We start from the raw sequence: 72089 nt of genomic DNA, 5'->3' as shown, positions 1-72089 counted from the left end.
TCCCTATCTTCACAGAAATTATTTAGGACTTACTTTATCACATAAGTTTAAATTCTATTTTAAAATCTGTGTATGAAGAGTAAACGTGTCATTATATGGTACAAATAGTTTTATCCGTTACAAAAGAAATATTATCAATAATTTCTTTAGTCTATAATCTTAAATTATCAATTCAGTTTGCCCCTAAACTTTTCTTCTTAACTTCTAGTGGTAAAAATTTCATAATACACTCATTTAGTATTATAGCTATTATTTGCAAAGATATAACCTTCAATAAAGTATACTGTTATGTTTAATTCTAAAGCTCTTATTTAATCTCAGTGTTAGTTGTCACTGAGAAGCCTCCAAGGCTATAATTTCATAGTTTATGATCCCAGGAAAACTTTCTTTATTAAATTACCAACAAGAGACAATGCTTTAGTTTCTGTTATTAAAATTGAAATTCCCTAAATCTCATTATATGTTCTTACATCTGCATTTTTATGATGCTTATCTAAAAAATCTTCTGAAAAATCTCAGTGCTGATATAAATTCCTCAAATTTTACTACCTGGTTTTTGTGGCTTTCAAAAACAAAGTCTTTGTTTTAATTTAAAGGAATGGCAAATTAATTGTGTTGGCCAATATTGATGGCATATTATGTAGCCCAGAATGAACCTTCCTATAATGAATACAAATATATGATATAAACCATGGTAGGCAGATTTGGGAGAATTTGACTTTAAAGAAATATTTAAATCAATACTCATCCATTCTCACCCTTAACAGATCATCATATCTCTGTATCAGGAGATTGTGTGGTCATTCCAAAAGTGTGAAGACCCACTGAGCATTTCTCATTTAATCAATTGCCCAATCCCTCTTATTCTTACTCTAAGAGTGCTCTCTTATTCTACTTCAGTGTTTGTAGGGACTATCTAGTTAAGGTTAGCTGTATGAGTGGTGACTTTAACTCCTCCTCTAAGTATATCAAACCCCAAATGACCCCAAATAAACCTAAATTCTAATTTAAAACACCGCGCTATGGAAATGTAGCTTCAAATAAAGTTCTCCAGTCTCTCATTACAACTAAATGACTGATTCAAAAGCTCGCTTACATTAAAAATCTAAATGCCCCCATTGCCCTCGCAGATTGTATTATATTTTCTTTAAGAAACAAATAATATAATCAACTTCTACTTTCCCCTAGGAATGCTTTTGCCCATCTTATTGTATATATTTAAATATCTGGCTAAAATTATGAATGAAAGCTTGTCAAATTGTAATGCTCCTGCAATGCCTACCTTGTCTATGGAGACCTAAGTCATGAACTAATAACCTAATCTGACCAACATTTACTCCTGCCTGATGCAAAAGGTAAGGCAACATCTTTGCTTAGGAGTCATGAAACCCACCTCAGCAGATATTTCCAACATCTGTATGAGCTCATATTTGAGTTTGGAGGGATCCCTACATGATCACATTCTTTCTCTAATGCATTACAACAGATGTGCATCAGTTAGCAATTGCTATAATAATGTGAAATAAACCACCACCAAGCCCAATCATATTAAAAAGGGTGTAGATATAAGGAAAGATAGAAAATTGAAGCCATTTCTGCAATCAGTATGCCACAAGGTATCCAGTAATAATGACCATAAAATTATCTCCTTTGTGAATCAAATCAGACCTTACTTTTACTTTTATTATAAACTCTAAAATTAAAACACACATGCATGCACACACAAACTTTCTGGGTGCCCCCCCAACACTCATGAGCTCAGTCATGTTAATCCCTATCTCTACAGTTGCTACTTACAGCAAAAGGTTATTCAAGATTTAGACTCACTTTTCATGTAAGGGCTTACAAATGTTTTCATGTAATTGACATGACACATAAAAAAAGAACATATACATACAGCATACTGAAGTAAACTAGTGGAGTTTTGAGGGCATCTATATCAGGCTAGTAGAAAGTTGTATTAACTTCTTCATATTGCATAGTTCAGAAAAGAAGAATAACAGATAAAGCATTAAGAAAGATATTAAGTTTTAATTTGTATAAAACTTCCAAATAAAATCTTTTTATTTTTATTGGCTGAGGAATTTGAACTTGATTCCATGAACATAACATGTTTTTCTATTAAGTTTTATGCTTGACATGGCTATAAGTAATCCCTGATAATGACTTTTTAATGAAGAAGTCTCTGAAAATTCAATAGCTGCTTTTGTAGGAAACAAATAGGTTGTAACACTGACAGAAGAAAATGTATTACTTTTCCACTAACCACAGCAACTCACTTCTCAGCATTAGACAGAATTGGGGTAGTAAAATTTCATTAAGTGGTATTTTGAGGATCCAACCATTCTTTAAATCTAGCTGAGATGGAGTCAGAGAGATCTGATTCACCTTTCTGGCTTAAACAAATAAAAAACTGGACAAAATATATGAAACAATAACTCTTAAGACACTGTACATTAGGCAACAAAAGGCAGTGATCTCTGAGTAATGGGAAATGAAAAGCAAGCCCTATGATTATCCCAGCTTAATGTCTAGAGAAAGTTCTTACAATGTAGTACAAGGAAAAGAATTCAGGCAGAGACCCATGGTCTCTCTGTGTTGAGGAGAGACATTTGGGAGTCCAAGGAAGCCATGGTTCCACAGAGCAGCAAGATCACAGATAGAGAACTTAAAAGGTCTGAAGAGTGTTCCCCTTAGTATTCAGCTAAGTATTGATCAGCACAAACATGTAAGGAAACTACCTGAGACTGAGAACCCCCTGAAAGGATCAGAGGGAATGGTCTCTGAGGCACACATAGGGACAGACATAGTTCCTGTTCCCAAAATTAGGATAGAAAAATCATAATTCATGAGATAAGGTTATAATACTAACAATGAGGTTCTTGCTTTGCAAGTAGGAGAAATTAACTCTAGAAAAATCCCTGCTCTATTCCCACCTTAGAAAGTTTGAGAGCAGGACCCAAAGGGAGCAAACTATTTCTAAGGAGCTTAGCCATGTCCCAGAACAATTCTCAAGGACATTTTTAGAAAATAGCAATATCCAGCACACAAGATGGTAAAATTCATGATGTTAAAGTCAAATAAATATTATCAGGAATACCAATAAGCAGGAAAATATGAACCATAATAAGGAGAAAAATCAATCAACTGAAAGAGAACCAGATCTAACATGAGTGATAAACTTAGACAAGGAAATTTAAGCAGTTATTATACTTATATTCCATATGTTCAAGAAGCTAAAGGAAAGATTAAAGATGTTAAGTAGAAACATGGACAATATAAAAAAAAAAAAACAACAACAACTCAAACCAATTGTTTAGGGATGAAAACTACAATGTCCAAAATGGAAAATACCCTGTATTTTGTTAGGTGACAATACATGTCTTAACAGATTTAAGAAGGTTGAAAACATATCAAGTATCTTTTCTAACCATAATGGATTAGAACTAGAAATAATAACAGAAGGAACATACACAAATATGTGGGCATTAAGCAACACCCTCCTGAATAACAAAGAGGTCACAGAAGAAATAGAAAGAGAAATCAGAAAATACCTTGAGACAAATGAAAATGAAAACAACATACCAACCTAAATGGGATGCAACAAAAACAGTTCTAAGAAGGAAGTTTATAGCCATGAATGCCTACATTAGAAAAGAAGAAAGGTCTCAAATAAACAACCTAACTTTACACCTCAAAGAACTAGAAAAAGAAGAATAAATCAAGCATAAAGTTAGCAGATGGAAGGAAATAATAAAGATTAGAGAAGAAATAATCAAAACAGACAATAGCAAAATAGAGGGTGAAAATTGTGATCATCTCAATAGATACAGGAAAAAGCATTTGACAAAATGCTACACCCTTTCATAATAAAAACTCTCAACAAACTAGGTATAGAAAGAATTTACCTGGGGACACCTGGGTGGTTCAGTCGTTGGGCATCTGCCTTCAGCTCAGGTCGTGATCCCGGGATCCTGGGATCGAGCCCAGCATCGGGCTCCCTGCTCAGCGGGAAGCCTGCTTCTCCCTCTCCCACTCCCCTTGCTTGTGTTCCCTCTCTCGCTGTGTCTCTCTGTCAAATAAAGAAATAAAATCTTAAAAAAAAAAAGAAAGAATTTACCTGAACATAATAAAGGCCATATATGATAAGCCCAAAGCTAACATCATAATCAATGGTGAAAACTGAAAGGTTTTTTTCTAAGATCAGAAACAAGACAAAGATGCCTACTCTCACCACTTCTAAACCAATACTGGAAGTCCTAGCAAAAGCAATTAGGCAAGAAAAAGAAATAAAAGGCATTCAAATTTTAAAGTAAAAAGGAAATTATCTGTTTGCAGATGGCCGCATTTTATATGCAGAAAACCCTAAAGACTCCACAAACTATTAGAACTAATAAATGAATTCAGTAAAGTTGCAGGATATAATATTAAAATATAAAAATTAGTTGCATTTCTTTACATTAACAAAGAACTATCCAAAAAGGGAAATTAAGAAAACAATCCCATTCACAATATTATAAAAAAGAATAAAATACTTAAAATAAACTTAACCAAGCATGTAAAAGACATACATTTTAAACTATAAAACACTGATGAAAGAAATTAAAGAAAACAAAAATAAATGGGAAGCCATCTCATGTTAATGGATTGGAAGACTTAATATTGTTAAAATGTCCACACAACCCAAAGCAATCTACAGATTCAATGCTATCCCCATCAAAATCACAGGGCATTTTTTACAGAAATAGAAAAAAACAATTCTGAAATTCATATTAAACTACAAAGATTCCAAATAGCCAGAGCAATCAGAGAAAGAACAAACCTGGAGGCATCACACCTCCCAATTTCAAAATATAATACAAAACTATGGTAATTAAAACAGTATAGAACTGGCATAAAGACAGATATGTAGACAAAGAGAACAGAATAAAGAGCCTAAAAAAAAAAAAAAAAAAAACAAAACCCATGCATACATCACACAGCCAACTGATCTTTGACAAGGGAACCAAGAATACACAATGGGGAAAGGATAGTCTCTTCAATAAATGATGCCGGAAAAGCTGGATATCCATATGCAAAGCAATGAAATTGGACACAAAACTCAACTCCAAAGAGATTAAAGACATAAATGTGAAACTGGCAATTGTAAAACTCCTAGAAGAAAACATGGGAAAAGTTTCTTGACATTGGTTTGGTGATGATTTCTTGGAGCACATGCAGCAACACAAAATAAACAAGCAGGACTACATCAAACCCAAAACTTTTACATAGCAAATGAAATAAATCAACAGAATGAAAAGGCAACCTACAGAACGGGGGAAAATATTTGCAAACCATATGGCTGGTAAGAGGCTAATACCCAAACTATATCAAGAATGCCTACAACTCAATAATAAAATAACAACTCAATTAAATAATGGGCAATGGATTTGAATAGACATTTCTCTAAAGAAGACAGAGAAATGGCCAACATGGAAGTATGCTCAATATCACTAATCATGAGGAAAATACATATCAAAACCACAATGAGACATCATGTTATACCAGTTAGGATGGCTATTATCCACAAACAAACATAACAAATGTTAGTGAGAATGTGAAGAAATTGGAACTTTTGGACACAGTTGGCGTGAATATAAAAAAATGCAGCCACTATGGAAAACAGTATGGCAATTCTTCAAAAAATTAAAATATAAAACTACCATATCATCCAGCAATGTCACTTCTGGATATATACCCAAAAGAATGTAAATCAAAATCTCAAAGAGATATCTGGAGTCCCATGTTCATTGCAGCACCATTTATAATACTCCAAAATATGGAAACAACTTAAATATCCATCAACAGTTGAATGGATTAAAAATGTGATATATACATATGATTGAATAGCATTGAGCCTTCTGCCTATGCAATGACATGGACGAACCTGGGGCACATGATGCTAAAAAAGATAAGCCAGTCATAAAAGGCAAATATTGCATGATTCTACTTTATATGGGTTATCTAAAAATAGCCAAACTAAGAGCAGCAGACAATACTTTGTTGCATGCCAAAGGCTGGGGATAGGAGAAGATGGCAATTTGTTGTTTAATGTATATAAGGTTTCAGTAATGCAACATAAATAGGTTCTAGAGATTTACTGGATAACATACAGTCTATTATGTTAACAAACTGTACTATACACTTAAAAAATTTGTTAAGAGGGTAGATCTCATGTTAACTGTTCTAACCACACAAAAAAGTAGGGGACAGGGAAGAAACTTTGGAGGTGATGGTAATGTTTATTTCCTTGATTGTGATGATGGTTTCATGGGTGTATGCATAGGCCCAAACTTAATCAAACTGTATACATTAAATATGTGCGGTTTTTCTATATCAGTCATACCTCAATCTTTTTTTTTTTTAAAGATTTTATTTATTTATTTGTCAGAGAGAGACATAACGAGAGAGGGAACACAAGCAGGGGGAGTGGGAAAGGGAGAAGCAGGCTTTCCGCCGAGCAGGGAGCCCGATGCGGGGCTTGATCCCAGGACCCTGAGATCATGACCTGAGCCGAAGGCAGACACTTAACGACTGAGCCACCCAGGTGCCCCAATCTGTTTTTTTTTAAAGAAATAAACTTAAAACAAAGACTTGGATAGGTTAAAAGTAAAAAGTAGAAAATACATACCATTTGACCACTAATCAAAAGAAAGTTAGAATGGTGATAATAATATCAAAGCGATATCAGAACAAAGAATATTACCATGGATAAAGAAGATCTTTTCATAATGATAAAGTGGTCAACTCACACATTCTAGGTAGTTTTGCTTGTAAGCATTTTCACCACATAACTAATTGGCCACAAGGCAATTTTGCTATAAAAGATAAAATAATCAAAAATAAAAAGGCATTCACTAAAAAAGACATAATGAAACACAAAAAAGGAATAACAAAATTAAGAAGACTCTTGTGAAATATGAACTATTTGAATATACTTAAAATGTGTGTGGATTCATGTCAATGCTGTGCAAATAACCGATTTTTTTTTTTTTGTGGATTGTAACTAAGCACTTGTCTTCAAAGTCTTTCATTCATAGTATTATACATTTTTTTTGCTTGCTTATTTATCTCATTCAGCATCACACTTTTTTTTGCTCAAATTTCTTCCTTCTTTAAGAGAGGTATCAGTTTCCAAATGCTAAGTTACAAATATGGAACTGAATTTTGTATTGCACTGTGAAAGCCTTCAATGCCATTGTTTGGTTTTGGCATATTGTCACATGTCCATTGATGAATGTTCCAAAGGTCTATGGAAAATGTGAGTTCAACACTTTTTGCCACTATACAAACCATTATGAGGGCTAAGATTTCTGTAATATAAAAATGGGAGTACTGTGCTAATAGAGAAATGAAACCCAACTTCAACCAGTTTTTGTTGTTGTTGTTGTCGTTATTTTTTATGGAAAAATTGCCTTATGGCCAATTAAATATTCAGTGGAAATGCTTGTGGCAGCTCTGTGGAAAAGATGCTTACCATGAAAATACTGGACATGCCTTGAAAGAAGCCACCAAAAGACTTGTCTTTTATTTTATCAAACTCAGAACTTTCATCTAATGCTACAGCCAGTCCCGGGGGAAAGAGCATTTGTCAAATACTCCACAGTCAAGTGTTCAGGTGCTTCTGGTTGAAAGACCATCACCAAGAAAAACTGTGCCCAAGTCAGGTTTGTCTCAGCAATGCAAGGTATATTTAACATTCAAAAATCAATCACTGTGATTCGCCAACAGACTAAAATGGAAAACCATACTATAAAAGATGCAGGGAGTATCTGATAAAACCTAATGTCCATTCTTTATTAAAAAAATAATAAAAACTATCAGCCATTAATGAAATGTCTGATACTAGGGCTGGGGCAGGGGAAAAAAAAAATGAGCCTAGAGTCTTTCTGCATCTGGATCTTTGCTTCTATAATACAATCCTCACCCATTCTACCTCCTTCCTAAAACACAATCTGCTAGTCTCTTACCACATTCATGAAGTTTAAGGGGCTCCCCATTGCTTACAATAAAAGTTTAAATTCAATGCATAGTCTACAAGGTACTTCATTTCACCTCTCTCTCTTTCCAGATTCAATTTCTGCTAGTTTTTTGAAACATATTCTACTCTTAGCTACATGGGAGTCGTTCAGAATTCCATATGTATGTTTTTTCCTTTCCTGGCTGCATATTTTGTGCAAGCTATTTCCTGGGCTTAGAGGGTCCTTCTCTGTATTCTTTCTGAAAAAAATCCAGCTTACGCTGATCTACTCCTGACCCAACTTCAATCTGTTCTTTCTTTTTTTCCCTTACATACCAATTGGATCATGGTTTACCCTACTAAAATATTTTGGAGCATACAGAAATCTCATAGGCCATACATTCCAATATGCTATTCTTACTTTTCTTTAATAGCTCTATATAATCTACATCTTTAATATAGCTTTTACTTAAATCTTTCCCTCAAGCCCCCTTCTCATGGGAGTAGGAAACCTAAGTCAATTATTTTCAGGTTCATCAAATCGTTTCAGTGTTTTCTTAGTCGTCTCAAATATAAATTCTGTCCTGGGCAGCTGGGTGGTTCCGTCAGTTAAGCTTCTGCCTTAGGCTCAGGCCATGATCCTGGGGTCCTGGGATGGAGTCTGGCAACAGGCTCCCTGCTCAGCAGGGAGTGCTTCTCCCTCTCCCTCTGCCCCTACCCCCTGCTCACGCTCGCTCGCTCTCTCTCTCAAATAAATAAGTAAAATCTTTAAAAAACATGTGTGTGTGTGTATATATATATAAATTCTGTCCTTTCTGAGTATCCCCCCTTCCCTATCTTTGACTTGGAATGGAATCTAAGGTAGAAAGACTACTGTTATTTACATCAGTGGAGGCATTTACTGGTGTCATTCTCTCTTCTCTGCCATCCACTAAAATGATAGTTATCTCTTCCTGTGTATTTTTAGTCTTTGGCATATATCCCCGTTGGTATCTGCTGAAACATTTTTTGCCTGTTGGCCTCCATTTGCATGATCCATGTTGACTAAAACACTACTTCATGCTCTCTGTCAGCCAAATTCAGCTGTATGTCAGCTACTCAGGATTACAGGGTATGACTGTTGTCTGATGCTTCTCTCGGTGCCCTGTAGTAGACCAGGTCTGTCATCAGCCATATTTTCCTGTCACCTATGTAGCCACCTCTACTATAGTGCGCCTATGGCACTGTAAATCTGTCATCTTCTTTGGGTGACAGCCTTTTAAAACTTTTCTTCCAAACTCTCCATCCAAAGCCTTGGTTCAGGGGACCTTTCTGTTAATCCTGCCATTCCTTGGGGCTTCATTTGGAGAACAAGACACAGGTCCTTTCTTGCTCAAGCCATCTCCAAATATAAAGGACAACCTTAATTAGAGTCTCATGACTGAGAATACTTGGCCTTTTTAGGATTTGCTGGGTGATTTCTATATCCCCACAAGACTTACTTTATTGGGAGCAAGGACTGTGTATCTGTTTTACTCCTGTCTGGCACATAATATGATCTTGGCAAGTATTTTTTGAATGGACAAATGAATAACTCAAATGTCCCTGCCTTTGTCAAAAACAATTTTCCTGATTAGTATTGGGTATTTTTATATTTTTAAAGATTTTATTTATTTGAGAGAGAGAGAGAGCACAAGCAGGAGGAGAGGGAGAGGGAGAAGCAGACTCCCCGCTGACCAGGGAGCCCGATTCCGGGCTCGATCCCAGGACTCTGGATCATGACCTGAGCCGAAGGCAGACGCTTAGCCAACTAAGCCACCCAGGCACCCCAGGTATTTTTCTTTAATGGCAGTAACCCCTTACTTTAATCTTGGTACAGAGAATGGCATATGGGTTGCAAGAGGTGAGAAACATCAACTTGAGAGAAAAGGAAGACAGGATATGATATAGGGCAATCAAGGCAGATTAATCATAGTAAGTACCTACAGTAGGGGCAGAACTTATATTTCTAGTGTCAGAAACACATAAAAAAGTAAAAACATTGGGAAAGAATACATTACACAAATATCCTTCTATGCTCCAATAATATTCCCTGCAAAGCTCTTTTTTTTATTAGTTGCAGGTCTTTTTGACCACAGCAGATGTATAATAGATTTTTGTTAGATGATAAGTTATACTGGGAAGGTGTTAAAAATTGCTTTTGTAAAATGAACTCAAGCCTATAGTTCTAAGAAATCTTGTCCTCTAATCAGTTCAGGAGAAACTTTGAAGTCTTATCATTGAAAATGGAACATCCCACTCTTGCCTGAAGAATTTCAGAATTTGACTCTGAGAAAGGATTTACAACCCCTGTGCAGAACTTCAGATAAAGAGTTTAAGGACATAGCATTTTTCATTTATCTTAACCTTGTCATGTTCAATGAAACAGTTCCTTTGAGTCCGCTTGTCACCTCATGCTGGTAGTCAGATAGTATTGTTTCTGATAGAACCCTAAACAGTGTTTCTAATGGGAACATTAGTGAGACCCCACAACCCTTCTTTTGAGTGACTGCTGTTTTAACAATAACTTCCCTATCCCTTTTCCTTCCTTCCCCATCCTGAACAAAGAACTGTGATACAGTTCATAGCTAATTCTGCTTCCTCTACCTCTTCTTAGAATCGTTCAGCACAAGTCCATATCCTATTAAATCCTGAGCCCAGGACAAGCTGCCCCAAAATGTATCATAATGGCATATTAATTATTTTGAATTGAATCTAATTGAGGAAAAACCTGTGCAAGGATACTGAGACCCTCCTGTCACCCCAAAAGCAGGAAACCAACCTCCATGAAAAATACCCTCCCTGCACTAAGAAAAGACACTCCAGGGGTGCTCGGGTGGCTCAGTGGGTTAAGCCTCCTACTCTTAATCTCCATCCAGGTCATGATCTCCAGGTCCTGAGATGGAGTCCTGCCAAGGGCTCTGAGCTCAGCACCAATCAGCTTGGGATTCTCTCCCTCTCCCTCTGCCCCTCCCTCCCCCTCTTGCTGGTAATCAAGCTCTCTTTCAAGAAAAAAAAAAAAAGAAAGAAAGAAAAAAAGACACTCTTATCACCAGAAATAGAGACTTTAAAGTTGAGAAAGCTGTAGAAATAAAACTTGTTACATTTTTACTAATCTACAACCTCAGCCTAAATTCCCCTTGGTAAGCTCCCAAATGCCTGTTTTCCTTACAGTTAAATTCCTCACAAATTTATTGTGTTTGTCTAAAATGTATAAAAGCTGCCTGACTTGGGTCATTTCTTTGTGTCTCAATATATTATTGGTCCTCTATGCATGGATAATAAAACTTTGTGTCTTTTCCTCCTGTTAATCTAGGTCATGAAAATTGAATTCTTAGGCCAGCTGGAAGACGGTGAAGGGTAGAGGAAGAATTCTGCTCTACAGTGTCCTTCTAGGTTTATTCCTAGTGAGCCACTCCAAGGCTTCCCAGGGTATACACTTTGCTTTTCTGCAGCATGTAACAAACTTAACTTTGATGAGCTTATTGATAAAAGGCACTTAGTAAACATTCAAAAGCTTAGAGATAAAGATGAATTCATATTGCTATTATAAGCAACAATTTAAGTAATGCTTATGCATGAGCGCACAGCAGTCCTACATACTAAATTTCATAAACCCAAAGAATCTACCTCAATTCAACCTCTGAGAGTTGATAAAAAGACTGGCGGGAAGGTGATGGCCCAGGAACTGGAAACTCCCGTGTAGGAAAGGGTTCCTGCCTCTCGGAATTCTTAAGAACCTCCGCACAGCTCATCCCTAGCGAGCTAGAGGTATGCGCATGCGCAGTACCCGCGGGCTGCGCCGCGGTCCCTTCTGCGCCTTGGGTTTACATCCGGGTCTTTGGGCTTCGCGTTCCACACGCCGGCTCCGGGTGGCTGGGTGCTGGTTGTTTCCGCTGTTCCAACATCGGAAGTGCGGGTGGGTCGGCAGGTGAGTCCGGGCTGGGGACCAAGAAGGGGAGTCAGGCGGGGAACGGGTTGGTCATTGCCCCCTGGGGTGGGCTTTGTGCCGAAACGGGGACGTGCGGCCAGGACAGATTGGGGTCCCAGGAGCTTCGAGGCGGGGCTAAGGATGACGCGTGGCTGCTGGTGCCCTTCGAAACTGGGCCTCCGGGAGCAGGTTCCTATCCCTTCCTCTCTTTTGGCGGCTTTCTCCTGACACTTGTTAAAAATCAGTATCAGTCACCCTCATTTGTATTCGTTATAGTTTGCGGAGTGATTGTGCTCAGCAGCCACGCAGCTAAGGTGGGTTTGCAGCCCTGGCGTTTGCCTTCTAGGTAGGGACCACAGCCTTCTCTGCTGCTTCTCGCCCCACATAGGGATGGGGCTCCCCTGCCCTGCACTTCAGAGACATTTTCAGGTCAGGTGTAGAAAAAAAGCTCAGAGCAGGAATTCTGAAGTTCAGATGCTAGTGTAGCTCCTAGACTAACTGTGCAACCTAAGTCTTGTGCAAGTTCTCATCCTGCTCCAAAGTCCTGAGATTTGTATTCAGCAGCCCATTCTCCAAGTTAATGCACATTCAGAATGAATCAGCACCAGAGGAAGGTGAGGGAATGGGGGGCGGGGGGGTGCTGTGTCATTTTTTGAGTGCTATATGGTTGTGATGCCAGAGAATTGCCCAGAGCCACACCAGTTTGGATCTATGAGGATTGGCAAAAACTGGCAAAAACACATTTTTTAATCTGAATAAATGTGACCAAAACATTTTGCTTTCCTCTGCGTGGAATGATTCATTTGAGACTTGTGTAATGAAGTCTGAGTACTCTGAATTTAAAACAAACAAAACTTGCCTGTACCTGATCTGAGAGACTTAACTTGAACTTCTTTGCAATGAAGTCTCTTCCTGTGGTGTTCTTTTCAAAATTTAACCTGATTGTAATAATCATCTATGATATTTCTAAAAGTGCAGATTCCATGGATCCCATTTCACATCTGTTGAAACACTTATGTCCGGTGAGAGGGGCCTGGGAATCCATATTTTTAGCAGGCATCCTAAGTGCTTCTTTTAAGGCACATCTGGAGCATGGGTCTTTCAGTCAGATAGACCCGCTACCATTAATAGCTTTATAACCTTAGCAATAAATTTCTGAGTTACAGTTTTCTATATCTGAAAAATGAGGATGATAATTTTTACCCCAGAGACTATTCAGCGATTCTAAGACCTTAATAGTAGGGCCCCTATCTTAATCACTTTTGTGATTACACAACTTAGTACTTGCATTTAATAGGCCCTCATAAGTGTGTTGAATTGAGAAAAAGAGATAGCGCGCCCAGAACACAGAAGATACTTGGAAATTCTAATGCTCTTCCTCCTTACCTTACAATTCTTTTTTCTTTTTATCAATAATCAGTTTGCTGAATATGCTTGTTAGAAGTAAGTATATCTCTTGATGGCCATACTTATTCGAAGTTAAGTATATCTCTTTGTGGCCAGGAAGTGTTTCTGATTCTTGGTGTAACTTTGAAATTGTTTCTGGCATTAGATCATTAATGAATTTAAATAGAGGCCAAGTCCATTTGTGTTGGAGTGAATTTATGACTTCTATGTAGATTATTGTCTGTAAAGGCTATTTGTCTCTCGTTACTGTGCCAGAATTTTAAATCACGGTGATCATAATTTCTTGTTGTGCCAGAATTCTAAATCTTTATGTTTTTAAGGATATCATTTAGGTTTCATATATTCATTGTAATAAGACCTACTATTCCCATTAATTTCAAGAATTTGACTTATTTTTGTATGTAAAGTGTATAGAAACTCAGGACTGCTGAAGCCGTTTGTAAAAGGATTGGTGTGGGTGACAGATCCATTTAAATATGGAACTAAGAATTAAAATCTGGGAATTATGGTTATAGGATACAGTGTAAATGTTACAAATCTTGTCAATATAAAAATAATACATTTTACAGAAATCAGGGGTTGTGAGTCATGGTAGTAGGTCAATCCACATTGTCTAAAATGGAATCATAGTTTTTAAATGACTCTGATCTCAATATTTTGTCTTAACCTTAGATTACTCTTTTAGGAACTAAAATTGCTTTTTATGAAGAATTTTTTTTTTTTCAGAGATCAGCAGTTTTAGTTCACTTTTTCTTTTGTTAAATTCAGGAAGAATTAAATATTATGCTTTTTATTAAAAACAGCATGTCTAGTATGATCTCATTGTTGAAAATTATTTCTATACATTCTATTTATATGTGTGCGCGTTAGACATCTGGAATGTTGTATGCCTAATAATAGTTTTTATTTATGAGTGTAGGATTTGAGTTGATTTTTTTTTTCCTCTTACACCTTTCTATATTGAAAAATTTTTAAGTGCAGGTATCATTTTTACAAAAACATTTAACAAAAGGGAGGTTTGGTTATTACAGTATTTATAGGGAGAGTTCTGGATTTTAGTAAGTAACCCAGAGGTTGCTAAGTATCATTACTCCCTTTAACTTGCATTCAAGAAATGAGTACTGCTTTGTTTGCCTTTAGGTTTGTTTTATGTTGCTTTATATAACATCCCTGTCAAGACAGTGTAGTGTCGTGGCTTATAAAAACTTTAAGTTTGCCTTGATATGAATTCTGGCTTTGTCATTTAGTAACTGTGTGACCTCAGTCAAATTATGTGACTTCTTCTCCTCATCTAAAAGTGGGTGTTATATTTAATTCAGAAGATTGTGTATGTACTTAAATTACGTAGGCCACTGCTCAGAACCCAAGGTCTGTTCAAAAGAGAAAGGCTATTACTATTTTAAAAGTACAGGTTGTATTTGTATATAAGTATGTCTTTTTTAAGTGATGTCCTTTTTAAAGTCATCAGTTTTAATACACTTATGTTTGAGTGTCTGTAAATTACTTAAAATGCTCTACAATGGAATTTTCTCAGGTTTGAACTTCTTGTCGTGGAAGCTGTGCATCACCATAATGAGGCTTGTAATTCTTGATAACTATGACTTGGCTAGTGAGTGGGCAGCCAAATACATCTGTAATCGCATCATTCAGTTCAAACCTGGACAGGACAGATACTTTACATTGGGTTTACCAACAGGTAATACACCTTTTTTTTTTTCCCCCATTTTAGGTACATAAAATCATGGGATGGAAGGGTTTCTTTTAGTAAAATATGTTTCCCCTTTATTTCTTGCCATATCACTGATTGAACATATTAGTATATAGAGCCAGAAATGTGTATATAACTATCTGGTATCTGTGTTCCATTACTGTTTTCTTGTATTAAAATTATGTATCACTTACCACTCCAAAATGCAAAAGGAAATTTCTTGTATTAAAATTATACATCACTTTCCACTCCAAAATGCAAAAGGAAATATCCTAACTTAAGTGATGGTCATAATATTTTTGTACCTTTATCTAGTCATCTTTTGTTTGTTTTTAAGGATGTTACTTTCACTATTCATGTACTTAATTAGTAGATTAGCCTTTCTAATGATTGTTAAGAGGTATCTGAACTATGTACTCTTGTCTCTTCATTTTACTCCCCCCGCCTCATATACTTTTATTATCTTATTAGCCTTTTATAATTTGTGTTTATTTTCTTTTTATTATAGAAGTATTATGACTGAAAAATTGAAGACTGGTATGTCTTCATGACAGAGTAAACCTAAGTATGAATTGCACGTTTTGTTGTATTTAGTTCCCTGTTAAGGTTTTTCTTAAAAATTAACCAAGTAGTGTCATTGATCTCATGGCACTTAATTTTTTTTTTTTTCATGGCACTTAATTTGATATTGTTGACTTCCACAGGAAAGAGTATTGCACCTGGAATCAGAGCTACTACTTACTTTCTTGGTGACTGCAAGGCATTTATTCTACCTCCCTAATCTTTGGTTTCCTTTCCTTTAAGAAAGATAAGGATAATAATAGCCAGTAATGCTGTTTGAGGCTCAAATAAGGCAGTGTTTGTGCCACTCCCTTGTGTACTGTAAATACTGTATAAATTTAAGGTTCCCATAAGTGTGTCTTATTTAAACAGTATTTTTTTCCTTCTGCTCCTCCCCCCATATGTGCTAACTACATAAAAGCTACAATTATACTTTTTTCCACTTGTGTAATTTCCATGAAAGGTATTGTTTAGCTCATGAAGTTGTTTGTTTGTTATCTTGCTATTTGTCTTTTGGTCCAGGGCAGTAGATCTTGATGAGAATGGTAAAGAGGGACTTTTAAAAACTGTACACACCAGACTGGCACCCTCAACACCCACATTTTTTATACATGAGCCCCAATGGTTGGGCCTCTGTATCAGTTTGCATACTGTAAACCCAGGCTGCAACCAGGCTAGCTGCTTTGATCACTCTGTCTTAATTATGATGTAGAAATAAACAGTAATTTTAGCTTGGGGGCAGAAAGTCTTCAAAGTGATGAATGCAAGCAGTCTTAAACGTACTTTTGTGTGTTTAGATCTACAAGTTTTGCTTATTTTAGGATAGTTTAACTGCTAATAATGCACCTGCCAATGACGTATCTTGGAAAACCTTTGTTGACATTTTCCACTTTCCTCCTTCATTGACCATTGACAGTGTTAATCACGCTCTCTCCTCCTTGCTTTTGAAGTTTGAGCATATGTTTATGTAATTGTATGTAGCATGCTGTATTGTAATTATCCCTCCACCAAGCACAGTTTCTGGAGAATATCTTTTCAGTGCTTATTGATGTGATCTTAACAAGCTTCACATGTAAGGGCCTGCATGCTTCCTGCCTCCCAAACTTATTCCCTGATTCTCTTACTCTGAATCATGATAGGAAAATTAGACTACTTGTAGTTCAAAGAATAGACCTGACCTTGCCGGCTTTACTTTCATCATGTTGCTAGTATGTTACATAATGAAAACTATATGAGCCATGGAACCAGACAGAATCTCTTGAATCTCTGGCTTCATTACCATATGATATTTGGCAAATTCCTTAATCTTTTTGACCCAGTTTTTCCATTCTCAAAATGGGAAAGATAATGCCAATTTCCCAAGGTTTACATGAGCTGATGTATAAAAATACCAGTATATAGCATCTAGCACATGGTAAACATACAAATGTCATTTCTCGGCCTCCTCCCCCATCTTTTTTTGTTCTCAACTACAACCTAACCCTAATTTTAACTATTGGAATTCTACCCCTTCTTCAAGACTTAGTTGAAATGTCATCTTCTTGGATATCCTTCCTTCAACAAACAAGACTATAATCTTTTCTTCTTTGATTTACAACAGTTCTCCAGACTTCTTATAGGTTATTTATAATATTTTTGTTATGATTATTTGCCTATTCCTATCTTGTGAGGTTTTTTAGGATAGAAACAGTTTTAATTTTTCTTTCATCTGAATCATAGTAAGCACTTGGTAGTAGTTATGTTAGTAAATAAGTTTTGCAAAGCAAATATTAAAATGAAGTTTCTTTAACCAGTGTACCATGTACCGTATCTTTCATTATTTTTTTTTCTTCAGCCACTTGGATTAAAAAGTAGGAAATGAATGTGGTTTTTTTTGTCTTCACCATTGTGACTCCTCACCTTTTTTATTCATATATTCTTAAATCGAGGGAGTCCTATAATTAAACTCTTAATATTGAAACAAACACAGATTTGTTTATGCTTCTCAAAAGAAAGAAGGAAAAGCACACTTATCCATCTTTAAGATAGGTCTTATGTTAGTGGGTTATAGTTCTTTGAGATGGAATTGTAAAATTTATAAATTATTAATTATAATTTAAAACAGTATGTTTGCTTTAGCTTTAAAAAAATCTTTAGTCTTCTGTTCCCTGAACCTATATTTATTATTTATAGCCACTTGTATTATTCTTTTATCGCAAATGAAAGGCAATCTTTTTACTACTATAGAATTTCCTTTTTTGTTTGTTTTTTCTTTCGCCAAAGACTGTTTAGTTCTGTCATACTTCTGTCTGCCACTTGAGTAGAAATTTTGTGTGCAGATGTTTTGTTTTGTGATGGTGGATATATTAGGAATTAATCAATACTCCAGCCAGGATAGGGAGGGCCAGATCACTTGTTAAGAATGCATTCAATTGGGATGCCTGGGTGGCTCAGTCGTTAAGCGTCTGCCTTTGGCTCAGGTCATGATCCCAGGGTCCTGGGATCGAGCCCCACATCGGGCTCCCTGCTCAGCGGGAAGCCTGCTTCTCCCTCTCCCTCTGCCCCTGCTTGTGTTCCCTCTCTCGCTGTGTCTCTCTCTGTCAAATAAATAAATAAAATCTTAAAAAAAAAAAAAATGCAGTCAATCTCTAACCTTCCAGTTTGTAGTTAAAATGAAAAAATACAGCAAATTTAAAAATGGAGGCCATCTTCAAGTGGCTAAATTTATTTTTCTTAATTGTGCCATGTCAAGAAGCACTATCAAACTGATTTTAGTTTTATAAAACATGTAAAAGAATCACATTTATAAAACAATAAAATCAGATAAAATATCCAAAGCCAAGATCCCATTTCCCAGAGGTCATTTTACTTTATACATTTTAGCTGATATATGCTGAAAATAACACAAAATAAGAAACAGAATCTCCAGTTAAAATCATAAAGGCTAATGTTCCTCAAACAGTCCTTGCCAATTTCTGAGTCTATTTTGAAAGTAGAGGCAGTATTTAAATTTAGCTCTGGTTTCCCTTTTGATTTCATTAAATGGTCAACTTGACCTTTTTATATTTCATTTATATGATATAAATCCTTCTCTATAAAAGCTTTTACTCAAAAGGTGAGGTGTTTATTTTTCTTTTAATTCAAATGTGCTTTCTAGAAGTTTCTAATCTTGTAATATACAACATTAATTCCAAATACTGAACAACTCTAGAATAATTTTCCAAACTATAATTTCTATTGACAGATTTCTAGTTTTAGTCAGCAAATTCTAATTTACTAAGATTTCAAGGTACCTTGCAAATGTATGTGTAATTCAAAATACATTTAATTGAATATGTATTTAAATTAATCATTGTTTCCCTAGCAAATTAGAAGTAGAGAATATCATTAAGAGAATAAAGTAAATATAAACTTTCTAAAAAAAATAGGTTTTTCATGTTATGTTAGAAAATGGACTCTCTGTCTGTTTTAGGAAGTACACCTTTAGGATGTTATAAAAAACTAATAGAATATCATAAGAATGGAGACCTTTCTTTTAAATATGTGAAGACCTTTAACATGGATGAATATGTAGGTAAGTATATCATTTGAATATATTATTTGGATATGTTATATTTTAAATAAAATGAATATATTTTAAGAATTAATACGTTATTTGAATTTATGTTTTGAATGTAATATAATTAGAAGATAATGTACTGCCTTGTGGTGAGGTTGGGAGTTTATATTTAAAAAATCTATATTTTTGTGATGCCAGCACGATATCGTGGAGGAATATGGGACTAGAAATCAGAAGATCTGTATTCATTCTTGGGCTCTGCCACTTACCAGTCATGCAACTTTGAGCCAGTACGTCACACATTTTGGTTTTTTTTTTGTCCCCTTAAGGCAAAGTTAAAACCAGTGTTGTTGTGGGGATAGAGCACCACGTATGTAAAAGTAATTAGTAAAATAAAGATTTTTCAAAGATAAGTATATTTATATTTGTGGCTATGAAGCTTTTATGCCATATTGATTGTTAACTTGCTTAATAGGAAAGATCTGTGATGTGAATAAACTCTTGTTTTAAACTTTGAACATAGGAATACATTTTTAGTGTTAGCCTAAGTGATAGCCAAAGAATTGTTGTGATTCAGCATACTTTGCATGCATATAGGAAAAATAGATGAGAAACATGGACCAACATTTCAGATGTATGGCTAATTATTGTTGAAATTAATACGTAAATCAGTTCCATTGGTAGAAGTTTTGTGCCTGAGAAGTGGAGTACAGTGATTAAATGCATGTGAACTAGATTTCTGTGTTTGAATTCCAGTCTTTCTATGAGCTGTGTGACTTTGGGAAAGTTACTTAATATTTCTGTACTTTTGTTGTTTATCTATAAGAATGATAAAAGTAATTCCATAGATGTTATATAAATTATTTGAATTAATACATACATGTAAGGTGATTAACGCCTGGCATATAATGACCATGTATTCCACATAAAAATGCCTTTAAATTGGATTTAATTTGGATATCCATTGGATATGGAATAGAAAGGTTATATATTTTAAATAGCATTTATGGCTTAATCAGAAAAGTAAACTTTGGATTTATTCCTGGAAATACTTACATTTTTATTTATTAACTTTTTATTTAGGACTTCCCAGAAATCATCCTGAAAGCTACCATTCTTATATGTGGAATAACTTTTTTAAGCATATTGATATAGATCCTAAGAATGCTCATATCCTCGATGGGAATGCTGCAGATTTACAAGCAGAATGTGATGCTTTTGAAAAGAAAATAAAAGAAGCTGGAGGAATTGACCTTTTTGTTGGAGGTACGTAAAACATTTTCTCATTAATCTTACCTTTGTGTAATGTAGGGAACATCTGTAATTGTAATACCCATTTATTCAGCTACTGATTTTTATTTTACCTTATTTTCATCAAAAAATATTAAGGTCGCAAGTTAGAATTGCTTAAATTATGTCTTGAGAAATAAGTTCCAATACCTGCTAAACTCTTTTGTATTATCTCTTTAGAATTAACAGTTTACCACATCTTTCAAAATGAGTGATGTTTCTTTTCCTGAATGATAATTATTATCTTTTATGATTTCTTTAAAATCCCAACCCAGCTTTCTTACCAAATTACAGGGTTAAATCCCTAAAAGTTTGCATGTGGAACAGTGGATTTTCGCATTTCTGTACTGATCACTTAAATTACTTCATCTCATTAAAAAAATCAGTTAAGACTGATGTGAGACTTTATCATCACCCTTCAATGTGAACTAAGCTGTATAACTGTCTTTATAAACTCCACATGAATAAATGTTTAATTGGCTAAATTCCACTTGAAATTTATATATATCTACATGCATGTGTTTGTTTGTAATGTACCACTGAAAATAGGAAATTTCTTTGTCATGACAATATGGTTTTCTGTCGTCATTATGAAGCCTGAGACAGCTGATTAATTACCATAAGAATAGTATAACAGCAATGAAACTGAAACCAAAATGCTTTTTGCCAGAGTTTTTAGTATTCAACTAAATGTACTAAAGCTCTAAATTAAGTTCTCCAGATATATCTTATATTTATTAAAAGACTGTTTAAAAGTACATGAATTAGATCTTCAGTAGACCTGTATTGAGGCTGACTGATGGTTGAGGTGGCCACATATAGTTGTGGTGGTTGGTTGCCCTTGGGGAAAATTGGGTATTACAGTCAGACATGAATTCGCATTCTGTTTGGGTCACTTACTATCTGTATGACCTTGGGAAGTTTATTGAAGTTCAGTATAATTAAGTTATTTGTAAAACAGGAATTAATATTAACCATTCCAAAACTTGTGAGAATTCACCATGTTATAACGTGTAAAATGCTTGCATAGTGGTTGGTGTGTAATTGGTACTCCATTAAGTGTTATTCAGTCTTCTCTTTCTGAACTGTAGATGATGAAATAATTGTTCCTTAGTTCATTGAATTTCCTGCTTTTTTACTGAATTACTTCTAAGGGTATCCAGTGAGATTGAGATTTTCTCTTTGAGGAAATTTTTTTCTGTACCTAACAGAGCCAATATCATTTACTTTATTTTGTAAATGGGATGGTTTTATCTGAGCAAGAATCTAAGCTAGACTGTTTCACTTTTCAAAATAGAAAGTTATCTATGTTTTAAATAAAATTCCAGTATTCCTGGAAAATATATGTATTCCAGTTTTGTCCATATGGTTCAATTCTGAAATAATTACTATTTGTACTTGCCAATATCAAGGGTAATTTGGGAACGTTTAAGGAATGCACTACCCATGCATTCTTTAGGTTTTCTAAACTCCATACAAAAATCAATTAGAATTACTATAATGTATACCTAATTACTGTAATGTAATTATACCTAATGTATCTGTATTTTAGTTATATCAAGAAATATTTCACTCATTTACCATTATACAAAAAGGCATGGTAGTTAATAGAGGTTCATTATTAAAAATGGCTTAATGAAAAATATCTTTTACTTTATTTAAATATCTTTTTTTTCCTTTTAATTTATTTGCCTTACCTAAGGATCCATGTGACAAATCCCTTGGGGATTCTGTGCCGGAAAATAGAATTTACTTGGGTGGGGGGGCCTAAGAACTCTTAAACTCCATTTTCTCCCTTTGTCTGCTTTCCAGAAGTATTTACAGCTTAATGTAGTGTTTAAGCCTGAATATCCCTTATCAAAGATTTCTCCTAGAACTTTCTTCTTTTCCTATAGCTTTAAGTCACTTCTCATTTCTTTTTGGCTTAGGTTTTTTGGTGTATTTCCTCACTATAGGTCACCTTAGTTTTCCCTTTGAAACAGGATGGATTGTAAATTATAATTATGTGTGTGTATCACTGACTCTTATACTAGAAAGCACTTTACTTTGTTTTCTAACCAATTTTTGTCTTAAGCTTCCTGTAGACATTTTCTCCTGACCAGTCAATCAATCAGTCAATCAATAAATAAGATTTCCTTGCCTCTTCCATTAACATCTTCACTGTAGTCATGTCATGATCAGGGTCTGCCATTTTATATTTACCATCCAAAAGACATAATTACTCTGTGTATAGGGGAAGAAGGGTTAGCTTATTGCATTTTCTTTGAACTTTTTACTATTTGGGGTACCCTATTATTGGATGTATACTCATGCAAGAATCTCATTTGATTCTTTGCCTTTGTTGATCTAGATTTGTTATTGGATTTTCAAGATGAGGCTTGGTATTTGGGTCTTACCACATACCCTTCTTTTGTTCCAGGGTTTGTTGGTTAATAAAAACACTAAGAACTGAGCCAAATGGGATCAAAATATCAGCCTTATTAAAGGTAAATTTGGATTAGAGATTTCAGGTTGGGCTTGAGGCCAAAATGGGGTTTCCTATTCTTCCCCTCTAAACTGGAAATAGTAGAATGAGAAGAGCTCAAGACTGTGGATCCATCGTGTCTTACTCCTGGGAAATAGAACAGGAATTCCCTTTCCTCAGTAGGAAAGAAAAAGGAAATATATACTGCCAGAAGTTCTCATTCTCCCTGTGATGACAGAATTGCTAAAAGAAAGAGTAGAGTGCAATCTACTTGCAATTTTCATTTTACAAAAAGATTGCAATCATGCAATCCCTGACCCACCCCCAGCAATAAAATACACAAATATGAAATTTTATAGATAAACTTTAAGGATATTATTAACTTTAAAATTATCTTAAGATACTGTTTTTTAAAAAAATAAAAATAAGACTGTGGGGAAAACATTAACCCTCTCCTTTGGGTACATGATTAGAATCTTTGGTTTGCAAGTAACTGTAATCTACTTTGGGACCAAAAGTGAATTAACTAGAATGATTCTGGGCTAACGCACAGAATTGTTAGAAGAGTTGAAACAGCCAAGTCTGTGGAAGAACAAGAACCAAGGAGCCTCAAATCTCCAAAGCAGGAACTTATGGATACTCTCCTGCAGTGCTATCATCAGATACCTCAGCTGTAGATGCCTTCCTTCTTTTCTCCACCCCACACAGGTTTCAGAATTTCCTGAAATTCTGACTGTTTCAGCTTGGGACAAGTGTTTATCACTAGACCACAATCATCCGGACTCAGAGAGATACAGAGTAGATAAAGGTCCCCTCCATTGTGAGGGGAGCAGAGCAAGGTAGAAGGAGAAGAGAAAAACTATACTGAGCATACCAAAGAATAGCAACCATCTTTTCATTTATTCAGCCATTATTTATTGAGGGCCTCCTATGTGTCATGTATTATTCTAAGGGGTAAGGGTATAGTAATTAAGAGAAAGTCCTTACTCCAATGAAATTTACATTCTACCCCACAGAACTGTAGGACCACCGGGAAGGCCTGTAATCCAGACTCTGATGTTTTAGAGATGTTTCCTAAAGGTGTAAATATATTTTGCTTCTTAAAGCAAAGACTTAAGACTGAATGAGAGTGTGCCAGACATATTTATATCAGGAAGCTCAATTTCTAATAGTTACTTCTGGTCAGTAAGGGAATATATTGACCCTTCTCTGTCTTGAACCACTGCTGATAATTTCAGCCTTACTCTACACTTTTGTATGACCCACAATACCAGTTAGAACACTAATGTTGATCCTTGAGGACTTCCCTGTTTTTTCTGGAACTTTTATTTTCCTGGTCCCAGCCTTTCTTCTCTATACATACATAGAGAAATATAAATATTTGCACAGATACATATTTAAGAGGAGAAACAGTAGTTTTACAAATCTGGAAAGAAATGCATATTTATAATTTAAAACTTATATTTATAGGCAGATACATATACACCAATGGAAAAATCCATACATAATAACCACATGTAGGTCAGGCTTTGTCACCACATTAAAAATTCCTAGAATGTGGTGCTTTGGTGGCTTATATTTGCTCCCTAAGATTTTCATTTCTTCTTTGTTCCATCAAAACCAGGTTATTCTTTGTCATATTTTACTTTGTTGTAATCTGGGAGAAATTGGTTTGAATTATAGGCTGAGTCAGTAAAATACACATATGTGTCATTAAAGTAAAATGCAGAGTATAAATATAACAGGTATTTTGACTCAGAATTTGTGGGTTTATTTTTTCATTGAGGTTGTCAGAACTCTGACTAGCTAGTAGGGTACACATATGTAAAACTTGATTTATTCATGCCATAGAAGGATTCTTCATTTTACAAAAAGATTTACTTCCAGTTTCGTTCAGATAAGGAATGTCGTATTTTTATCTATACTTTAGAGGCAGTCCTAGAATACTGGAGCTGGCAGTGGGTCTCTTTAAAGCAGTGTTTTCGGGTTGTGGTTGTCACCCATTATTAGGTCATGAAATCAGTATAGTCATTCACATTCTGCATTTTCCTTTTGTATGTTTTGCTAATGAAATAGAATGACTCCTAGCAGGGGTAAGTATTGTTTCATGCAGTTCTTGTTTTTAATTATATTTGTACGTGTGTATATGTGTGCTAGATTGCAGTGTCAGTTACATTCATGCTAGCTCAGTGCTAAGCATATGGAATACACTGAAATACTTGTTGAATCAAATACAGGAACAGGTATTTAATGCAGCATTAGAATATGGCTATTTGCTCTTAAAAACAAGCTGAACTTTGAGAAATCTTATTTATTTTATGCGTCTATGTGTGTGTATACTTCTTTTAAAAGGAATTGGTCCAGATGGTCATATCGCTTTCAATGAGCCAGGATCCAGTTTAGTATCAAGGACAAGATTAAAGACTCTAGCAATGGACACCATTTTGGCAAATGCTAAATATTTTGATGGAGATTTATCGAAGGTGCCAACTATGGCTCTAACAGTTGGTGTGGGGACAGTGATGGATGCAAGAGAAGTAAGAATTCAATATTCTTTGCTATCTGTAGATTTTGGAGGAATTATGGCACCAAATAATTTTTGTTACATCCTATTCACTAGGTAAACTGTTATCGAGCTCTCAATGACTTCTGTCTCATTGCCACGTTTAGAGTCTAACTAAGTCTTTTGGAGCTAAGAATTAGGCACCACCCCTTCTGGAATACTGCTACATAGGCCTGTTCTGCTTCTGTTTGAGTTCCTAAAATCATACTGATCAAATGGTCTGTTTTTAAGTGAAATGGTGTGGTGAAAGGTCTTTTGTAACAAAAATGCAATGCTGGTTAAACTGTTTTTGGAGGCTCAGGATAATTTAGTGTAAAGTACTTCTGGACTGTGGGAGGATAGCCAGTTAGTTTCCAGCATAAAAAGAACCCATTTAAGGCTGAATCTGTTCTAAATTTGGTATACTTAAGAAGGCAAGTACTCTGAGCAATATATCCTAATTTTTAAATTTTTAATTGGGCTTTCATTTCCTTCCTTGAGAATAACAGAACAAATTACAGTCAGCTCAGGATTCTAAGTGGTTCAATTATATGGAAACTCCATTCCTTCCTGATAACAAGATGGGACAGGTTCAGAGGAAAGCATACAGACAAGTTATGATGAATAAGTAATGTATCTTAATGTAAATATGTCTAGACTTGAACATACAAATAGAACTGTCATTCAAAATGAAGTTTTTCATCTAAAAGTCATCAGTATGTGAAGAAAGACCTTCACGAATTGAAATTCCATAGTAATTAAGTTGAAAAAGATTTTAGAGCAATTGTATTTCTAAAATATGAAACTGAAAGTTATGCAAATAGATTTCTTACATTTAACTAGATTTATTTGCTAATTTGTAATGTAACAAGCTAATTCTTAGAATGAACAGAGAGTTATTAAGATACTGATTTTTTTTCTTATGGTCAGTTTTTCAGGAAAATTTTATGATGTCACTCACCTCACAGTACTCACTCTCAGCATGATTACAAAGAAAATTATTATGGCAAAACTATTCTAGGACTTCATTATTTTCCCAGGGGCCCTAGTGCTTTGATTTTTCTATCATTCTTTTGAAACAAGTATCACATCATCATACTTAATGATTTTCTTATCTTTAATTGTAAGGAGCTTAATGTGTACAGATTTTCATTTGCCAGTGATTTTAACTGTAATGTGAGCTGTTCTTCAATTTTAGTTTCATTAAGAACAGATACACTTAATAAAATTTTGAATCAATGTGTGGGGAAGATGCTATTATTAGATGGAAAGTACATATGAATGGTAAACTAAATTTCTAAGTGGTTAGTGTATCAGGAAGCAGCTTCACAGTTTGGCAGCTCTGCTAACAAGGACCTTCTGTACATACCTTGGAAGTGACACCCTGGAAGTTATTATAGGTTTCCTTAAAATTTGGGAATTGTCAACTAGATAAGGAACCACTCCAGTCACTACTTTATCACTCTTCTTGGCTTGAGGCCTTCACACTGATTACCACTGTGAAATGCTCTACTTTTCCAGACCTTGCTTAGCTAAAATGGCACCTTTCAGTTTTCAACTTTCAGAATTACCTTTCTTGACCATAATCCTCACAGTCAAAGTTACTTTCTTCTATTTTCTCTTAGACCACTCTGTTTTTTTCCTTTGTAGCACTTCTCACAATTTCTGATTGTTCTTGTATGTTTACTGGTTTAATATCTTTTTTCTCACTAATTTACAATCTCTCTGAGTTTGTAGGTTGTGTATATCTAGCACCTTACACTGCCTGTCACATAATAGGTATTTAATAACTGTTGGGAATAGTGTGAATGAATTATGTTCATAATTCATGTTGGACAAAGTTCTATCCACAGCTGTCACTTACTTGAACCACCAAATCTGATTTTTGTTGACTTTAGGCTCTTTGCCGAAATCTAAATTTACCTTCAAAGGATTGAAATTTGTTTTTACTGAGGTATATTTAAAGATAATGTCATATATTTTAAAGATAATTTCAAAAGAGAAATTATTTTCCACTATTGCAACATCTTTATAATTGTTATATATAATAATAATATTTTGGATATTTATTCTTAAGGTGACATAGGAAAAACTAATTTAAAAATCTGCTTTTGATTTTGCTACCTTGCTGAAAGTCACCAAAGTCAGTAATGACTTCTTCATTGCTAACAACCGGCATCTTTTCTGCAGGTCTTATCCTGTTGGGTTTCTTTTCATCATCTACTACTGTTGACCATCCCTCCCATCATAAAACTCTGCCATTACTCTTCTTACTTTCTGAGCATTCCTTCTCAGTCTGCTTCCCAAGCTTTTCTTCTTCATCTGCCTTTTGAATATTGTTGTTCCCTAGGGTTTCATTCTGGAACTGCATATTCACTCTGTATGCTTTGGGCATGATCTTTTTTCTTTTTTTTTTTTAATACGTCAATAGCAGTCACTCTTTGAAACGTTCTTTCAGTAGTTTTATCACTATTCCAAAAAGATAAAGTACTCTCAGTACAGTGATAATATGTATCTTTATCTTGTACTCCTGAAGCTGCACGTTTTGTATTTCCAACTTCCAGCTGACATCTCCATATTTAGACTCCCTATACTTAATCTGTCCAAAATTTAAATTTATCTTTCCACCAAATTTGCCTTTCTTTTGAATATTCCCTCCTTTGGTGAGTAGCAACACTCACCATGAAAATTAGCTTGATGGGGTGCCTGGGTGGCTCAGTTGTTAAACATCTGCCTTAGGCTCAGGTCATAATCCCAGGGTCCTGGGATCAAGCCCCGCATCGGGCTCCCTGCTCAGCAGGAAGCCTGCTTCTCCCTCTCCCATTCCCCCTGTTTGTGTTCCCCCTCTCACTCTCTGTCAAATAAATAAAATCTTAAAAAAAAATTATATGAGCTTGAAACATGTGTCATTGTTTCTTCTCTACATCTAATCAGTCACCAAATCCCAACCATTTAACAAATAACTTAGAGGTAAATAAGGACTATTAAGCCTATATATCAGTTTTTTCAAGGATTATTGCAAACCCCTTCTCACTCATAAAAATGGTAAAGATTCATTCTGACACATACACACTCACATTTGCACATGTTCTTTGAATTACAGGCTTTTAGGAATTTGGGACCAACAGCTTGGGTTTTCTGTAATTCATAAGGGTATTCTTAGTCTTGTGTGCTTAAAGGACAGTTCTTACATTTAAGTAGATCCCTAATCCTTCTTTAAATCTAGTTTTAGACAACTTTGATAAAATCTGTTCAGTGAAATAGTCTTTAGGCTTCTTTCTCTTTCAAAGTAATATCTACTGTATTGATTGGGTTAGAGCAATTTGGTATATCATTCCTAGTTATGTAAATTCTTTGTTGACCTGCAGTTCTGCTTTTGCAAAACAGCCCTTTTCTTTCTTTTTTCTTCATTTTCCCAGGTCACTTACGCACATCAGTATCTAATGTATTAAGTACCTGCATTATGGTATATTCAATAATACTTCGTAAGAAGATACTATTTTACTTTCTTAAACCAGAAGTTACACTTTATGCTTGCCTTTTACCTTGAAGAACAAAAATAAATACCTTGAACTGTGAAGAAATATGTCGCTATTTTATTTTACCTTCAGAAGAGTATTGGTGCTAACATCTTTCTTTAAAAAAAAAAGAGCTTTTTAGTCATTTGAAACATGTTTTAAGAATTAATTAACATGTAATGGTCATGACTTTTCAGGTAATGATCCTCATAACAGGTGCACACAAGGCATTTGCTCTCTACAAAGCAATAGAAGAAGGAGTAAATCACATGTGGACTGTTTCTGCTTTCCAGCAGCATCCCCGAACTATTTTTGTGTGTGATGAAGATGCTACTTTAGAATTAAGAGTTAAAACTGTGAAATACTTTAAAGGTGAGCATTGAAATTTCAGAAGCAGACAGTGAGAATGTCCCATTGTAGATGACAATTAAAACTTAATAGACTGTGGAGTCACATCCTGCACTGTGCCTATTGAAACCAGCATTTTGCCAACACAGTAGCCAGTTCTTTTTAAGGAATAGAAAAATCTCACCTCAAATAATAGCTTTCAAAATAGTTTCCTATTTTTTTCTTGAAATCCAAAATTTAATAAAAAATATCTTACTTTCATATTGTATATATGAGTAAGTAACCCAAAAGGAAATATATATATATATATATATACACATATGTATATATATATACTTTGATTTTCTTTTCATTGTTTCCCTGCCCCACCTTCCTCACCAAGGTATGGTTTAGAATCTAAGCAGCAGGTAAGTTGGGTCACCCACTATCTCATTTAATCTTCACAATTTCAAATTATTCCCATATATCAGTTATAATGGTTCAGTGTCAGAGCAGTATGGAATAAACTCTGCAAGTAAGTAGGGGTTTGACTGCCCAGACTTCTGCATGTAGCTTGTCCTTTTGACTCTTCCCTGCAGTCTAGTTCAGTAATTCTTAAACCTTCCCGTACCGGGTTGTATATATGAAACTACATGTGCTTGATGTAATGGGTGATTTAAGAGATTTTCAAGGAAAATTTGACTATACTGTTTAGAAACCATTCCCTGCTTAAGAGTGAATTCCACATATACACACACATAATAAACAAGCTGTATAAATAGGTGCTCTTTATATTTATATAGCTGATATGAAAATATATAACTGGTCATCTATATATATATACACACATACAGAGTATGTAGTATGTGTACTATTGATATTAGGTGGATATGTATTTTTAATCTTTGTACTCTAGTTACTAGGTGCTTATTTAACATGTGTTAGAAAAAATACACTAAACCGATCAAACTTGTATTCCATAAATATCATTGTTTTGACAGTTAAAGAAGTTACCATATTTTATTGCCTGTGAGACACATCTTTTTTCACATCTATCTTGTCTGAAATTGGGATGTGTTTAAAATTGGTGTCATTATCAGTTACCTAGTAGTATTTTTTCTTAATGATACATAAAATGTGTGTCTCATAGTCTTCAGCATCTCATTCATGAAATAGTATATAAATTTAAATTACAAGTCAATTTAAAAGAAATCTTTAACTCGTAAATGGTGTGAGTGTCGCAAAAATCTTGATGATACACAAATGAAGTTTGATGAATAGTGAACAATCAAAATTTTAATCATGCTTAGTTTTATATTTGCACTTAGCTGTTGTGAGCACTTTCCTATTTCACTATTCTTCAAAAGCATTTTTAATGGCTATATAAGTAGATGTATCAAAATTTACTTAAACCTTTCCTTACTGTTAAATGCTTAATTATTTCCAGTCATTTATATTCTTATCAAAAGTTACTTTTTTTTTTTTTTTTTACCAAGCCACAGAAGTATCAAATTAAACTGAAATATTGTCAAGTTTTTAAATAAGTTGACAGGTAAAAGAGAAAGATCTGTGATGAGTTATGAATAAGAGTCCTTGTATGGAGTTTTACCCATATATTTCCATGTAGTCTTTCAGATTTCATTACAAATACTAGATTCCTTGAAAAAATTAATAAAAGGAATCCCCATTATCCACATATTTTAATGCCAGAGATTCATTTAACATTCCCATGTTCTGGTACCAGCAATCCTCAGGTAAACCCTTGTGCTTATCAAATGTTGTCAATTCCATTTTTATCACAAAATGTTTACATTTTAGTGTAGTAAATATTTAATAAGATAATAATAGCCAATACTTATATGACCAGGCACTATTCTAAATGGATTATACTTGATTTACTTAATTCTCACAATCCAATGAGGTGGGTATTCTTATAATCCCATTTACAGGTGAGTTAACAGGCTTAATAGAGATGTTAAGTCGCCCAAAGTCATACAGCTCATATGTGGGCAGAGCTGGGTAAGTGAAACCAGTCTTATCTGGTGTCTGGGCTTTTGTCCACTGTTTATACTGCCTCATAGAAGAGAAATAAACTCTGGCTATCTAAATCATATTTCTATTTGTTTGGGTTGCTTTCATACTGTAATAATTGCTTCCAAAAAGGTATGGACATAAAGATAATTTAAAACACAAGGGGGTAGGTGATTACATGTATTTTGTTCTTTTAATTCATCTATCCAGATTCTAAGCTGTTCTGAAACATTTTGAAGTATAGACTATTCATGAGAGAATCGCTGCACTGCTCTTTTGAGGACATTGTATTTTCTAATATGGATCTGTATGTATTTCTGGAGAGGTTCAGGGTATCAGCCTGTCAGAGAGTGCCTCCCGTCAATATGGAGAAAAATGGAATTGAGATATTATTCTGGGCTATATGCAGACCTCATTTTACAGTAAGGTATTTTAATACAGGGTAGAATAATTGAATATTCATAAACTTATACGTAAGTATAGTTTTATATATTTGCCATATTCTCATTGAGGTATTTTACCACTTTAAGTACTGGAGGATATGAATCCTGTAGTTACCTTCTGTAGTTCTTCAGATTCCAGTCACATTACTACTCTATCTTCTGCCATCACTAAAATGTGCATAAAAGGGCTCTAATTATGTAGGCCCAGAAGAAAATCTAGGTTAACTGCATCTAAAACAATAAAAATCACTGCAAATGGAAGTTTCAGTATATACCTTTTGGAAGATAGAAGTAAATTGCAGGAAAAGTTTAATATTTAATGTTTTAGTCTAATTTTTTTGTTTTTGCTGATTTTATATAAAGCCTGTGTTTTATGTCCTTGAGAGTATATTTTCAAGACCTCATCATTATGGTGAACATTTTTGTTTCATCCTTTGTAGACCCTATTCCAGTAGCTTGAAACAGAGATTGAATGATTCAGATGGAGTCAGAACCATAAAATTGACATTTAGAATCTATGACATTTAACAACTTCTGGCAACATGTTAGGAAGTCTATACGTTTTAGTACTCAGAATTTATTTTTTTCTGTTAATGATTTAAGTAGCAATGATTTGTTTCTATCAAATTCTTGTATAAAAAATTGTCAGTTTTACCTTAAGTCATAATAAATTCTTTATCATCCAAAATGCATTTCTAGTTTGGAAACAGCCTAATGTGTAAAAGTTACAGCTAATGTATAGTTAAACTTTATAGAGTTGAATTTTTAATGTTTATTCTGATGTTTTGGGTTTTCAAGCTCTAATGTATTATTTCCATGATCAAAGCTGTAAGTAAATGATAGATGAATTGTATCAAGTAGAATAATCCTCTTAATTACAGTGGCTTCTCCATAGGAGGTTACATCTTCTAAACTGAGTGGCTAAGATTACCATTGTTTTTGTGTCCCCTCTCCTCCTAGGTTTCTCCAGCTCCCATTTTACTGCTCTTTACATTCTGGTTGTTGAAATGTATTAAAAACTTTTCAGTTAAATCCTGTTTTAAATAGGATTGGTTCTATTTAGAGATCTGGTTAATCTGGTTAATCGTTTTCATTAGCAAATATTTCTTCTGCACTATAAAAATTACCCTTTAATGTGTATTTTTAGTAAATATAAATTATATTTTCCAGTTAGTGTCATCAGCCAAGAAAACAGGCCAAAGTGCCTTCAAGTACACAGTCTCACATGATGTTAGTAAAAAAAAAAAAAAAAAAAAAGAAAAAGTGTAAGATCTCTTCCTGAAAGTAGTTGACTCAGCATCATAAAAAGTTGGCTTATTAAGTAAGTGATTTGAGGAAATAAAATGTAATATATTTCGTTAAAAGCTTCACAAAGGTAGGGACTTAAGTTTTGTTCACTGCATTATTTCAGCATCTGGAAGTGTGCCTGGTACATTGGAGGCATTTGATAAATTGTGGGTAGTTGGGACAGATGGATGGATGGGAGAACACAGGGCTATGAAACCACCGCAGTCTAACCACTAAATTATGTAAAATCACCCTATGAAGCCCAAAGGATATTAAATAAAAAGAGTTAAATAGAAGCTGAAGAAAACTTTTTGAGTTGATAGGATGGAAAGCCCTAGAAAATGGATAGTAGCACTCAAATTGGGAGGAAATAGCTCTTCCGTAAGAGCTAACAGGAGCAAAACAAATTCCCGTTAATAGAGAACAGTTCAAGTATATTAATAAAGGGCTAGACTGTATTTTTTTATTTTTTTTGTAATCTCTACACCTAACATGGGGCTTGAATTTACAAACCCAAAATCAAGTCACATGCTCTTCCAACTGAGCCAGCCAGGAGACCCCTGGGCTAGATTATACTTTAAAAGCAAAAGGAAATGTAAAGGTTAAGAGCAAAAAGGAAAACCAGGGTTCAAATGTCATGACTCTTCACCTCTTTTGGGTCATGGACCACTATGAAAATCTGGTGAAGAGATTGTCCTCAGAAAAAAATGCACACATGCACACACACTTGCATACACAAATTTGTATATTAATGCGGGAGATTCAAAGACTCCTTGAACCATCTCTAGCTCTTTTATATCCTAAGATTGAGGCTGTACTTGATTTCTGCCAGGTGAACAGCTTCCAGTTGTCATGTTTGGGAGTCAGAAATGATTCAGTATTGACTGCTCTACTTTTTTGGCATTCTAAGTTTAAATCTTTGGTTATGTTTAAATATGGAGTCTTCAACTTTTTAATGGCACCTTGGATTTTTTTATTAACCTCCTTCAGTATAGTTTGTTATCACCCCTATTGTAAAGACACATGTCAAAATAGTGGAAAATAATTTGCCAGATGAATGGATAGGGTAATACTTTGGGGAACTTAAAGCTATCCCAGTTTAATAACGGTTCTGAGTTCCTGGGCTGGAGTCTGGTAGAGAAGTGCAGAGGATCAAACTCAACAGACTTACAGGATGTAATCAAAATGTATTAACCAAGTCATTATTCAAATTTGTTATTTTGCCATATTGAAGCTTTGAAGGCAAGAACTGCTTCTACTCCCAAGGAATTTGTACTCATTCTATATCTACAGCTTCATAAATAACTGTAAATTACTATTTGCTAGGTAGTTACAACTAAATATTATGAAACATTTCTATTTGCATTTTTCAATAAAACTTAACTATTTTGTATCAGATGGGAACCAGTATACTTATTGTATCTTATAAACTCTTCTATTTTCTAAGGTAAATGAGAGATAATTCAAAATTAAAAATAAAACTAGAATTGTGCTTTTTTTCTTTAAGGTTTAATGCATGTGCACAATAAACTTGTGGATCCACTATACAGTATGAAAGAAGGAAATTGAAGGAGATTGGAGCAAAATTCTGCTTGAATGAACAGAACACTTTTTTAAGTAGTAGATGAATTTTCACCTATGCAATATAAAATGGGGATTTTTTTGAAGACTGTCATTTTTGAAGTCCAGTATCTGTATGTTAAACATTCCACATTTAGAATGTGTCCATTTTATACTAAGGTTTAGGAGAAGTAGTTGGTTCTCACAAATAGCTGTTTATTATAAAGTACGGAAGCCACACAGCCACTCTGTAAAACATCACAGAAATGAAATCTTTGTTTAAAAATTTCAAGTCATTTTAAATGTGAAGAATCTATACATCAAGTATCATTCGTATGAATCTGGTGGCATTCTCAGAGTTATTTTTTAATCACATAAAGACACTCCAAGCCTTTCAGATACCAAACAATCACTGCAAACCTTTACTTCTGGAATGTAATCTTGGTATTTTCTGTGCGTTACACACAAGCTTCTCTGCACGTGGTTGCCTTAGTCATCTTTCTGCAGGAGCATCTGGACATCGAAAGTCCTGCTCTGTATCGTTGGGACAGAGAATCTGGAGAGAGGCCGGTGCCTAAAGTACAGTTCACGACCTTTTGGAAAGTATGTGTAAGTGCATGATTTTTGTGCACCACCTTCGATAGCACTTTTTTACAAATGTGCTCTTATTTTTATTTAATGACTTGGGTTCATGCTTTTAATATAAGTATTTTGCCAATTATGAACTTTATACCTAGCAACATACTTAAATTCTTTTGAAGACAATTTTCTGATTATTGTTAAATTCATAAATGATTAGCTTTATTCCTTAATTATATGTCTAAAAGGATAACATGATGAAGTATATATAAAAGGAATTACTGTAAACTTAGATTGCCATTAACAACTTGCATCATTAAATTGCAAATAAAAGTATATTGTTTTCTATCTTTAACTCAAATAAAGCTTATAATAAACAACTGTTATCTAAATTTTATTTCCAGAAGTGAAACTGAATACATGCATCTGAGATATTCCAACATTATTAGTAGTATTGATTCTGCATTTACTTTTTGTTGCCATCAGGCACTTAAGAGATTTAAGTTAAAAGACAGTAATTCTACCTATAATTTCTTAGTCACTCAGTGGGGAGTAAAAATTCTCCCATTTCTTCAGCATATTTTGCATCTTATAAGCCCATCTCAGAGAAGCATTACTTCCATACCTTAACTAAAATGTGACTGAAATGTATTTACAATTAAGTTCCTTAAAATAAACAGCAAATAAAAATAAATAAAACTGTTAGTATAAAATAGGTTCCTTAAATCCCAAATAACGTAGTTATAATTGCCTTGTGTTATAAATGGTCTTTAAATAAGTCGTATCATCTTCCAGTCACACACCTGGTAATAAAGTACTGATTACTACAAACTACCCTATCTATCTTAGAAAGTCATAGTATTATAGTGAAAACGCTGTTTTGGTGCATGATTCAACTAGTTATTTCTAGTTATTTCTGTGCTTAAATGTGCCAGCTGAAACAGCTTAGAAGATCTTTGCATCACTGCCCTTGATGTTAGGGGGCTATTTTGAGTCAAGCCCATGTACACAAGCTCCTCAGCAAACTGATTTCTGGCCACTAGCTCCCTAGCTCAGAGGCTAAGCTGCTGTTAAAGAACTAAGGAGCCTATCAGATTTCCACAAGGCAATAAAGCATGGTAGCTAAGAACTAGTAGAAACCACTGTTTGTATCCCAGCTCTGTCAATAACGGACACCGGCAAGTGTAAGTCTGAGCTGCTTGCCCTATAAGATGGTAACAGTACTTGTACCTCGACTGTTGTAGAGACTGAACGAAGCAATGCCGACGGAGCTCAGCTCAATGGCTGTCATATATTATACTCAATAAATGGTGGCTATTCTAATACTCATATTTAAATTATTGTAATGTTTGCAAAAATCTCAATACTGTTAAGGTCCTCTGGGGAATATGCTTAGAAGGCACACAACTCTATATCATGAAAGTCATCTGTTTGGGAGAGTGGTCAGGGGAGCGAACTTAAGCTTATACTACAAAATTTGAAAAATACTTTTATCACTACAAGTAAAACTGCTTCCTAAAGTCAGAGGTTAAAGGAAGAGAACTAAGTGTGTCCAAATTATACACATACTAATACAGCATAAATATTAAATAGTAGACACATGCTGCATACTTCATGCCAGGTACCAACTTGTAACTTTCTCCTGACAATAATGGTAGAACAGAACATTTTGTCTTAGCAATTACATGTAAATGCTCTTCTAGTTTCAAATATACTATACAAAATACAAATATTGTTATGGAATTTCATATTTCATCTGTTCTATTACAGCTGGAGGGGATAGGGAAGATATATGAGCAGATTATATAAGCAGGACGAAATCACAGGCTAATTAACCTCCATACACAATTTTATGTAAATCCCACTATCTTACAGTTAGAATTACCTCATAATGTAATAACCTTAGTATAAAATATATCAATAGTCTTATCGCTACAAGACGTTTACCTCATTCAGTTCATTCAAGGCAGAGGACAAAATTCAATGGCTAAAGTATCTTATTGTAATACAATCTGCCCTCTGGTTTGTTCACTAACTGGGTGAATGGAGGTAAGAACAGCATGATGGCCATTTACTGGCTGTGTGACATCAAGTAAGTTACTTAACTAAAGCTCTGTCTCCTCAACTATGAAATCTAGACAATAATTATTAAACTGCCATTAATAACAGCTGCTAATACCAAACACCTATCGGTCTGCACCAAATGCATCTTAATTATCAAGATTAAGACAGCCCCTACCCTTACTTTAATTTAGATGTGTATTAAACTGTTTCAAACATAAAAATTTTAACAAAAACTAGACAGCACATGTCCAGCTAGAATGCTGTTTGACTTTGATAACTGACTCCTATAAATCTAAATTTCTCCAGCTAACAACAAATTGATACTTAGGTGATTTTGAAAATACTTTAGCTTAAACTTGAACTGGACAGAATCTAAAGTATGGGGCCTTTTAGTGTAAGAAAAAATATGCCTGAAAACAAAATAGTTAAGATTCACTAAGCAGTACTGTGTCATACACTCTTCTGAGTATTTTAAACATACTATCTGATACAATCTTCACAACAACCTATGGAGGTAAATAACAGTATAATCCTGACTTCACTAAAGAGTAAACAGAGAGGTTAAGTAATAATTTACCTTGCTAGTGAGTGGTAGAACAGAAATCTGAAACCAGACAATATGGCTTCAGAATCTAAGGCTCTTACCTGCCCACTACTTACTTTTCAAAGAGCTAATAGGTTATTTAAACCTAAAAACCCTGAAAGTTAACAAGCAAATTTTAATAATTTTAAATCTGTTGTCAACATATAAATTGCTATGAAAAATTAAAAGATACACAAGTTTTAATTTATGAAAATTCATTGTATTTTTTTCCACCAATTACTTATCAGGTTGTGTTCTTAGAACTTTTATAAAAGCATCTTTTGGAACTTCAATGTTGCCAATTTTCCTCAGTTTTTTCTTTCCTTCTGCTTGTCTCTTCAAAAGTTTCATTTTTCGGGTAATATCACCACCATACTGAAAAATATTTTTAAAAATTGGAAGTCCAAATCACTCCACAGAAAATCATACAATTGCATACAGACATCAATACAGTTATAACCTTACAATTATTACCCATGAGGTAGACATCTGCAAAGTTACCTTTCTAATCACCTTCACAGCAGATCATAATTTAACATCTTCGAAGAACGATAAAGGCTTTATTTTTTGGATGGAGATGAAGATTACCAAGGAAACCCAATATTATATTATGCATGTCAAGAAGAATTATCAATTCTCTTACTGATTCAAGTCTTAAAATTCTGGATCATATAGCCATCTAATAAATTCATATAGTCATAAGTGTGCCAGTCCTGACACTAAGGATTTAGAAAAAGCATTCACCATTTACTTCTCATAACTGAGTTAAGAAATTTTAATACAAGGGAGGGGGGGGCGCCTGATGGCTCAGTCGTTAAGCGTCTGCCTTTGGCTCAGGTCATGATCCCAGGGTCCTGGGATCGAGCCCCGCATCAGGCTCCCTGCTCAGCGGGAAGCCTGCTTCTCCCTCTCCCACTCCCCCTGCTTGTGTTCCCTCTCTTGCTGTGTCTCTCGCTGTCAAATAAATGAAATCTTTAAAAAAAAAAAAAAAAAATTTTAATAGAAGGGACCACAAATGGCAAAGCAATGTAGGAGAGGTGGATTTCAAATTGCCATACTCTTCCCACTGTAAGACACAGTCATTGTCTTCAAAATTTCTCCTTATAAATTAGATCAATAAAACATGTTATCCTGATCATAACTATTACAAAAATAATTTATTGGGTAGTACTTCATATAAGGAAATTTTTATAAATAAGATGGAAAAATAAGAATGTTATCAAAATGAATATATTAACAGTCAAGCTGAGATTTACCTATTTAAAAAGAAAACTGGAGATGAAATGGTTATTGTAAAAACAATGGAAACCAATATATACCCCCCTCTGATTTTACACTCATGAAAACAGATATATTAATAAAAAGTAGAATACAGGCAGATACGTACACATTTTGCCAAAACGTTTTTCCTATAAGCTTTCACACTGTAAAAGAGGAAATTTTATATAAAAATTATGTAATTTCAATATACTCTTTAAAAAAGAATTTTATTTTCAAAAACAATCTCCTTTCAAGATTTAAATAATCATGTTATACCTAAGTAAAACTGCCATAAACAAATAGATAGGTCAAATGCTCTTATCTATTTTTATGTATTTGACATAAAATAGAAAATGGATTCAACATGAACATCAACATAAATTTTATTAAGAATAAAAAAGGTCAAGGCTTGTGGGTAGTCTTGATTAGGCCAAATTCAAGAGTAAGTATAACCTTAATTATAAGAATTATACAAGGTCATTTCTGGCTCAACCTAGAACTGTTCTTACCACTACTATTTCCAAAAAATTTAAAAATAGTTATCATCACATTACTAACTCTACCACATGTGGGTTAAGAATAACTAGGAATATAAAAAATATATTACTTTTATAAACCCCTTTTCAGGGCAAACTAAATAATTTTAATATATCCACCCAAGCAGATACAAACTAATCTATTTCTATAGTGTTTCTAAGAAATCTGGAAGAAATTTGAAAAAAGTTCCATTTATATGTATTCCTTAAGAAGATATAAAAATCTTTTTTTTTTTTTTTTCTCTAAGGTATCTTCTAACCTCAACACAATTATGTTAGACTTATACGCTATTTTAAAATTGTACTTTCCAGGATGTTCCCTGGTTATCAACTCTACTCTGCTAATCTCTGGGTACTCATGAAACTCAAAACAATTAACTAAAGCAAAATTGTGTTAGGAAATGAAATTCACTGCAAATATTGATATAAAATTTGTCCCAAGACTATGTAAAAATGTTGGTTGTAATTTCACCACTACTAATACACGTAGGTTTGGGTTTAAACTACAACTGAATAGCAATTTCCAGGTAGGGGATACTTCTGATTTTCCAGGAGTCAAGGAAATATGCTACATGCTACTTCCTGCATTTACTGTTACCTAGTAGAGCAGCTTATTCCATGTTCTGATCATATCTCTCATAAAAAAGACCAGTTTCCTACATAAATTAGCCTATCTTCCATGTCTACTATAGATTACATAATCAATCTACAATGCAAAGCTCAACATAACAGCATTCCTGTCTGTCATCTCTGATTTCTAATTTGGCTAGATCTGAGAAGTGATATTAAATGCTTCAAGTAAAAATCGTAATTTAGTTTTGTCTTTTGGAAGAGTATCTCCAAAACTTTTTTTTTTCCTCAAGACTTCTTAAAAAGTTTCAGTTGCTATTAGCTTATAAATTATACCTTACCCAGGAAATTCAGTAATCATTCAGTAAAATCAATGGAAATAAAGCAATTCCTCAAACCCATGCCCATTATATTATTAAAAATAATAACACTCAGTGTTAAGTAAATCACTGTAACAGTTATCAATTAAGTGGAATTAAAAATCAGATTAGTGTTTCTACAAGTAGGAATAAAGCTTAGGCCAATGTGAAGTTAAATTTTTCAATATTATTTCATAATACAGTTCTAGTCCTATCATTTCTAACCATTTATCATTTCTAAAACAGAGAACAAAAATGAATTTCAACTCACGTTTCTCTCGCAATGATTTTGCTTCCAATAGCAGCTTGAATTGCTATCTCGAACAGCTGCCTAGGAAGAGAATCCTTAAGACGTTCACACATGGCTTTGCCAACAGAGTGTGCTTTGTCTCTGAGAGAGAAAATGCAACTATTTACATATCCTAAATATGAATATTTAAAGTACCTTTCTAGTCCATATACATAATCAATGTAAAGGTGATTTCTCAAGGAGGTTCAAATGGAAATCATTTGTCATAAACATCCCTTACTATGAATCATATGACTTCTGATTGCAAAAATAACATTATGACCATTACAGGAAATGTAGAAAAACATACATAAAAACCATTCTTGATGCCCTTCCCTTCAACCATAGAAAACCAATGTTAAACATTTTAGAATGTCTATGTTAAACATACATCCTCCCGTTATTTTTCCGCATATGTTTGGTATTTTAGTTTGAATCATAGTGTATATATGTCAACCCTTTTATTTAATAGGCATTTTTATGTCACTTAGGATTACTTCACAGTGAAGTTTTAATAGCTTAACAGGATTATTAAATAGGTGCTACATTATTTTTATCAATCTATTTGCTGAACATGTAGGATATTTCATTTTTCATTATTATAAATTTTTTATGAATATAAAAACCTTTTTGTTCTCAATTTTAAATCTATCATAAAGTTTACAACCATTTCTTCTACTTCGTCTTACCCTGGTGAGGGAAACATTTCTTTCCATGACACTATTCTTTTTGGCTATTTTAATTCTGTTCTTTCATATTTAACAGTTTGAAAAGAGAAGCATGGAAAAAGAATGGAAGGAAAACCTAGTACAAGGAAATTTAATTACTTTTAAGTTTTCAAAATGTAGCTATCAAATAAAAATAAGCAATCAATAATTAAATAAAAACATGTCAAAAGTGGTTACTTTCACATTATATGATTAGTTTCTAGTCAACTTACTTGTGTACAATAGTTACCAGCTCCTCTACAAGATTTCCATTCAGTAGAATATCCATTTTTACAAGTTCTGCAGTCTGGTAGCCTGCATCTTCATAATCAAAACTAACAAGGAAAAACATCCAAGTGATAGATAAACATACTTCCCGAGAGACTGTATCATTTTTCTTTGCAAAGCATCTTTTTTCTACCCATCCCCATACACCCCACCCAAAGATCTAACTTTCTATCAAAATATTAAATACACATTTCACATAAATGGATGTAGATGACCACAGTGAGGAACAAACTCCCTCATCTTTTTACATTTATGAAACGAAAGGCAAAAGCAAGGGGCACATGCTTTACAGGGGAAAGGAGAATAAACTGGTAAGCCAGTCTAGGAAAATGGGACACTGAAGGCAAATGTCACCTTCTTCCCCAAGTTTCCTCCCAAGAGCTGGCTGGCTGTCGACAACAGTATATATGAACAGGTCATTCTCAGGGATTCATTAAGTTTGGGTTTCTGTTTAGCTTTCTATTACCAGTTAAATAAATGCTACGGCACTGATAAAGAGTCACTATCAACAAGACTTTTGGATTTCATATACTCCTCTTCGGTTTGAAACTTCACGGGGCTTTTCTGAGGATGAAATAAGTTAATACGTCTAAAGCACTGAAACAGTACCTAATACAAAAACAGTGTTTAGAACAGAGCCTAGCTTAGCACATAAAAGCACTTGGTTAGCGTCAGCTATCACTATTAAACAATATGGTCAAAGCTTACAATGCTAATCAAAACAGGTTTAACTCTCAAAACTGAAGTCTAAGGAGAAAGAAAACTTTAATTATGCTTACATGTCTTTTCAATTATGGATAAGAACATGTACAGTCCTAAACTGTCTTAATTTTTTATTTATTTATTTATTTATTTGACAGAGAGAGACACAGTGAGAGAGGGAACACAAGCAGGGGGAGTGGGAGAGGGAGAAGCAGGCTTCCCGCAGAGCAAGGCCCGATGCGGGGCTCGATCCCAGGACCCTGGGATCATGACCTGAGCCGAAGGCAGATGCTTAATGACTGAGCCACCCAGGTGCCCCTAAACTGTCTTAATTTTAAAACAAACTGATGCCTAGAGCTGCAAGTATTTGGTTTCTAAACCTTTACCGGGAAGGTCACAAATTGATACTGATACTCTTTAAAACCATATTATTACCTAGTTTTGCTAAAATCCTTTCTTCAAGAAACATTAAGCATTTACTATATGAAAGATACCATCTTAAGTACTACGCAGAATACAAAGAAAGATAAAATCTAGACATAGTCTCTAGACTTCACCTGTTCACAACTTTAAAATCTTCAGTGCTCCAAAATTTTAGAATTTCTCCACTCATTTTTTTCAAAAGAAACCATTAAACAAATGTCTGTGTTTCTAAGACAGCCAAATGGAAACCTAACCTCTATTCAAAACACAGTTATTCATTCAAGTGTACCCCTGAAATGCAGGAAACAGTTTCAGGACTCCAAAAGGCTACTTGGGGGTTTAAGGACAAACAGTTCCATCAAGTTAAGTATCAGAAGCAGCCTCACTACAGTCTTCATATAACAAAGGAATCCTTCTTCTGACCCAGCTGCAGAAGATTCTTGCCACCTGGCATAAGAGAAATTGTTCCTTATCTCAGTCCACAAGAGGCCGATGGCCTGGGCAGGAAGATCACAGACTGTGATGCATTTTTATTGTTAGGAACTGAATATATGTAAAAAAGATCCATCTTGAACATAAGAATCACCTTAATTCTGGAAGCTGGCATTATTTTATTTTTACATAGTTCAAAATTAAACATGTTCTTTCATTTAATCTGAAGTATGTTTAAGTTTCTAAACCAAAAGATTTTAAGCCCACTTAACTCATAAAGTGGTTTCCAAATGCAAACTACAAATGACAGACTTTGTTAAAAACGTTTATAAACACTTAGCTTAGTAATCATTCTTTTAACCACAATAATTGTTCTTTTATTTTTTTTTTGTTTAAAGATTTTATTTATTTGTCAGAGAGAGAGAGAGAGTGCACAAGCAGGGGGACAGCAGAGGGAGAGAAGCAGGCTTCCCACCGAGCTAGGAGCCCCATGCAGGGCTCAATCCGAAGACCCTGGGATCATGACCCGAGCCGAAGGCAGACTTGAGCCACCCAGGCGCCCCCACAATAATTGTTTTTTAACAACATGCTGCCTCAATTCATTTTACTTTAAACCCCAATGCCACTTATTTGCTTAAGTTCTTGTCTAAAAGAAGACACGGAAGAAAAAAATCGGGTGAAAAAGTAGAAAAAATAACTTCTCAATACAAACACAAAGAACACTCCTTTATATCAATTATGACTCTTTCATTCTAAAGCTCATTTCATAAAGCTAAATTTCCAGGTCACTGTAGCATGTTTTTTGAACACTGGAACTCTTCTTTGAATGTTAATGTTAAATATGCCTGCACATGCATGTAGGTGCATGTGTATTTTACAGATGTGAATGTTCATTTTCCCCACTTCACAGCATGTTTTATATTTTCTTTATATTCCAATATATGCTATCCAATAACATAAGATTTTAGGATACTAAGTGCATCTACAGTTATTTACCCCAACAGAAAATACTCCCAAAATGCTATGCATGGAGTTCTTTGTTACTTAGTATTAAATCTTCCTTCACTTCTATCAAGCTGTTCCTCCATGCACTCCTGGGGACAAGACAATGGTTTTCATAATGTGGACCACTTATTCTGGAGAAGACCAAGTTACTAAAGTGTTCACAGATACAGGGGCACACCTGGCATTTTTTAGACTAAATATGTACTTCTGTTTTACAAATACATACAGGTGCTCCCAGGATTACATAACACACAAATACAATGTACCACTAAGATCACAGTAGCTTCTTAAAACTACGTATAATTTTTTTTTTTTGTTAAAGATTTTTATTTATTTGACAGAGAGAGACACAGCGAGAGAGGGAACACAAGCAGGAGGAGAGGGAGAGGGAGAAGCAGACTCCCCGCCGAGCAAGGAGCCCGATGCGGGGCTCGATCCCAGGACCCTGGGATCATGACCCGAGCCGAAGGCAGACGCTTAACGACTGAGCCACCCAGGCGCCCCTAAAATTACGTATAATTTTTAACAGACAGGGGAATATACTCCTTCATGAAGAGGACACTACTTTTTTTTTTTTTATTAAAAGAAGGGTAATAGTTTGATGAATGGAAGGAACTCATTCTTCCATAAGCAAATTATGAATACTCTCTAACACTTTTAGGGTTGCTTCAAGCCTTTCTATCCTTCTCCACTATCTTCAAGAGAGCACAGATTATTAAATAAGTGGAGTATTAGTATACTCATGTCGGTTAGTATTTCAAAAGTTATCCAGGTATCTGAATTTCCCATTAAATTTTTACCTAGCATATCCAGAAGACAGGGATTTCAAAGAATCATAAAAATCCACCACAATTTCATTCAAAGGGAAGAGATATTTAAGCATAACTCTATTTTGATCAATATACATCATATTCTTCTGAACTGCTCTTCGAGCCTAAAAAAGAAAAATGTGTTTAATGATAACCTATTTAAATGATTTACAATGAATATAGAAAGATGTCAATTACCAACCTAAAAATTTCCTTACAAATCCTAATAAAGAGAGGGCAAAATGAAGGAATATTTAATGGTCTACTAAAAATTTGCAAATAATACTTATAATACAGAGAGAACTATTTCGTATTTCAATTATATTTATTACCAAAGCTTTTAATCCTGTCTTTATCTAACAATTTTATTTTTAAAATTATATAGTATTTAATGATAAACCAAATGTAACTACAAATAATGTCAAAGTTCTAATTTCTTGTTTTACAAACAAACTTAGGTCCAAAGAAATTAAGCAAGTAACCAAAGTTTTCTAGTTTGTGATTACAGAATTAAAATGCAAGTCCACTAGTAATCATCTGAGAGTTCTTTCCAATATATGTCAGAGTACTTTTTTTTTTAAGATTTTATTTATTTGACAAAGAGAGATATAACGAGAGAGGGAACACAGGCAGGGGGAGTGGGAGAGGTAGAACATGGAGCCTGATGTGGGGCTGGATCCCAGGACCCTGGGATCATGACCTGAGCCAAAGGCAGATGCTTAACGACTGAGCCACCCAGGCGCCCCATGTCAGAGTACTTCAAATAGTTTTGTTGAGGACTATGATTTGTGGATTAAGTCATTTATTACATTGTGGCAAAAACTAAGGCAAAATGGGGAATATCCACCCTTTAGTCAAAAGTCTCAAGTGTTATAGTAATCTTTCAAACTACCCTCAATTTCAAGTACTATGAAGGCTAAAACGAACTATTCTTTTAGCTAGTCAATATAAACAAGCATCAAATTTCTTTCCTTTGGGCTAACATACCAACTCAGTAAATTAACACGGATGATCAAAATTCTGGTTCTATTTTTCTTAAAGTCAAAATTATTTTAAAAGTGTATCTATATCTACATCTCTATCGTGTGTGTATGTGTGTATACACACATACACACACACAGTTGTAGATCTTTATGAAAATTTCTTACAAATTCAATGTGCTCTACAGAGAGAAATCTTTCAAAACCTGAGTTGGAAACCACTGTTAGGACTAAAATTAACTTTTATATTAAATTGTATTATACTTATACCTGGCAAAGCATCATTACTTTTCCAGTATATTCATCTGGTGTGATAATTGTACCCAAAATAACTGGCTCCAAATATTCTGTTACTTTTGATTTATCAGGGAATTGTGCAGGATTGATGATTGTAATTTCCTTTTCTCTGTATTCCTAAAAATAAGAAAAATCACCAACAGCTAAAAAGTCTTAATTACCGTGTTTTAAAATTTGCTTTTAATTTATAGTAAATGTTAGAATTTAGTATAATTGCATTTGCTGAATAAAAACAAAAGAATTCCTAAAACTTAGACTATTACCTTAACATGCTTTGTATTTTAAAAACCATCCAACTGTAACCACTTAATAATTTTTAATAAGTAACATATCTTGTTCATCAATATCTACTAAACACATCTCATGTACCACTTAGAAAAAGGATGATGTAAAAGCACATTTTAATCTGCCCTTTATAAGGCATTATCAGTAGTTTCCTAAGTTAATTTTGTTGGAAAATATTTACAGACACCAAAGTTAAAATTTGTTTAAAATGAAGAGACTGCCATTTAGATGGACTACTGTCTCTATCACTACCTTGAAATCTAAAATTTCCTACAGCCAGGTAGCGATGAATACTTCACCTTTCATAAGATAAACTACCTATGACCAAAATTATATTCTTCATTTCTGTACTGGATTTAGACAGCATTTTAATTACTAATTCTACATTTTGTTCTCAGTTAACAGGCTAGATTGACAATATATAGATTTCTATCAGGTTAAGAAAAATACTGCATAAATTAGTTCTCAAGTGGCTTCTCCATCATTAGTCATAAAGTAATTCAATTTTTAATGCTACTAATCAGGAAATATTTCATGTAATAGCTAGTCAGCTAATGGTGTACTAAAAAGTTTCTCTTGCATTCTGCATATACATACATACACTTATTTCGTTTTCCCTTGTATGCTGGTTCACAACAGTACCTTTATCAATTTTGCTGACGAAAGAACAGCTTTATATGGAACAGTTGGGGTTGTCAAAATTACAGAAGCATTATATTCTTGCTCCAGTCGCTGGTTGAAAACTTCCATATGCAAAAGTCCAAGAAATCCCAACCTGGGGGAGAAAAAGCCAAACTCCAAAATGCTTATGGTCTCATGGGCCCTGGTTTCTTTGATGAATGCAGTGTTACTTTGTGGGGAATGGGTAGAATCAAAACTCATTAAAAAAAAAAAATCATTCAAGCAATTCACATCATAATTAAATGCTAGCAAAACTTCATTAAATAAGATTCAAAATTTAAAAAAAAAAATTCTATTGGAATTCTATTTAAAATTGCTATAAAGCTTACCCATAGAACATGAATACAGTGTGAAATAGGCAGATGTTTGTTTTGGTTCACTTTAATAAGAACTTATCTTCAGAAATGAAATGTTCAGGAGCAATGAACCACTTAAACTTCACTTTTCAATAAAAATTTGATCCTACAGGGAAAAGAATCTTACCTCCAGCCAGCACCTAAGGCAAGGCTACTATCCCGATGAACTGTCACACTGGAATCATTTATAGTCAGTTTTTCTACAGCACTCTTCAGGTTATTATATTCAGATTGGTCTACAGGGTACATTCCTGAGGACACAATGATTTCTAATTATCACATGTGAAAATCTGCCTAAAAACTAAATACACAATGCTTCCAAGATCAAAATTAATCATTTAGCTTTTAAATTACTTCCCTATATTTCACTGACCACAATAATTGGTTTGCTAAAGAAACTGAGTATTAAAGTTACACTGGCTTCAAAGTACCTTGCAAGTTTCAAAGCCTTAATGAATTTACAAATGGATTCACAACCCAAGTGTTTTTATGCTTTTGCAAAAATATAAGAAAAATTAAAAAGAACCATGGGAATCAGGCCTATTAGAAAAATACATCATTTCAAGAAACAAAAGTTGAAGACATCCCACAACCACAAATGAAACTCCCTTAGTAGATGAAAAACAGAAGTAGAAATGAAAGCTACACTGAATTCTGTAGGGCAGGTAATCTATTAAAATCAAAGATAAATTTTGCTTTTCTCAATTCACCAACAAAAACCATACAATTACTGATTCATCAGATTCTTTTTCATCTGACACCTCAAGTCCTCATCTCTCAAGTTCTCCAAAATTCCAATGATTGGCTTTGCCTAAACATGGGGGTAAACAAACTTCATACTTCCCCGTGACAGATACAAAGGGAGAAAAGCAAGTGGAGGATACCCAGCACGGAGTAACTTGACGACCTTCAATCAGGCCTTCCTTTTCCAAATGTCTGTAACACCACACAGTAGTAAAAAGTTGTGAAGTCATGCATACAAGAGGTAACACTATCCTCTGCCATGTCTACACTAGTACTGTACAATATTAAAGAAAGTCCAACAGGAAGGCAGTCAGTAAATGTCCACTGACAATTAGTAATGAAAACATCCTAACTAGAAAAATATTCCAAATGCAATGACCTACTCTCTAGGGAAACAAAAAGGAAATTCATATCACTATGTTCTTTTATATATCAGAGAGCTTGTTTCTTAAGAGCTTATAGTTTTTAAGAAGTTCTATAAAAATGTAGGAAATGATCTCCCACATAAAGTTTCACTATACATATGAAATTAACTGATACATAAATAGCACATAAAAAAACTAAAAGAAATACAGTATTCTGGAATTAGCTATTATTTAAAATGAATATTTCTAATTTAGAGAATAAATTGGCCCTCATCCTTGAATTTGTGAGCTCCTCACCTGCAAATACCATTGGTTTCGCTGATTTAAACCCAGGCAAGGGCTCCACTGGTTGTTTATGTAAGTATAATGTATCTCCTATTTGTGCTTCAGTGACATCTTTCATCCCAGCAATCAGATAGCCCACCTGTCCTGCATATCTAAATAAAATTATTATATGGAAATATTTACTGCTTTAATGTTTCAAGTGCATACTCAACAATTAGCTCTACCTTTCCCGGAAATGATTACATTTTCCAAACAAAACCTCATCTAATTCAAAGTAAGTACTACATATCAATTCTCACTGCTAAACTGTCAGCAAAAGAACATACCATGCCTTACAGTCCATTATCAAGGGCCTCTGCAACACAACAAGTCTACGGCCTTCCTCATGACTCTGCCCACCTTTGCACATTAAACAACAGCTTCTAAAATATAATGTAAACATAGTGAAACTAAGTGCAGAAACACAAAATAACTTCTTGCAGTGTAAAACACTATTTTATTAATGAGTTGTGTCACTAATGTGCTTTAAAAAAAAAAAAAAAAGATCAATTTTTAACCAAGCAGAAAAATGTGAACTCTAAACAAATCTGACACCAATCTGATGTTCCTCTTGTAGGAAAAGAGCACATCCCAAGATTTCAGAGTTTTAGCTTAGTTTTTGTTGTTTTTTTTAAAGCAAATTTCCTACATGATAACAAACTAATTTACGTTTAGGATAAGGTATCAGAATCTTAAGTGAAGATACAGTAATGGTCAATGTATGAACTGTATGATGGAACACAGACTTTGGAAATATTTGAGTAAAATTAAAAGACTTTATGACTCAATTAAATAAAAAATGCAATGAGCAAAATAGTACTGGTTTTAGACATACATTAAACTATCAAGTGTGACCTATATAGTTACTACCTTAATTTTTACAGATGAGGAAACAAAGACCTTAGAATGCTCCAAGTATGTGCCAGATGATTTATCTCATCAGTACCTGGAGTACTACTGATAGAGCAGGCACTCAAGTATTTGTAAGTGAACTCAAATTCAGTTTTTCTAATGCACACTACCTTGCTAACCCCATGTGTCGTGGATTCTAATCAAAGTTTTACTGTGAATTCCATACAAAAGGAAAAAATTACCAAATTTTCTTCACTACTTTTATGTTGAAAAATCTAATTATAAAAAAATTAAATATCAAAATTGATACCCACTATGATTTGGATATGGGTGAGAGAACCATCTCTTTCACTGTCTCATCAAATACATCAATATAGGACCCAATGTGCACCAGATCATAAAATTTGTTACGACTAGTCAAAAGGAATAAAAATATATCAAATTTATACTGTCCTTCACACATGAGAGTCCTCTTGCAAGAGCATTTACTATTTAGTTGCATTAAATAATCAGTTTGGGTTTTTTTCTGAGTTACCAAATTGGGATCGTTCTAAGCATACCAAGCTGAGAAAGGCAGAGATCGAAACACATATAAATATATTTTAATTGCTATTGCAGATTACTTACAGTTTATGTGTTGGCTGCTCATTAGGATTCAGAACTCCTACTTCATTAACTTCATACGTCTTTTTAGTATGTGCAGATATAATTTTATCTCCTTTGGAAACCACTCCATCAAATAATGCTACATTGGCTATCACACCCCTATATTGGTCAAATGTGGAATCAAATACCAAAGCTTTCAGGGGATTTTTGCGATGCACTTTGGGACTATTAAAAATAAGTAAAAAGAAAATATACACATAATAAATTAAAATCTTAATAAAATGCCTATTTTAAAATCAAGTATTATGCTTAATTTATTCTAGTACCTGAGAAAGTCACCCAAGTGAGAGCCAAAATAAAAAGATGTTCCTCAAGTACAATGCCTATTTTTATATTAGTTTTATTTCAACCTTGAGTTTTAAATGACTGTTTTAAGGACGCCTGGGTGGCTCAGTCGTTAAGCGTCTGCCTTCAGCTCGGGTCATGATCTCAGGGTCCTGGGATCAAGCCCCGCACTGGGCTCCCTGCTCAGCGGGAGGCCTGCTTCTCCCTCTCCCACTCCCCCTGCTTGTGTTCCCTCTCTCGCTGTCTCTCTCTCTGTCAAATAAATAAATAAAATCTTTAAAATAAATAAATATTTTAAGATGATTTATGAAACTGATGAAATATATTTATTCAGTATTAAAACACAATAACTGCTAATTTATTCAAGTCTCTTTATTACAATGATTATTAGGAAAAGAACCCAATCACCCTTGTTTGCTTTTTTTTCCCCTATACTGTGCTTGACTTCTATGTATCAATAAAAATAAATAATGTATTTTCACTCACCACAAGAATGGTCTAATCTAAAATTACAGATCAGACTGACGGCCTTTGTACTATTAAAGATAAACAAACAGCACAAAAATAGCAAAATAACTTACGGTGGTATTCTTTCAATGACTGCCTGAAGAACTCTTTCAACGTTAGTTCCAAGTTTAGCAGAAATCTAAAAAAATATGTATTAAAAAAATAAATATTTAAAGACTACTTTTCAATCCAGGTGACTGAGCTTTATAATCAGAAAAAAGAAAGAATTCTAACAGTTATTAATTTGAAGAAAGTAATAAAAGGAAGCACAAAGCATATACTATACTGACAAATGTCCTTCCATTACAATTAGGTGAGTCTATGGTTCTTGGATCAAATTACAAAAGCATTCTGATTATGGTACTGAAAGAGCAGTGGTCTAAGAGTTTAAAAAAATCTGAGTAACAGTTACAATTCTGTTTGGACTGTATGACTCTGACCAATACATATTTGAGCTTCAAGTTCCTCATCTAATAAATGATCATTTATATTTTTTCTAAATCTCAAGATTGTTGTGTAAAGAGAATAAACAATATATGTGGATGACACACATATAGTTACAAGGCATATTACTACTATGGTTCTCCCACTGAGAGAATGAGCCTGAAGACTCAAAAACCACAGGTATGACTCACCTTTGTCATCACTAGTAACTGGACTGCCTCTTGAAATCTTGATTTTAAAACCCATTTCCTAAAAACCACCTCTTAACCTTTAAACTCTCTCTAGATCAGTTTCTCAAGTCAGCACTAAGGACAGTTTGAGCTGTTAACTGTTTTAAGGGTTGTTCTGTGCACTGTAGAATCTATGAGAATCTATGGAACGTCATCTACCCACCAGATGACAGGAGCACCCACTCCCCAGTACGACAACAAAAATCATCTCCAGATATTGCCAAATGTTTCCCAGGGGACAAAACTACCCCCTAATGAGAACCACTGCTCTAGACGCCAGTACCTTCTTTGCAATGATCCATCGAGTTCCCATCTCTAAACCACTGAATGGACTACCTTTTTTCACCACCCATTAGCCCCCAGCCCCCTCCTTTCCCAGCTGAGACTCCAGGGTCCACTATTTACAATCACAGTTCAACCACTATCTATTCTCTCCCTATCATAAGTTCGGTAAAACTCCAATGTGACTGCTTCCAACAATGTGTCTTGTCTTTTTTTTAAGATTGTATTAATTTGAGAGAGAGCGACTGAGTTACCCCAAGCAGGGGGGAGGGACAGAGGGAGAAGGAGAAGCAGACTCCCTGCAGAGTATGGAGCCCAACACAGGGCTGGATCCCAAGACCCTGAGATCATGACCTGAGCCAAAGTAAAACACTTAAGTGACTGAGCCACCCAGGTGCCCCAACAATGTGTCTTTTCTATGCCTATAATACAAAGGGCTTAACATTACTGGAGAAAAATCAAGTAACTGGTCTGGCTGGCTTCTTGTGAATTCAAGACCACACATCTCAATGTGCAGTTAAACTTCCTAACTTCCCAGGATGCGTCCCGTAGTAAATTCACATTACCACTCATTAAGGTGTTTCACACCACCTTCCTTTTCAATCTACACGTTTTCCCCTCTGGCCAATTCACTCTTGGTTGATGACTTTGCCTGTTATTTCGTTTAAGGGAACAGAAAATACCACAAACTCCCTTATCCAAAATAAACAAATCTATCTGTATCTATACTCACAACCATTTTGCGGTCTTTCATTACAATTTGAGAATTATTCCCCCTTCTCTGAAGACTCAATCCTTCCACACTTTCTATTCTGAATGCTATTCTAATCCTTCTCAAGTTCTTACTCATAACGCCCTCAAATTGACAATAATGTAGTTTGGCTTCTAGGACCTTTTTTCTACACTTCTCCCTAGGAAACCATATTCGTTTACAAGGCCTCAATACCACATAGATGTTAAAAACTCCTACGTATCTATCTCTGACCCCAATTCTCTCCATGAATGCCTGAATTGTAGATTTACACAATATCCCTACTTGGAGGTCTAATAGACATTTCAAACCCACTACGTCCAAAGCAAAGCTTTTTCTTTTCTCCTGTATCATTTCCTCTCCAGCTCCTCCTCATATCGATATTAACGTCTAGTATCAACTACTTGCTTAAACCCAAAGCTACCTGATTCTTCCCTTTCTTTCACTTCCTTACATGTAACCCACCAGCAAACTCTCCTATCTACAAATATACATTAAGTTTGCCCACTTCTCCACCATCACAATCACATACTTAGCCACCTTCACAGCACCTGAGCTATTACTGGAAGCTGGTTTCCCCTTATCGATTATTGTTTTCTAATGAATTCTCTAGGAGGCAACCTGACCAGTTTATTTTCCTCACTTAATTTAAAATCCTTTAACTTAGAATAATTTTCAATACCTTTGAATCTTGAGAAAGTGATAAAACCTTTGTTCCTTAGTTTTTTCAACTGGATCACAAGAATAATTCCTAGCTCTCCTAACTGTGTAACAAGGATTTTTGGTGAAGATCAAATGAAATATCAGTAAAAAGAACTTTGCAAAACTATGAAAGCTTTATATACCAATGGGCTATCAAATACTATGAAATTTCACTTAGGCCAATACCTGAGTTTTTTTTTTTTTTAAAGATTTTTTTTATTTATTCATTCGAGACACAGAGATACAGAGAGAGAGCATGAGCAGCGGGAGAGGCAGAGGAAGAGGGAGAAGCAGGCTCCCTGCTGAGCCAGGAGCCGGACGTGGGGCTCGATCCCAGGACCCTGGGATCATGACCTGAGCTGAAGGCAGATGCTTAACCATCTGAGCCACCCAGGCGCCCCATGAGATTTTTTAAAGTATAACTATGTCTTCAAGAAAAAGGGTATTTTACCTTAATACATTCATCACTTGGAATATCAAACACTTTTTCAATTTGCTTTTCAACCCTTGCAGGATCAGCATTCTTCAGATCTATCTTAAGAAAAAAAATTATGTCTTAACACAGTAAACATAAAATGTATTACATATTAATAGCATTCAGAGACAGTTAAAAGCATACCTATAATAACTAATACCTCTATTTTTCTTTTCAAAAGTGTTAAAATAATCTAGATATAGGCAATATAATTTTAACTAGTATGGCCACTGAAAAACAGAGAGCAGGCAGAGCAGAGCATGCAAAAAATGTAGACAGCTGGCAATTCAAGGCATAAGAGTTCAATAACAATTTATCAACCAACACCATATAAACTGATTTTGTAAGTTAGATGTAACTTATGACAACAAACTGTCTTACCATAGGCAACTTTGCCTCTTTTAAACTTAACTCCATTATATAAAAAATTCAACTGAATGCAATGCAGTGTTTTGTTTTGTTTTTTTAAGATTTTATTTATTTATTTGAAAGAGAGAGACACAGCGAAAGAGGGAACACAAGCAGGGGGAGTGGAAGAGGGAGAAGCAGGATCCTCACTGAGCAGGGAGCCCGATGCGGGGCTCGATCCCAGGACCCTGGGATCATGACCTGAGCCAAAGGCAGACACTTAACTACTGAGCCACCCAGGCGCCCCTGTTTTTTTTTTTTAAGTAGGCTCCATGTCCAGCAGAGCCCAACGTAGGACTTGAACTCACAACCCTGAGTTTAAGACTTGGGCTGAAATCAAGAATCACACACTTAACCGACTGAGCCCCCTAGATGCCCCATAATGCAGATTTTTAAATTAAGATTCTTTATTAATTTCAAAATATAAAAGTTATGGTTTATCAACAGTGCTCAGCTTAGCACTTAACTGTTATGTTTCATGTGTTACATTGTTTTCCCCAAAGTCCTAAGTGCTTTTTCTTTTCCAATATATGTGTTAGTGTGATAAACTATTTTTTTGGCTGCCCTGCACATACTCCTTTCGTACAGAAATAGCCTTCAATCACTCCATGTCAATTCAGGCAGACTGTCTTCTAACTACTTGTAAGGACACAGGAGTTTGAGTTGCAATTCTATCACATGCAATTCAAAGAAACAAATCCTACCAATATATTTAATATATAGTTGAAGACTCTTCATATAAAAAATAGTATACTTAATACTCAAACACCAAATCCACTTTTAGAAAGTAAAATACTGGACATTCTTGTCCCATTAGAATTACCTTGTTTATAACTGGAATTACCGACAGCTGTGCTTCAAAGGCAAGAAAGAAGTTTGCTACAGTTTGGGCTTGAATACCCTAGAAATATCAAGGCATAAGATACTGATATGACCATTCTACCATCTATCACAAAACTTATAATTTAAGACCATTCCATACATCTTCACCAAAAGCAGAGGTATAAAGTATGGTTATCTATACTTCCATGAATCTGGATAATTCCTTGTGAAAACTCCTTTCATTTTGGGAAACATTACTGGAGACAAAAAGGTGAAACATGAACCCTCAAGGTCATGAAAGCCTACTAAAGGACACAGTAATGTGATGTGGTTTATAGAACCCTGTACTATGTATATAAGGTAGACACTGACTTTCCCTGACAGGAACAAGGAAGGTTTAACACAAAAATTATTTTGGGTTTTGAATGAAAAGTTTGTGAGAAACCGAATTATATCAAAAGCTTTACTTTAATAGGACATCATAGGTCTTACATCATCAATGAATATTTTTTTTATGGTTATCTTTGTACCACACAAGAACCTGGTAATGTTATTGACATGTTTCTTTAAACCTAACACTTCCTAAATTATTACCTTAAAATCACCCAAATGACCTCCAAAGTAGATTCATTTTCAAGTTCTGCTAAAAATTAATATTAAAACCCCAAACTAAGAACTGCTAAAAATGGAGGTTTTGGTAGGATGAATGTATAATATACTTCAACAATCCCTTCATTCTTCTGATCAGCTTAAAGTGTTTAAAATATGAACTAGTCAATTTCACAGACTGCTTTAGTGCAATAAAATTCAAATTAACAGGACCAAATCATATGCTTTGGCTTAAGTAATACAATAAATCTTATTATTTTCAAACACAAAAATTCTATTTCCAAAATATATTTTAAGGAAAACCTCTTGAAACAACCGAAGAGCATGTCATACCACATAAAATTAAAAGTACCTACCTCGTTTGCATCAACCACAAGTAAAACACCCTGGCAAGCAGAGAGTGACCTGGATACTTCATAACTAAAATCAACATGGCCCTGAGAAACAAAAAATATTGTTACTTCTAAAGTCAGCTGTAATTTTTTTAGGGAGGGGCATTATGGCAAATCTAGTGACTCCCCTTGATAAAAAGTTAATACATTTCTTTTTTGGCCTATACTTGTGAAATGATTTACTCAAACATAAGAACACTGAGAAAACAAAAAGCAAAGTGTTTAATGTTCAGTTCAAAAACTGAACAAGGATTTGTGTGCACTATTAATACAAGGCTAACTTAACAAGAGAGACAAAATATTAAACTTACCGGTGTATCAATGAGATTTAAAAGGTACTGCTTTCCTTCATAATTATAGAAAAGAGATGCTGTCTGGGCTTTAACAGTGATTCCTCTTTCTCGTTCCACTTGCAATTTATCAAGAACCTGCTTATTATTTTTTGTTTTATCAATTGTGCCTATAAGAAGAAATATTAGTATTTCGATGGGCTTTTAAAAAGACACTATACTGCATATAAAATTAAAACCAAAATTTTAAAAAGCACAGTAAAAATGATGATTAATTACTCATGGCCATCAATTAACTATATAACATAAAATGAAAATACCTGTTAGTTCCAGGAGCCTGTCAGCTAAAGTACTTTTGCCATGATCCACATGTGCAATGATACTGAAATTTCTAATATTTTCAACAGAGAATCTAGACATGTCAATTTTTTCCTAGAAACGGAAGAAAAATAAAACATTTATGAGTATACATTTTGCATATGAAAAAAGTATACTAATTCAAAGATTATTCCTTTAGTTTGAATACTTTCATTTATAACATTTATATTATTCCTATGAAATAAAAAGATGCATGGCTAAACTCTAATTAAGCAACTGATTACAACAGCACTCATCAAATACATCAGTGTCACTGTCAAGGTAACAACTTAGCTAAAGAAGAGTCCCTTATAAATATTTCCACCACTTAGAGGGCCAATAAGGAAATGAATTTATTTTCATGAATGAAGAACACAAGATACCTAGAACTCCTGAACAGCCTTAGAGCACCCGGTCTAATAAAACTGCTTGAGGCAAAAAAGCTACAGAAAAATTTTAAGAATAAAAAGGAAATTCTTTCCCCCATCACACATTTAGTCAGCAGTCAAATCTATTTAAAAATCTGTGCTCCTAACAGATTCTTCAAAAGTTTAATTTAGATGCAATTAGGTTATTTGGCAACTTCTTTGGAGAGAGAAAAAAAAAAGATAACATCAGCAAAAAAACTAAAAAAAACAAAAAACCTCATCACTTAAAATTTAAAAATATTTTAAAATGTAACTCCTGATTTTTAATTGTATTCATCTTCTTTAACGTTTTATGAAGACTCATTGCAAATTGCTAAAAATGGTTATTCAAATTGAATGTCAGTTTTTTTGTACTCTAAACATTTTATTTTTCCAAGCAAATCCATTCCATAATCAGCATTTAAAAAGTAAAATTACAATGAAATACACAATACTCATGAGCTTTACATTTTCTTTTTATAAATGAAGACGATGAAGGTGCAACTTCTATCTGAAAGAAATTGAGAAAAAAACTAAACCTGATTTGTTTGCCCAGTGGATTTCCCACACCACCCTTTCAATTGCCATTCAATTAAAAAGATATATAGGACTGCACCACTTTTAAGAACTTTGAATTGCAACATAAATCCATTTTACTCTCCACAATTTAGAAGAGGGCAGTTATCATACTTGTCTTATTTTTTCCAGGTACTCATAACTTGCATTCAATTACTCTACTTTTCTGCCTAAACTGTATCTCTTCCTAGCAAACAAAGAGTGTATTTTTAAAAAGTTGCTGAATTCCTCACCTTCTCCACCACAAGAACAAAGACTAAGAAAACAAGTTTGCTTCGGATCACGTAAAATAATAAACAGAAGCTAAAGCATACCCAGCACTTCTTACATTATAGATACTGGACTAAAAAGTTCTATGCCTTACACAGTACAATACTCATGAAGAGCCATTCTTTTATTCTTATCTCATTTAGCAAATGAAGAAAACAGTTACGGAAAGTTCAAGTAGCTTCCCCAGGCCACAGAGCTAATAAGTTGCAGGAAAACGGAGGTTACACTAGTGGCCTCTTCAGCAGGTTTTTAAGAAAATTAAATGCACGCAAGGTCCCTGCATCAGTGCCTCGCATAATCAAATAAATTAGTTACTGACATTACAAACTAGTAAACTCGAGAAGTGACTTGCCCAAGGTCACACTGATGAGCTGTGGAGGATTCAAAAACCCGACAGCAAGGCGCGCTCTTAGCTCTACCTCCCTCACAGAATCTCAACCTGCATTCACAGGTAGTCTAGGAAGTCCTTCACGCTTCCATTGTCGAAGGAAGGCCCTCCCAAGTTTTAAAACACGGTTAATCAGAGACTAATGGCGGTCACCTTGCGGTCGGCAGAGCTGTAGAGCCTGTCCAGAGTCCTGGACTTGGCAGCTGCCCCACGGCTCGGCGTGCGGCGAGACTCCAGGAGGCCCCGATGTGCAGCGGCGGTGGCCCACACCGTGAGCGCGCGACCGTGCCACCTGCCCCGACCCACAGGAGTCCACATCCCTCCGCGCTACGGAAGCGTCAGGAGAAGGTCTCGAGACAGCTCGGCGTCATAGCCTGCGGCGCGATTTTCCACAAGGAGCCCGCTGCTAAGAGCCGGCGAAAAACATCCAACCAGCTTTACGCAGCAGAAGAAAAAGTACCGTGGCCAGTGCGGCCCAACTAGCGACCCCGGCGCGGCAACCGAGACGCAGCGCCGCTCGTCGGCGTCCGCACGTAGCACGACAGGATGACGTCAGCGCGCCTCCACGCGAGACTGTAAGGAAGTCACGTGAGGGCGAGCGCTCCGGTAGTGTTAGTTGTGCCCCAAAGCTGCGTTGTGATTTAGCTTCTCCTACCAAATAGCAAAATAATATAGCAACTATTTTAAAATTTGAAAGTCGAAATAAACTCCCCGCCGCGTTGTTTCTGATATGGCTGATATTTTAGTGCATCTGTAAGGAAACAGGCGGTAAAATTAATTCCAATAATGTATCCTAGGACAGTTTGGACCAGAACGGAAGGTGGAAAAGTTACACCCTGAACTCCCAGAAGTCTCCCATCATCTTCAAGTTTGATTTCAACAAATATTGACCTTGCAGAGGGCAGATCCCTGGTTAAGTAATGTAGGTGCTAATGATAAGAGATCATGAGACCTATGTAGCACATCCAGCGTCTGTCTCCCACTATCTCTCTTGGGCTTTTCTGGAATATCTGAAGTTTGTGCAGAGGAATGAGACAACAGCTGTGTTGAGTTCACCGTTGTATTAGTTCTACTTCGTTCTTGGACTACTATAAATCAGAACAGTACTTGATACAGCACTAATTGCTACCAGCTTTGTTAGAGAATAAACTTAACAGCTACCTTGAATCACAATGAACACAATAATTCATGGCAGTTCATATGAATCAGTTGCAAACTGCGATAATTTGAATATTAGTCTTCTTGATTTGACTATATATACTGCTATTATATACTTAAAATTTTTTCCTTAAATCAAATTACCTTTTATACTTAATTTATTTTAAAAGAAAAAATTTGTATCATTACCATACATTGAAAAGCATTGTGACCTGTCATAAAATAAAACAGTAATAATAAGTGTAATTAATTTTTAAAAATGTGATTCAATGCTAAGGTCTCACCTGGGAAAGGCTTTGAATCTCTCTTGATTAAACACGTAGATTAGCAGGACTCCTGGGTGCTCAGTCAGTTGAGCAACTGACTCATGATCTCCCCTGGGGTCATAATCTGGGGTGGTGTGATCCAGTCAGATACCAGGCTTGTAGCCTGTTTAGGATTCTCTGTCTCCGTCTGACCCTGGCCCTCTCCCCTAACTTGGGACTCTTGCTTGCACCGCATGTTCTCTCTCAAAACAAACAAAAGCCAAGAACATACAAATGTAGGTTAGCAGACATTAGAGAAAAATTTTAAAACATAACACTAAACAAAGATTTTTCTCCTTGACCTAATTAGCAGTATTGAAATAAAATTGAAAGGAGAATTTTCTTGGGGCGCCCAGTCCGTTAAGCACCTGCCTTCCGCTCAGGTCATGATCCCGGGGTCCTGGGATCCAGCCCCAGGTGGTTGGGCTCCTTGCTAGGCAGGGAGCCTGCTTCTCCCTCTCCCTCTGCACCTGGCTTGTGCATGCTCCCTCTCTCTCTCTCTCTCAAATAAATAAATAAAATCTTAAAAAAAAGAGAGAGAGAACAAAAAGAAAGGAGAATTTTCTCTGTATGAATGAGTATTCTTGATGCCATACTTGTCTCAGCTAAAATCATCTTGGTACTTTCATTAGTCCCACCCTTCGGGAACACTGCTGTATCTTACGTAGTTGATGCTACATTCCCAAACCCACAGATGAAATATGTATTCATTAGAAAAGTAATCACTGAGCATTCCTAAGTCAGGTACTATACTCGATATGGGAACTCAAAGAAATTAAGCAAGTTGTCTGAAATTACGTAATAGGTAAATGGAAAAATCTGTATTTGAAACCAAAGCTCAACTCTCTGCAATATCTTTAACAGCACAAGTTTATTTAGTTTTCAATCTGGGAAGAAAGGAGAGGTTGAGTCACTAAAGTTTCAAAGTGGAGGTATATTTTCCTCTGGGCCTTGAAGGATAAAAAGTTTTTCTCAAAGAGATAACTAGAGCCTAACCAAGCAGAGGAATTAGGGACAGCATAATTGCACTTACTATGTTCCCAGTATCACTCTACACACTTTCTATCAACTTGTTTAATCCTTACAGAGACCTCTAATGCAGGTACTCTTGTGACTGTTTCTATACCGACATCTGAGAAAAGTGTGGCTTTTTACGTAACTGCCCACAGTTACACAGTTAGCGATGAAGTGGGCTGTGAGCCCAGGCAGTCTGGCTCCAGAGTCTGCACCCTTAACCATTCCATTAAAGTCTGCTGAGCAAGGGTAAATGAGTAAAAACATACTTCCTATTGAGTTAATGGTCAGTAGAGGGACATGGGCAAGATTTGGGACAGTGACATTTTACTTGAGGCAAGGATTTCTGAAGAGTTCATATCACAAAAAAAGAATCATTTCCCCCTATGAATAACTATAATAGGGAGATTACATCCTTACATATTATGTCAATCCATAACTAACATATTTATGTATATCGTATGTATATTTTAAAACATTTGAAGGGCTTATTAGTGTGCTAGGACTGCCATAAAAAAAGTACCACAGACTGGATGGCTTAAACAACAGAAATTTATTTTCTCACAGTTCTGGAGTCTGGAAGTCCAAGATCAAGGTGTGAATCAGCAGGGTTACTTTTTCCTGAGGCCTCTCTCCTTGGCTAATATGTCATGGTCTTCCCTCTGTACTTGTTTGTGTCCTTAATCTCCTCTTAAAAGCACATGAGTCATTTTAGAGTTGGGCTTACACTAAAAACCTCTTTCTAACTTAATTACCTCTTTCAAGACCTTATCTTCAAATACAATCATATTCTGAAGTGTACTGGGGTTAGGATATCAATATATGAATTTGGGGGGGGACACAATTTAGCCCATAACAAAGTGAATAATAAAAACATAATACAGAAATAATTTTAGCACCTGTAAATTTGTTTCAAAGTTATGTGGAGCATTTTAACACTAGCATACTATTAATAATGTTTAAATAACATTACAGTAGTCCTCACAAGCCCATGCACAAATTTATAAGCATATCCACAGGATGTTAACAAAGGACCTCCAATACTGCTGGTAAGCACCTAAAATGCTGCCACCATGTGTCTCCAGTGGAAAATACAGCTTGAAATTCATTTTTAAAGTCAGTATTTAAAATCTGTGATTATTTTCAGAGTTTCATATATTTTCAAATTAGGGCTTTATAAATATTTTTATATCACAAAATAGAAGGTTCTTGAGGAAAGAAGGAGAAAAGGTTCTTGAGGGAAGGAGTTATATATGGAAAAATCAATTTCAGTCAAGTTTGTGAAGAACTTTAAATAGGGTCTTGCTAGTTAGCATTTCACCATTATCCTGTGCAGAAGCTATTGCACCATAGGCAAGGAAACAACACACTAGGTTTTTGTTTAGGAAGCCTACTCTAACAACGGTGTGTAAATAGATTGAAGTGGAAAGCAGATGAAGTGATGACAGAGAAATGGGACAGAAAGAGAGATGAGAGGCTCCTATTTTTATACTCTAGGTGAGACACAGTAGGGGCCTGAATGAGTAACTGGCAGAGAATAGAGATGAAAGAGTAATTGGTGGATATTTTGGAGATAGAATTAACAGGGTTCATTTGATGTAGAGAGAGGGTAGAGTCCAGGATAACTTCATATTTTGTAGCTTGGGTATATTGGAGAAGGTAATTGATGTTTATTAGAATGTGAAACTTAGATACTCAGTATCTAACAGGATTTTATAAATGGAGCTTGGAAGAAAAGTTCAGGGCTAAAATTTTAGAAAGTACTTATAAAAAGACAATGACAAAAACGGGGAGTTTTTGAAGTCAGAGAGTAAGAAATAAAATAGTTGAGAAAGAACCTGACCCACTAAGTAGGATACCCTTTTGTGAAAGGAGAGAAACAGTTCACAGTCACAGAATTGCATGTATGATATGTGTTTACATTTTTTAGAAATTCTGGTAAGTATCCGAGAGCACAGTATTAAGTTAGGGAGGCAAAAATGAAATAGATATGGGTACGGTAATGAAAGGATTCACAATCAAGGGAAGAAAGCCATTATATAAAAGATAATTATATTACAGTGTTGTAATTGCTACGATAGAAATATGGATAGGTTATTACAGGAGAACAGAAAGGAGGCACCTTCCACAGTCAGAGGGTGGAGGTGTCAGAAAAGTCTTCACGTGGCAAGTAAAAATATACACATTTCTAAGGACTTAGTGTGTGCCACATACTCATCTTAGCCCTTTATAAATATTACCTCAACTAATCTTCAAAGCAACCCTACAATTAGTATTATATCCCCTATGTTAGAGATGGGGAAACTGAGGCTTCAGCAGGTTAAATAGTTTGTTTGCATTCACATACATAGTATGTAGCAAAGGGACATTCAAACACTCCTCTGATAGATTTCAAAACCATTCCACTGGCCACAAAGTTATACCTCCTACTTTGTGTGTAAAGGTTTAACCAGGCTGAGAATTGGAAGTGGAGGGTGGCGTTCCAGGCCTCATATAAGCAAAGGTGTGATACACATAGGAAGCTTCTACCACTTCTAGCTTGCAGGAATTTATAGAGTTCAGAAAGAGATGAAGCTGGAAAAGAAATCAGAAGCCAGACCCCGGAAGGAGGAGCCTGGACTTCACATTGTAGGTAATTATAGCCACTGCAGGGTGAGACAAGGGGATAACACGATGAGTTAGTGTTTCATGTAGGTCTTTCTGACAGCTGCCCGATGGCAGGGATTAAGTTAGGTTTAAGAGATAAATGATGATAGCTTATTACAGCAGCGGTAGTGTGGGTGGAGAAGAAATAAATTTGACAAGAAGGTAGAATTAGCCTGCCTTGAAAAGAGAATAGAATGTGAAAAAGGCAACTTTTACAAAACCAAAGTAAAAAAAAAAAAAAAAAGGATTTTCCTATTTCACACTTGAAATGTATCAACGGGTCTGTGATTTTCATTCATCACAGGTATCATCTATCGGTTTAAAAGATTAAGTTAAGAATACTGGAGAAGAGGCAATACTTTGTTTTGCCCCTGTGAGACTCTTGTGACAGGCTTTACGGATGAAGACCGATTCAACTACTTTCTAACTTCATGGGATATTAGTCTTTATGATTAAAAAAAGGAGAAGAAAGAAAGAGAAAAACCTTAAAAACAAAGCTTCTGGTTCACAAATTCCTCCATGAAACTTATTGATGCAGGGATTTAGAAATAACTGAAATGACGTGCCTCTGGCATTCTTACTTCTATTGTTTGGGTATACAAAAACCTGTTTGATGACCTAGCTTAAAGTCTTTGACCTGCTGAAAAGGCATGCTACTCGTGCACCAAATTATGTCACACATGAACGGCACGGTCACTGTGTTCATCAGTCAAGTAACTTTCATAACCACAAGGGAATGCCCAACAGTGGCTGTACCCTTTGGAATATCATGTTTGGGAGCACAAATCTTCACTAGTAAAGCTATGAAAGCAATGTCTTCTTCCAAATGGTATGTCAGTGAGCATTTGTATTTCATTTAAGAAGAGTACTCGATTTAAATTTTAAGCGGTTTTGTTATACGGAATTAAATCCCAGGGCACCTGGGTGGCTCCGTCAGTTAAGCGTCTGCCCTTGGTTCAGGGGCTCAGGTCATGATCCCCGGGGTCCTGGGATTGAGCGCTGCCCCCAGCTCCCTGCTCCTCGAGGAGTCTGCTTCTCCCTCTTCCTCTGCCCCTCCCCCTGCTCGTGCTCTCTCTCATTCTCACACTCACTCTCGCTCTCTCTCTCGCTCTCAAATAAATAAATAAATAAATCTTAAAAAAATTAAATTCCTAAGTAAGTAATTTAATATGGATGTCAATGTGTAATTTTTTCCTCTTAAAATATGGGGAAGCATCAGATTGCAAGTGGTTTTGTTAGTTTGTTTGTTTGTTAAGTAGGCTCCACACCCAACAAGGGGCTTGAATTTACAGCCCTAAGATTAAGGGTTGTGTGTCTACTGACTGAGCCAGCCGGCACCCCCAAGTTTGGAAGTGTTTAAACTGAGAAAGTGTCTGAACCCAGCATGTACAACAATAGCTAAGTATAGGGCAGCAATAAGATCCCTTGGTTATTGCAGCGTTTCTACCAGAAGATGTGCTGTCATTCTGGTCAGAACCACAGAGCTCCCAAACCTCAGCAGGGTGTTCTCCAAAGGAGAAACTAGGTGCTGACAGGAAATGAGAATGGTGGTGGATGCTGGTGGCAGTAAATGTCCATGACAGGAATTAAAGGATTCATAATCAATCCAGGAAAGTGCATTTCTAAGAGCAAAAATGCCAAGGAAAATAGATCCTTATTCCTCAAGGAATTAATTTTTTTGTGACTTCATTTGTCTTTTAGAAAATCACTTTAGCATCGACTTCTTATTTATTTTTGGCCTCTCTGATATTTTTTTTGTGAATCATTTGTACAGTGCTGATCATTTTTTCTTCTTCTAATTGCTCTGATTTTTATCATTAGTTTTAGATTCATTAAACCCCTCACAAATATTCATTAGGGAGCTACCTTAGGGTGTGTCATTCCATTTTGTGCTTATTTCTCTTTGCGGGGGGTGGAACTTATTTATTGCTCTGAAGGAAAGAAACCGTTTGACGGAAAGAAATTGTCACGTCTAGAGTAAAGAATATGAGGAATAAATACTTTTAAAGTTGCACTAAGAACATGAAAAAAGTAAACTGTCAAAAACAAAAAAGGATTAGAGGCTCTACTGAAAAGAATCTCTGCAGATTGCAGTAGATTTAAGTTTGCAATAAAATGTGTGAGCAAAATTGTTGACACATTCAGGGTGTACATCAAGCAGCTTTGCTCACAAATTATAGTCTCCCATCAGAAGCTTCTGCTGTGACCACATCAAGAGTGTGGCATTTTTTCTAGATGTACTTATTTGCAATATTTCAGTGGTTATTGGAGGTGTTTTTATACATGATAGTCCAAAAACTTCATTTTATTGATGAGAAAACGGAGATCCAGAGAAGCTAAATAAATTGTCTGAGGTCAAATGGGGGAAGAAGACCTCTTACATTATTGGATATAAGCCTCCATGTTTGCAGGAAATAATGACGAGGGAAATCTCTGAGACAAAACTCGGTGGCTATCTTAGTGGAGAAACTTGATACTGTTCTCCCCTCTAGAAAAGGGTGAACTGTAGGTCCTCTGATATCATGTAAATTTTGTTGGATGAATCTAATGTCTCCCATTTCCCTTCTTCGTCCTAACAAATGATTTAGGGAGAAATAATGTGAGTGTCTGACATCGGGAGGAGACATTATAATGGCTATTGTTTTGGCTTGCCAGATAAATTATCTGACTTTCTTAGGAAAGGAGAGTGGCATAATATTGGCATGATATTTACAAAGATGAGTTTTTGCTCATTTAATTAGTTTTTCTTTTTTTTAAGAACTTACACAAAGGCAGTTTTACTGACAAGTTTCTTTTATTATCTATTGTTAACAAATCAACACACATTCATTATCTCATAGTTTCTGGGTCAAGAAACTTCCCATGACTTAACTGGGTCCTCTGTTTTATAGCCTATCACAAGCCTGCAATTAAGGTGTTGAATTAGGAATGTCATCTGAACTAGAGTCTCATCTGAAGTTGCAGCCAGAGAAGGGTCTGTTACCAAAGTCACTCAGTGATTATTGGCAGCATTCAGATCGTGTTGACTGAGGACTTCATTTCCTGTCTATTTATAGGAGCCCTCCCAATTCCATGTTACCCGGGGCCTCTCCCACACTGCAGCTTGCATCATCAAAGTGGGCAAGCCATGAGGACAATAGATAGAGTCTCCTAACAAGACAGAAGTCATAATCATTTGTATTTAATCATGGTCATAACACCCCATCACCTTTGCCGTGTTTTACTGATTAGAAACAAGTTACTTGTCCAGACTACACTCAGGGAAAAGTATTGTGCAAAACATGAATACCCAAATGCTAGGTCAATGGGAACCATATAAGATGCTTCCTATAACAACTAGAAAGCAACTTTTCCAGTAAGACTTCTCAGTACAACTATTATTCTGTGAGAACCGTAGTATTATATCCACAGCCTAATAGTCACAACCTAAAAAGCTGCTTAGCAGATTTCCATATAGAAGCAATGATGCAACAGAAAGTAAAGAAGATTTTGAAGATAATTTTACTATATTTAAAACACATGATAAACTTACTTTGGCAATAAAAAATTACCAGAAATTATTTATAACCAACAATTTATTTCTCCAACCAAAAAGATAATCGGGGCACCTGGGTGGCTGAGTCAGTTAAGTATCTGACTGCGGCTCAGGTCACGATCTCAGGGTCCTGGGATGGAGCCCTGCTCAGTGGGGAGTCTGCTTGTCCCTCTCCCTCTGCCCTTACCCCTGCTCATGCATGTGGGCTCGCTCTCTCTCTCTTTCTCTCTCTCTCTCTCAAATAAATAAACGAAATCTTAAAAAAATAGGTAATCAAACATACTTATTAATGGGACTTGAAATATTTATTTTTAAGACTTTATTTTTTAGGAGTAGCTTTAGGGTCACAGCAAAATTAAGAGGAAGATACAGAGATTTCCCATAACCTCTGTGCTCTGTCCATCAATCCTAACTCCCCAAAACTATGGGTGATTTACTGTCTCCATAGTTTTGCTTTTTCCAAATATCATATAGTTGGAATCATATAGTATATAACCTTCCCAGGTTAGCTTCTTTCACTTAATAATATGTATTTAAGTTTCCCGCATGTCTTTTCATGGCTTGATAAGTCCTTTCTTTTTAGCACTGCCTAATATTCCATTATATGGATGTACCAAAGTTTATTTATCCATTTGCCTAGTGAAGGACCTCTTAGCTGCATCCTGGTTTTGGCAATTATGAATAAAGCTGCTATAAGCATCAATGTGCGGGCTTTGTGTAAACATGTATTTTCAGTTCCTTTGGGTAAATGCCAAGGAATGTGATATATCTATTTTTTTTAATAGAAATGTTTGTCATTAAAATTTGCTGAGCGGGCGCCTGGGTGGCTCAGTCAGTTAAGCATCTGCCTTCGCCTCAGGTCATGATCCTGGGTACCTGGGATTGAGTCCCGCATTGGGCTCCCTGCTCAGTGGGAAGCCTGCTTCTCCCTCTCCCACTCCCTCTGCTTGTGTTCCCTCTCTCGCTGTGTCTCTCTCTGTCAAATAAATAAATAAAATCTTTAAAAAAAAATTTGCTGAGCAATTAATTTATTGCTGTGCTAATTACTGTGAGCTATTACTGTTTCTAACTCCATGCTATATATATATATATATATGCACATACGTATAAAACATATATAATACTGTTAGATACATATTTAATAAATCAAGCTCATATAAGTTCTAAAGGACATTACATGATTTGAGAAATATATGTAAATGGTCAGTCCTGAAAATCAATTCTGCCAAATGAATTTGAGAGTGTATTTATTAGTCTTATTTGTTGAATGCTATGAACAGAATAGTGGATATTCCGTTTATCATTTAATCAATTTATCAGTTAATTGAAAGCACAGAGAAATAAACTTTTAAGTGGATCTACTTTTAATAAACTGCTAATTGGAAAGGCTATGAAAAGTGAAAAGTAATTGTTGATGGAGATTTTTACTATGTTATGTGATATTTTAGAGTATGTTCCTCTGATAAAATGTTAAGAAGGTCTGTTACACAGAGTACTTATTCATAATACATATCCATTAGTCTTGATAAAAAAATCAGGTAAAATTTTCGTTGACCTCATTTGGCTATTCATTAATTCAACAAACTTTAATTGAGCATCTTCTATATCCTGGCACTGTGCTATATGCTATGAATGAAATACAAATGCAAATCAGCTCTCAAGTGTCTTACCAAAATAAAATACCAGCCTTGGACATAATTATAGGAGATGGTAAATTATGGCAACACTGAGATATGTGGAAGGAAGATTTACTTACAGCAGTAATTGTCATGATATATTTAGACTAAATGTTGTGTTTTCCCACAAATGGTTCTATTAGGTATACCTGTCTATCTATTTGGTTTCACAGTCATACCCTTGATTTTAATCACCTGATTCCATACTATAACGGTGGCTTCTGGGTTTTAACTTTGCTCTGAAATCATTTCTTATTTTAAACATCTTTGCTGAGAGAGAATGGAGTCGGCAAATAGTTTTATTTTCAAATCAAGCAAAGCCTACTTCTCTTATATGTTTTTCTAAATTCTGTTCAGAACCTTAGCAGTTCCTACTTCTATTCATCTTTTTCTCCTCATATTCAGGGTTTGCTGAAAGAAGCTGGTTGGTATTTTCTGTGTTCTGCCTGGAAAGTTCACCTTTCTATTTTTTGCATTAACGTGGGCAACATTATTGCCAAACTTTCTGATCCTACATAAAATGGGTCCCCAATTTTTCCATCTTCCAAAAACATTTTTTTTCACTGTTTTTCAAGCCCTTCAGGCTTCCACCAACAGTCAACTTAAGGTACTTACAGCTTTTTCTTCCTGCCCAGTTCCAAAGCACTTTTAAACATTTTTAGAAAACCAATGAATGGGAGCAGAATATGCCACCCAAAATATGTCATTTAGATCTGAAAAGGCTGTATAAACAAATCACACTAAATCCTCACTAATTTACTACCCTAAGCCCAAACTGCTTTGTCTTGTCAATTCTTCACAAATTTATTTTTCTGTCTTATATCAATTCTATTATTAGACCAACCAATCTAGAAGAAGAAGGGAAAAATTTTCTGCCCCTCCACCAATTCCACATACCAAATTATGTTCCAGTTATTTATTGCTGTATTACAAACCATTCCAAAATATAGTGGCTTAAAACAAGAACCACTCCTTTCACTCATCAATCTGTAGTTTGGGCAGGACTTGGTAGGGATGACTCACTTCTATTTCCCGATATCCGTGGCCTCAAAAGGGATGACTGGAAAAGCTGGAGACTTAAAATGCCCAGCATCTCTTTCTCTTCCTTTTGGTCACAGGGCTTCTCCAGCATGACAACCTCAGGATAGCTGGTCTTATGACATGGCAGTTGGTCCAAGAACAAGGGTTCCAAGAGACCCAGGCAAAAACTGAGTGGCTTCTTGTTTATTATCCAGCCTTGGGAATCTGAGAATACCACTTCCACCACATTTAATGGTCACTAAGGCCAGCCCATATTTAAGATGAACAGAAATAGATCCCACTTCTTAATGAGAATTTGCAGCTATCTTTAATGTGCCTCAAATTGCAAAGTGTTCAGTTGCAGAGGTGTATCACGGTTTCTTTAACTAGTCCCTTAATATTAGACATTCAGGCCAGTATAAGATTTTACTCTATGTGTGTCCCTGATTACATCCTTAGGATAAATTCCTTCAATTGCATTTGGTAAGTCAGGGGAATATACAAGTTTTATAATGTGTTTCAATGCCTACTCACTTGCTAAGAATTTTTAAATACAACATATACTAAAATAAACTCTATGTGAGAGTTCTGGTTGCCTTCATCTTTACTAAAACTAGATGTTTTCACTGAATTTGATCTATGTTAATTCGATAGGTCAAATTATATCTAATTTTACTTTAAAATTACTAATAGTTCAAATATTTTTCACAGTTTTGCCTATTACAAATTGCTCATTTCTTTGCTGTTCTTTTCTCTTTCATTTTAATTTCTTTGTCCTTTTATTCTGAATTAGAAGATAATATCTTGAGTGTGTTCTCTGTAGCCCTGATTAAATTTTCTACACTGCCATTTATACTCTGTCATTTCCACTGAAGATTTAAATGATTCTGTTTTACTGAACGGCTTTTTTACAAGCTTCCTAAATAACACAACTCCCTTTTGGTGTCAGCTTCCTGCTCTTATGTTTTGTTCTCATTCGTTGTCTTCTCATTTAGTCTGTTCTTTGACTTTGAAGCCACGTGTACATATTGTGAGAAAAATTTAAGTTAAAAAAATCCATTGCATTACTCTAGTTAGTGGGCATTTATAAACCACAATATGTTGCAGGCCTGCAAAAGAGAGAGATGAAAATGAACACCACTGGCAACCTCTCCAAGCTGTGGCCTCCCCCTCTTCCCTCAGGAACTCACCAACACTGCAGATAAGCCCTGGGGAAACAGGGAGGGTACAATATAAATTTGCATCATTTTTTTTTCTTATTAGATAAGAGTAAATGCAAATAGTAGTTCTTCTATCGGTTTCTGTATTCCACTGGGTCATGCTGCACACCTTGCACATCAGATTCTTTGGTGAAAGTATCATGGGACATGAAAAGCTCTCCTCCCCCAATGTACGTTGTCACTAAACACCTCATGTCTTTGACCCCACCAACAGCAGCATAGAGGGAAGACAATAGTTCCCAGGATGCATGAAACCGTAATTAGCAAGAACGTCCACCCCATTCCACTGCGGCAACTCCCCTTCATATTTCCCAGCACCAGTCCTCCTTCTCGCTAGAAGTGATCTTCTCTAAATACGTATCAGCCTAGCAGCAGGTGGTTGGATTTTTCTACTGGCACTTTAAAATCCTTACAGTAGAGTATAGCTGCTTTTTTCTTCTATTTAGTATAAAACCTAGGACTCCAAGGATCTCAGGACTCTACCTACTTCTTTTTGTATGAATGTCTGTTCTTCTGCATGACAGAAAGAATGGGATAGTC

The 72089-nt window shown here is 35.2% G+C and overlaps 2 protein-coding genes across 5 annotated transcripts; one reads left to right on the top strand and one right to left on the bottom strand.

Annotated features, from left to right (window-relative positions):
- Positions 1–11842: 11842 nt before the first annotated feature.
- GNPDA2 (glucosamine-6-phosphate deaminase 2) lies at positions 11843–35583 on the top strand. Its single transcript, XM_032400293.1, has 7 exons — positions 11843–11948; positions 14890–15051; positions 19076–19177; positions 20246–20428; positions 25269–25453; positions 29174–29348; positions 34572–35583. Exons 2-7 carry the CDS (start codon positions 14928–14930, stop codon positions 34631–34633), a joined length of 831 nt encoding a protein of 276 aa, XP_032256184.1. The 5' UTR covers positions 11843–11948; positions 14890–14927; the 3' UTR covers positions 34634–35583.
- Positions 35584–35893: 310 nt separating this feature from the next.
- On the bottom strand, positions 35894–59495 carry GUF1 (GUF1 homolog, GTPase). 4 transcript variants are annotated; one of them, XM_032400288.1, is made up of 17 exons: positions 59129–59293; positions 57298–57409; positions 56999–57147; positions 56652–56732; positions 55688–55765; positions 54433–54516; positions 51647–51711; positions 50742–50945; positions 49236–49375; positions 47957–48080; positions 47435–47567; positions 46481–46624; positions 45222–45355; positions 41805–41906; positions 40847–40966; positions 39238–39274; positions 35894–38225 (listed from the first exon to the last, which is right to left on the bottom strand). In XM_032400288.1, exons 1-17 carry the CDS (start codon positions 59291–59293, stop codon positions 38088–38090), a joined length of 2010 nt encoding a protein of 669 aa, XP_032256179.1. In that variant the 3' UTR covers positions 35894–38087. The 4 variants fall into 4 exon arrangements, with proteins under 4 accessions (XP_032256179.1, XP_032256181.1, XP_032256182.1 ...); XM_032400290.1 differs by lacking the exon at positions 55688–55765 and having other exon boundaries at positions 38088–38225; positions 59129–59495; XM_032400291.1 differs by lacking the exons at positions 56999–57147; positions 57298–57409; positions 59129–59293 and having other exon boundaries at positions 38088–38225; positions 55688–55789; positions 56652–56697.
- Between the last annotated feature and the right edge of the window lie 12594 nt (positions 59496–72089).

Source organism: Phoca vitulina, unplaced genomic scaffold (genome assembly GCF_004348235.1).
Source record: "Phoca vitulina isolate PV1807 unplaced genomic scaffold, GSC_HSeal_1.0 scaffold3, whole genome shotgun sequence".
Lineage (NCBI taxonomy): Eukaryota > Metazoa > Chordata > Mammalia > Carnivora > Phocidae > Phoca > Phoca vitulina.
The sequence above is the reverse complement of the archived record's forward strand: the minus strand, read 5'-3'. Positions and strand labels throughout refer to the sequence as shown.

Coding starts and splice junctions, on each gene's coding strand:
- GNPDA2 (XM_032400293.1), top strand. CDS start 14,928: ATGAGGCTTGTAATTCTTGATAACTATGACTTGGCTAGTGAGTGGGCA. Junction 19,178..20,245: donor TAACATGGATGAATATGTAG/GTAAGTATATCA, acceptor CTTTTTATTTAG/GACTTCCCAGAAATCATCCT. Junction 25,454..29,173: donor CAGTGATGGATGCAAGAGAA/GTAAGAATTCAA, acceptor ATGACTTTTCAG/GTAATGATCCTCATAACAGG.
- GUF1 (XM_032400288.1), bottom strand. CDS start 59,293: ATGTGGACTCCTGTGGGTCGGGGCAGGTGGCACGGTCGCGCGCTCACG. Junction 57,410..59,128: donor ACAGCTCTGCCGACCGCAAG/GTGACCGCCATT, acceptor TTCCGTTTCTAG/GAAAAAATTGACATGTCTAG. Junction 47,568..47,956: donor GCCTTAGGTGCTGGCTGGAG/GTAAGATTCTTT, acceptor TTTCTCCCCCAG/GTTGGGATTTCTTGGACTTT.